Raw genomic sequence first — 72,089 nt, forward strand, 5'->3', positions numbered from 1 at the left:
GTTAATGTGCGCTAACTAAAGGAGATATGCTGTGCTTTCGTGAATGAGCGTCGTTGCAGGCGTGTAAAGGCCGCACGAAGGAAGGAGAAATGCCTGGTATAGCCTGAATTAATTCCAGTTTGATTTTGATGCCCTTCTTCCCCGGTTGAAGCAATTTAACGGCCCCGCTGTCGTCAGAATCTGTCAATCACCGCAGCGGATAATTAAAAGAAAACGAAAGTGTAAGGAAAAAATTTTCTAGTACAAAACCCTCTTTCTGATGAATTAGTTTGCTTTTGTTGGTGTAAAAAAGAACAGCTAGGACTATGTGTACAAACATCCGTTCATTTCTTTTTTGCTTCGTCCAGAGAAAGAACACGAAAGACTGTTTGGTTGCAGGAGGAGCCATTGTTTTCTTTGTTCGACTTTTGTGTCGTTTGTGTTTGTTCAACAAAGGTGCATTCCACGAAATCGAGAGCTCGGAACCTTGTTCTAGCGGCCGCTTCGAGGCTGCATCCCCCGCCCACAAAATGTAGCGTGGACTGAGGCGTGTGTCTCCTGATCCCGGATGGGGAGAGCAGAAATTCGTGTAGCCGAGCGTAGAGAAGCAAGTTAAAACATCAATCAAGGGACATTGGCGGAACTGAGCCGAGTAGTGCAGCTTTTTTTTCCTCGTGGAGGTCACGACATTTAATTTCCGGCTCTCATCGAGCGGCACAATACGTTGTGGGGGTGACTCCGAATCTCCGTTCCGGCCGCTTTCCACCTCAAATCTTGGCTAGGATAGGAAGACGGACGGGTCTTCGATACCACGAGCGGCCCCTCGAAAACGAAGCGTAAAGCGACTACGCCGAATGGTCGAAGAGCTGTTCGATTTATTTCGACTTGAGTGCCCCGCCCGGATAACTTCCCGACAGAGAAAAGGAAGATGATGTAGAAACGGCCGCGTGCAAGCCCCGAAAGTCGCGGAAGACTAAACTGCGAGTCGAACGGTTCTACGAGACAACGAGGTTAAAAAATAAAGAACGCGATAGCGTCTTCAGACAACAGGAGTCCAATAAGTCGTCTGCGTGAAAAACGGGCGCATCGCGCTCTGCTTGCCCTCACGGCGAAGCTCGGGAAAGAAAGGAGCCCGCCACAAGTTTCGGGAAGAAGCGAGTGAGGAAGGGGGGAAGCGCGGAGGGGAGAGGGGGCGCGGCGACCGTGGCGACGTCCGGTGTGCGAACTTGGCATCCGCGCGCCCGAGGCTGATATGAGCGCGCAGCGCGGTGTTGGTTCCGGTGAGTCGCTCGTGAGACGTACAGGCGGCAACACCGGGGCTGCTCTTGGAGCGCGTATCTCGTCTTGCCCGGCGAGTTTCGTGTTGCTGCTGCCGCCACCGGCGCTCGCCGAAGAAAGGGCCTCCGCTTTTCGCCACTTCTTATCTCGACATGGCTATCCTCCGTTCGTGCTGCTGTTGGCTGTCTGTGCGCAAAGGAAGCTTCGTGTGTGGAGTCTACACGCTGGTGAGTATGAGCTAGAAATGCCCCTCGCACGTGCATGACGCTTTTAAGTGAGATTGTTGTTGCGAGAAAGCTCGCTCTGCAGGGCTTGCGTGCTACGAATCGAGCTCGAAGCACACAAAAGAACGCATTTTTGCACGCAGTTTGACAGTGCATGGTTTTTGTGGCTATCACAGATTCAAGGTTTTGGGTGATTCAACGAAACTGTCGAAATCTTCAACCGGAATTCTCAAAGAAATTTTCATTTAAACGAAAAAGAGAAAATAGACTATATTACACGAAGTCGTGTATATACTGAAATGTGTTTCTTTACAATTTGCGGAAAATTTAATGCTTCCCTTCACTGGTTTTTAAAAACGAGAAAAAAGAACGAAATCTGTCACGAAATTTGGTGCCTTTGACTGGGGCGTTATTAAAATTTAGCCATGGGCTGGGATGATTCCGAATAAAGAAGAAATAATGTTAGAGTAGAGGTCGTTACAAGACTGAATATAATGCACGTTAAAATCTGTAACGGGAGAAATTTAATAGTAGGACAAGAAAAGTATTTTTACTCGGAGAAAAAATTCTGTGCCATGGATGCCAATAAGTAAATGCCGAAAATTAGCAAGAAAGTTAGACTTAAGACGAGGAAACAAAACTCAAAAAGTTCCTGTAGGGCGCTTGTTTGTCCAGTAAATATCACTGCTTGTGTGTTATACAAAAATTACGCGTGACACTACTTATGACCACTTACGTGCTTTGAAGGTGAAAGCGTTGTTTTTATTTTCTTTTAATTATTTATTTATTTAATTTTTTCACTTACGTTCTAATGGCACACCTACTCATTAGCATACAGTCGTAAGGCAACGCATATGTTTGGTTCATTTTTGTTCGCCGGGAAGCAACGCGATTTTGTGGCCTGTGGGTCACGGGCTTGCCTCGAAATCTGAAAGTTCCGGGTCCAATTCCCCGCACCTTTGGAAGAAATGTTTGCTGTTTTTTTTTTTGATACGACGGAGACGCCAGCACCGAGTTTCGTTGTTAATGAGTCATATAATGCATTCGCATTAACAGCAGGAAGGTGAGATGCGAAAATTGGTCCAACCTTTCAATGTGCCCTAAGAGAAATGCGTTTCTTATAGCTTTAAAGGCACGCTGATGCAATTCAGTTTTCGATATAATGAAGCATTACTGCATGTTCTGATCACTGCGGCTGAGATTAACATTTCTGAGCCGAAACAGCAAATATAGAAGGAGAGATAAAAGATAAGAGAATGAGTCTTTCAACAAATGTTAAAAGTGGAAAACTGAAAACCGGAAGCTCCAAAGAAACCTTAATATAACACGTCAACTTCGATGAAATTTTTTCGCGAACGTTTTGAATTCTTCCCCAAGTTCCTTCCCCGGCCTTGCCGCCAACACGCGCAACCCAGCTTGAGTTTCCGTTCTAGATTGACTGAGTTGTCTTATATGCGTCGATCAAACTTTGAGTGGCCCGGTGGGTGCAGCTGCAACGGGAGCGTGACGTTGTTTGTAAGCAAAACGGAGTTCGTCCTCGGGCCACTTCAGGATGAGCGCTCGTGCAGATCGCGGACGCAGCATAGAAGGCGCCGGAACATGAACACGCCGTTTCATATTCGCGGAAGGCGTCTCGAAGTCGCTCGGCCCAGCGCTTCGCATAATACAACACTCTCTGTCTGCGGCGCCTCCGTTGGAGTAGGACGGAATAATTACGTCGAGAGTTTGTGACTTGCAAGTATATACAATGAGAGCTGTGGCATTAGCATGACTTTGTCGTGTCAGTTATAAACTATGGCAAACATGAGTGATGCGGCAAAACTCTGCTGCGCTTCAAACGCTTCCGGCTCCCTCCACTTGCAGTTTTGTTTAAGTGAGGGTTGTCCGGGGCGCGGATGAAAGACGCGCATTGTGATCACAGTGTGGCCTTTTTTATCGCTGCTACGATACGACCCATTGTCAGTCTGTTAAAATGTGCTTCCTGTGTTAACTTAATGTTCCTAGCACCTTGTTCGTGCCAGGCGCATGCATGTGAGCATTCGTTATTGGACGGTTAGCAAGAATGTTTTTTTTTAAGAAGATGTTTCATGAGCTGAATCCACATAAATATTTGAACGAGTTGTGATGTAAATATTTGCACGACGTATACATTGTCCACTGATAAACAAATATTGCAAATTATGGACAAACCATAAAACCTGCTAGGACCGGCGTACGTCGCTAGGACGAATTTCAACAAGGAACCTCAGCACCGCCGTCTTAAATATGTACCTGAGTACTAATGGTGAGACATATGTGTCATGGTTTTCGTTGATTTACTGACATACCGTGTTCTAGCTACGCTGCACACGGTGTCCGTAATGCGCTTCAAAACAAGAAGCTGCATTTCGGTTACAATGTGAATACATCAATTTAGCGATATAAAGAAACAGGGATTCGGCTTTATTCCAGAATAAGTTATATTCACTTCGAATGCCATCAAGTTGAAAGTTGCCGAAGCGTCATCTAAATTTTCTAGAGCCAATAGTCGTTCTTGTTTGAGTGCTTTGATTCATAGTGTTTTGGAATTACGTGGAAAAAAAATTTAAACGTTTTTCCTTATTATTATTATTTTTTTCGTGACTTTATTTATCAGGAAAAACAAAAATGACTTTATCCCTTCCCTTACGGCGCGGTTCAGGCGTTCAACGATATATGAGACAGATACTGCGTCATTACATTTCCCCCCAAACCAATTATTATTATGGTTATTATTAATATTTTTCCTGAGTTTATTTTGCTACATTCTTAATTGCATGTCTCTTAACTTGTTTTTGTCCAACAAATTTGATGGGTCTTAAACCTTTTTTTTTACACAGTGATATTTGATATGTGTTCTAAAATATCATTCAATATCATATCAGACTACCTGATGCTATGCAGGAGAAAACACTTCTGTATAGTTCACAGCGTTGCACAAACATAGTAGGATAACACTAATAGTTCTAAATTAACCCAAGGGAATGGTATGGACTTACCAACGCGTGACACTAACAAGAAGCTTCAAAATTCTTGCTGAAGCAGGACTTCACAATCGTGTTCCTCTATAAGCTCGAAGCTCGCCAGAAACCTTGTAAGCACACCGTTTACGGTGCCAATGGCTGGGCTTATTTCGCATCTCGATGACACGGTGTAGGAGCAGGAACGTTTGGAGTTATCATTATTTTATTAAATAAAAACATTATGTTCGCCGGCTGTAGGCTATAAGCCACGCACGGCGCGCGTAAATTAAAGCCTGGTGTGAAGCCCAATTTGCTCTTTTGCCCTAGAGACAGACAGGCATAAGTTGTTGGCTACACTGACAGGAAAAGGGATATGCTGCTTGTTAATTTGAGAGCTTTCCCCCTTTATTCGTTTCAACTGCAAAAAAAAAAAATCTCTCCAGGTTATTCTACTTTTTGTTTTCCAAGTGTTCTGGGTAATACTAAAGCTAGCGCTAACAGTGGCTGAACCCTCCTGAAAACTTGAATCAGGGTACTTTTTTTCTTCAGAAATGATTTCAATCGCCTCGACCAGTAAAACACGTTGGCAGCGCGTTCTGTACCGAAACGAATTGAATGTGTCGTTTTGCTGCTTTTGCAGGGACTATCCGCTCGGATGCTTCGACTTTCAGAACCTGCCAAAATGAGTAGACGATTCCTAGCGCACATTATCAAATTTTTTCTCCTAGCCTGCGCCATTTTGTAACGGTACTATGTCAAGCTAGAGGCAAAAGCGCGAGTCAGCCATACGCTGAGGGGATTCTTGACGCTTGGTTGGCTACTCCCTAATCTGATAAACAAGGGCGGGTCGTAGTCTTTAATTAACTAATGTTAAGAAGCTGCCCAAACCTGTACCACCAAGGTATCGCAGGTGAAAGGCAGCGGTAAAAAAGAAATGACCATATTAGGACTTTCATTAAATGCCGTTGTCTTCGAGCACAGAAGTCGAGCCCGAGTATGGGCGTTAAAAAACTCAGTCTTGAAGAATCGCTGAATAATACAAGCAGTCTGCAAGATTCTTCACGAAGGCATTGTTCTCTCCTATTTAACAACGATATTCTTTGCGCGCTTTCTTCAGCATGATTTGTTGAAAATAGTGAGGAAGCGGCACTCTTTTTAACGAATCACTTCTTTTTCTTTGAAGGGAACAGCGTTAAAAAAACGCTGCAAGGAGAAAAGTGAAGAAGGGACTCTTGCGTTGAACGCCGATGCTCTGCGCGCTCTCCTAATGTACCGTATAAAAGCACACATTGCAGGCCGAGAAACATGACGATTCGATTCGGTGAAAAATGATGACTGTCCGATTACAGCGCAGCGAGATATTTTTCACTTACCGGCTGCTGAAACGAAAACAATTATGAGAAGTGAGGGAGATTCTTGCCAGATGGTAATGCCTTTTAGTAGTGGAATTTTTCTAGTAATATTGAAAAACAACGAACGCTTTTTGAATGTGTTCATTAAGAAAGGAAAATACTATAAATTGCCATTACGGAGCGTTTCAGAAGAAATTAAGGAATCGGTCCTATCCTTACCACGGAGTACTTTTAATAGCATAGCCGCGATGAATGAAGTAAAATTTCAGATTGCTGGCAAATATGCGATCGTATAGAACCATGAAGGAGGAATGTAAGATGAAAGTAGGAAGAAAACTTCCGACTGGCTGAACTAGGAATGCTCAAAGCGCGGACTGCAGCTATTGAATTCTCATTGATTTTCGTTATATAACGTTTGCTCATGCGCCTCCCGTTCATTTTTCAGTCCATTAAGCAAATGAAACGGGAGCAACCTGCAAGGCAACGGAATGCTTCTAAAAATTTATTTCTGGCGTTGGCCTTGAATCAGCCGAGACTGCACAAAAGCAACCGATTTGGCAATTTGCGGGTTGCGATATGATCTAAATCTCCTAGCCTCATTGCCAATTATGCGGCCGTGCTTGCGGTAAGAGGAAAAAAAAAGTACGCAGAAACGTGTCTTGAATAGAAACACAAAAAATATTAATTAAATCTGCCTTTTTTAAAAAATCAACGCTCCTTATCCATGGTAACCACGGCGGTCAAGGCCACTGGGCACATTTCAGCGCGTCTTGTCGGGATATTTTGAACATTTTGGAAGCAAGTTTTTTTGAAGTTGATACATTTTAGTCTGCACTTACATCAGAGTGACCTCTGTCTTGGTGACTGCAATGCAACAAGCCCAGCCTTTAGTCAAGTCGGAAAATCAGAAGCATGAAGCTAACAATGAGCATCTTATTAAGCGCGTATGGCAGGTTCTTTCAGATCATGAATGACAGTTTACCAATATCCCTCAAGTGAAAAGTGTACAACAGCTGTATCTTACCGGTGACCACCTACGGGGCAGAAATGGTGGAAGCTAACAAAACGGGTTCAGCTGAAGTTAAGGACAACGCAGCGAGTCACGGAAAGAAAAATGATAGGCGTAACGTTAAGGGACGGAAAGCGGGCAGAGTGGGTGAGGGACATCTTGATCGAAATCAAGAGGAAGAAATGGGCTTGGGCAGGGCATGCAATGCGAAGGCAAGGTAACCACTGGTCCTTAAGGGTAACGGAGTATATTCCAAGAGAAGGCAAGCGTAGCAGGGGGCGGCAGAAAGTTAGGTGGTCGGATTAGATTAGGAAGTTCGCAGGCATAGGGTGAATGCAGCTGGCAAAGGACAGGGTTAATTGGAGAGACATGGGAGAGGCCTTTGTGGTATGTGGCGTGCATGTTATGCGCGTTCAGGGCATGCGACAAAAAAGTGACGTTCATGTGATGAATGTTGTTTTAACGATTGTACCGTGCGCAGTGACACTCTAACACTTTCCGGCCTCCTGGAGGCGAGGAGGCGACATCAGTACTTCTACCACAGCAAAAATGCCCCACCCCCCTTCTCATTTGTCAGACCGCTCACTGAGAGCCTAGTGAAGGCCAGGCGTGGCAGGATCTCCTGATCACACAAGCCACATTCTCGATTGTGCCCCAGAGGGTAGAGCTCAGAAAAAAGGATGCGTTGAGCTCAGAGCATCTTCGGTCACGACGTCGCGGTACCATTGAAAACGCTGGCTCAAAAAGAGAGCCAAAACTAACAACTCCCTACTTCATCAAGCATTGAAATCTGTGTGACGATAATATAAACACATTTATAAGCTATTCAACCTAACGAGAAGCGTTTCAGGAATGTTGTCTGCAAGTTTCAATTTTAAGGTAGACGCGGCCATCATGGTAACGATTGAAATCACCTGCTCCGGAAAAATCTTCGCTTGAGTGATTAGTGCGCCTTGTATCCGGTACACAGAGTAGCGGCTGGATATCAAGACGCGTCACCACAATGGCCGCTGCCTTTCTTAGAGAGAATATGCAGAGGGCGTGCGTGGAACTGTAGACACCGTTCTTGCTCTAGAGTGAGGATGTTAGTTTCGTAGAGCACCCACTTCCGGTTCCACAGGGGCAACATACTCGTTGGTTAGCAGGGGCGAGCGAGAGTTTTTGGTATATACATGCGACGGTGACTGCGGCACCACTTAGCCCCGAGCAAGTCCCTTAGACAACTCTCGTTATAAAATACAGAACATGAAGCACCGATGAGTATCTTTCGAACAGCGCAAGGAAGCAGACTACAAAACACAAGGCTTTATATTTCCTGTCAAGTGTAAATACAAAAAACACACGGGCAATACCGACGACGCAAGAGCGCCAATTTCTAGCCACGTTGGTTATACAGGGCGTTTCACCTAAGACTTTACAAAATTGAAAAAAAAAAATAAGCCTTTTGAGTTTGAAGATTGCTTGTTTTTTGTTATACCATTGTCAGCGGTGTAGCACACCAGAATAGAGCTAAGACGTGATAACAGCAGGCTAGTGAACTAATATTGAATAGTTAACTTTTTAACTATTATGTTAGGCTCTTCATTATTGAGAGGCGTGTTGTTCCTTGTAAATAATATCCACATCAGTTTTTAGAATTTGGAAAAAAGCCCTTACCCTCGGTGCTGTGGCCCAACAAATTTTGGCTACTGCGGCGAGTTACGTGCACTGGAGAGGTTGCTTTGCCTACACACTCGTACGTGTGTAGCACTGCGTTCTGCGAGTTTGAGAGCGTACGCTGTGACGCGTAGGCTTATGTGCTCAATTAGAACGTTGGAAAGCGCCGAAGCTTGTGTGCTGTGGCCATGAACAGCAGCGGATAAACCAAGGAACGGGAAAAGAACGGAAGGTGCCGGCTACGTGAAGAGGAAGGTACTTCGCACTACGCATGCTTTCCACGTCGTCTACGTGAACGTGGGTCGAGCTCTGTTTGAGCAGCCGGTACGGTGCGTTCAGCTAGCTGGATGGAAAGAACGACACCTCGCTACCTGCTTTTGAAATGCTTGCGCCTTTCCGATCACGTGACGCGCGTGCGAAGACGACGACCAATTGCTCTGCGCGCTTCCTCTTACTCACGCTATTTTCGGCCCGGAACTGCTTTATGTTTTTGTGCTGTGCGATGTCAGTGCACGCTAAAGATCCCCAGGTGGCCGAAATTATTCCGGAGCCATCCACTACGACACCTCTTTCTTCCTTACTTCTTTCACTCCCTCTCTTATCCCTTCCCTTACGGCGCTGTTCAGGTGTCCACCGAAATACGAGACAGATACTGCGTCATTTCCTTTCTCCTAAAAACCAATTATTATTATTGTTAACCAGAGTATTGAGATGGCTGGCCGTTTGTAAACGAAGGAATGAGACTGGTTAGACGCTGAAAATACGAACATGCTTCAGGAATTCTGCGCAGATATATTAGAGACTAAAAAAAAGGACATGACATTGTTCATTAAAAAAACAGGCTCTTCTAGTTAGAAATGTTACTGATCCGGCTACTAATCCGGAGTCCCCGGTTCGAACCAGACCGCGGCGGCTGCTTTTTTATGGAGGCAAAACGCTAAGGCGTCCGTGTGCCGAGCGATATCAGTGCAGGTTAATGATTCTCAGGTGGTCGAAATTACTCCGGAGCCCTCCACAACAACATCTCTTTCTTTATTTCTTCTTTCACTCTCTCCTTTGTCCCTTCTCCCAAGGTGCGGTTCAGGTGTCCGCCGATATGTGAGACATACTGCGCCACTTCCTTTCCCCAAAACACAATTATTATTATTATTGCTTATTTGAGGAGAGGAAATGGCGTAGTATCTGTCTCACATATCGGTGGACACCTGAACCGCGCCATGAGGGAAGGGACAAAGGAATGAGTGAAATAGGAAAGGAAGAAAGGGTGCCGTAGTGGAGGGCTGCGGAATCATTTCGACCACCTGGGGATCTTTAACGCGCACTGACATCGCACAGCATACGGGCGCTTTAGCGTTTTTCCTCCACAAAGACGCAGCCTCCGCGGTTGGGATTTTCCGGTTCGAAGAGCGCATTTTCGGTATTTCACTGTGTCTTTCTTCTTTCACTCCCTCCTTTACCCTTCCCTTACGGCGTGGTTCAGGTGTCCAACGATATATGAGACAGATACTGCGCCATTTCCTTTCCCTCCAAAACCAATTATTATTATTATTATTATTATTTCACTGTCCGCAGTGTAATACATCAGAATACAGCTAAGATGTACTAACCAGCAGGCTGGTTAAATGATACTGAATACTTAACTTCATAACTTTTATTAGGCTGCACAATTATTGAGAGACGTGTAGCCCACCGTAAGTAATATCCTTATTAGTTTTTAGAATCTCGTAAACGCGGTTACCCTTGGCGCTGTGGCCCAACAAATTTTGATTATTTCTATTTGTTACGTACACTGGAGTGTTTGGTTTGCCTGCAAGCTTCTCGAAAGTGCATGTATTTTGGCTTGATGCAGGGAAAATGTGTTGGGCCACAGAGCTGGAGGTAACCGCGTTTTCGAAATTCTAAAAACTGATATGGATATTACGTACGTTGGGCTACACGCCTCTCAGGAATTAAGGAGCCTTACAGTAATTGGCAAAAAGCGAAGTATTCAATATTAGTTAACCAGCCTGATAGTGAGCACATCTTAGCTGTATTCTGATGTACTACACCACTGACAATGGTAAGCCGAAAACAGCGCTCTTCTAACTAAAAAAGCTTATTTTTAAAAATTGTGGAAAATTTTACGCGAAACGCCTTGTATATCGAGATGATGAAGGCATATATCTACAGCTGTACTTATAAGGCGAGAGAAAAAGTGAAGTTAGCTCAACCTCTGGGTTTATTTACTGAAGAAAGAAAGAACGTTAAAGTAGAAAATGTAAATTAACCAAACACCAGGAATGTTTTAAATATTTATCAGTAGCAACGTTTGATGACTTCTGAAGATAGCTGTGAAGCAAGTTAATCGTGAAAAACGTCACCCAAGACAGTCGTGAGCTAAATGAAGGAATATAATGAAAATATTTATTAACTATATTTTGTCGCGCACCAAGGAAGCTGTATAAGCCATTAGAAATAAATTTTTAGAGCAATAAAACAATATTTATTTAAGACTGAGCGACTCGCAATTTTTGATGGCAGATTGGTAGATGCTGTGTCGAGAAGCATTTTTGACACACACAAAAAAATAATACGCATCAATACTTCCGAGGTCAGTACCACGCATTCGCCTGGTGTGTATACAGGAAAGCCACATGGACTTAGTTTCCAGTTAATATTACTTATCGAGACGTTTCACACTAACTTACCACCCTTTCTCAACTTTAAGTGCTGAGAGCAAGACAACAGGACTACGGTATAGACTTAAAAATGGCTGCAGAAATGCACACGTTTGTGACAAACGTTGTGCGGAGGCGCGCACAGAAGTGGGTCGGAATAAACTATAATCGCCTTTACTCCTTTATTCAAGCCTTTCCCCCTCGATTTGCCGTAAGATGTGTCTCAAAGGCTTACTACACAGTTGAGCGCCGTTTGACGAGTCGAAGTGCCGACATGCGTTTGCACTCTGCGTGACAAGCTTAAGAACGTTTGCCAAAGAAAGGCACGCTGTCAAAAAAATCGCGACCCAGAAGAGGCAGCTTTTCGCCGAGTAGGGGCGGCAGAAACGGTCTGCCTTCAGGACGTCGAAAGCATGTTTGAGTAGAGAGATGAAGAGGAAAGTGTGGTCCCATACCCGATCGAGCTACTTTTCCGACGCACTGGCGTCGATCAGATAACGACAGCTTCTCTCCATTTCTTGTCGTGGCACAAAAGCCCTCTTCCGAGAGCTTTGGAAATATGTCCGGGCTGGCTTTGCTCGAGTCGTCCTCACGACCTTAATGGTCTCAGCGTCCCAGTTTGTCCGATAAGAAAATGGCTGAAGATAACTGAGTAAAGAAAGATGTTCAATGTGGTATACTGGGAGCCAATATTAAGAACTCAGGGAACTTTGATATATCGAAATGTCTTCTCGTCGCTTAGAAAAAAGGCAGTTTGCTTTCATAAAATGGCTGCGAAAATAATCGTAATGAAAATTTGCCTTTCTTCATTCAGGCTTTCCGAACGTCTAGACTTCACCGCAAAAAAAATGTTTACTGTTAATAATTGTTTGGTATACTGTTAATGTTTTAACCGTTTAGAGGTATAAAGACGTTATCCAGGGATGTTACGCCATGGAGAGTGATCCAGAAACTTCGTAGAAACACCGACACTTCAAAAGGTGTTTTGCATGGCACCCCAGACAAAAAAGTTGTAAGCATGACATCACCTTTTTGGTTGTTCAGGTAGCGAACACCCTTTGATATTAAGCACGTACAATGGTTTTGATACATTCTCGCTCTTCTTTGACCATAGGTAAGAAATTATCAAGCAAAAATATAATTATTTTATTGTTTTCTTTTATTAATTCGATAAAATATTATTTTTGAAATTCACTTGCGCATGAAATAATATTTGAAGTGTTTGCCTGTGGTCGAACTGTTGTAATTTCTCTAATTTTCTCGCGAAAACCGGGGTGTTACATTCCTGGCTTTGCGGAGGTATTTGCGGCGCCTTCGCTGGCTCCGGTCACACTTAGCTGTTTTCCTACGGCCATCTCGGGCCACGTGCTTTATTCTTACGTCACGCATTTTTTTCTTTGCTTTTGTAGAAAACTTCATTTTATAATAAACCTTCCTCTTTTTTAGTCCAGACAACTTCTATTTTTTATACGAGGCACCGTTTACGCAACGTCTCCCTGGACGACAATGAGTAGTCTCATTGTCAGGGGTAGACGTGGGCTCGGTATCACTTAATGTTAATTTATTCCAGCTGCCGCTTACAACATTCAATCTACGCCAGTTTTCAGACACGTTTCGTAACGGTGAGCATATACGCTAAACTCGCCACTGCCGAGGTCATGGCGTTCACTCTAGCAAGCGCACGTGGGCAAGTCCTGTAGCGATGTGAATTGATTCAATTAGCCTCGCGCGTGTGTTCGGCAACGTGACCGGTAAGTGTTTTTGCACAACGTGCTCAACTATATGTTGATTTTGAGAAATCTTTTCGGAACTGAAATTGGCTTATGCGGCTGATAGCTTACAGTCGGGAGCCGCACAATGCGGGCGAAATTTCGCTGCTATTTCAGTCCATTTCCTGCTTTCGAGAGCGCTTGGATTGTGCGCGTAATAAATCTTGCATTAGCGGTGTAACAATGGCAAACAAGAAATAAAAAAGAAACCTTTTGGCATAATGCACACCTATACTAACTAAATAGATCTTTGTTTATTATTGAGCTTCGCCCACTTACTACGACGACAATGGTTTGGCTGCGTGGTGATAGATCGTTCTGCAATAAGTTTTGCCAAGTTAAGTAAACTATCTGAGCCTGCAAAGTCTAAAGACAGAAATTGAGTGAACATTGATCAGTGTTAAATACGGGTTCGTTTGGAAGGGTTGGAAATATGTTAGTTCCTGAGGAAAAAAAATCAGAATCAAATTCCACAGTAAATAGAGGAGGGGAGGGCAACTGCGCTGTGACATATTCATTATTTTCCAGCGTAACAAAGGCACAACTGGATCTCGCCGGGCAATTGTGCATCCATCGATCGAATGTGGAGGCCGCTGTGAATGGGGCTCGCCACTTTGGGAACCACGAATCAGCCGCTTTCCTTCCCTGTAAGCGGTCCTTTATTGAGGAGTTGTAATAAATGGCACGAGCTCCTGGCATTGAGCTGAAGTACCAGCTAAAGGTCGCGCGCATTTGTTTATATTTTTTTATTGAGAAGTTGAGGCAATTTATGGATCTTCCAACATCGTGTTGCAAGCGAACCTTACGCACCATAAAAGGGCACGGCGACCTCGGCAACAGCGTAACAATGGAATTAAGAACGAATGCGTTTTCTGTAGAGGGTTTCGTGAAAGAAAAAAGAAAACGACAAAATGTTGAAAGGGCACATTGATTTCTAAGTTTTTTTGCGGCACCCTTTAATGCGTATAGTAGTTGAGGCATAGCTGTTTTTCGTTCAATGCTTTGTGGATTGGCACCAAGTGTAAAAAAAGATTTTGATGGGTTTGGTTCAGCGTAGTTGAAGGTACGGATCAGGTTTGGTAAAGTTCTAGGGCATGTCATGTAATGTATCCTGATTCAGGCGTTGCGTCCACAGAATGCCAGTGTAGTGAAACTTCGATCCCCATGAGAGAACAGTAGGTAGTCGAAATTGATACGGAGCGCTTGGCCTTGACGTGGCTGATTATCCATATTGTTCTGGCACACGGGAGTGCAGTTACTATTCAATAGGATAGGTTTTGTTGCGGTTGGAAGCACCGCAATAAGCAGCCTGCCGCTAGGAAAAGCAGTCGTCCATATAGGACAGAAATACAAAAAATATAGAACAAGAAACTGTGAACATGTGGTAATGGTGATTACTATTTGAAAAAAAAAAAAATGTCCTGGAAGGGAACTCTCCTAGCAGCACAAACGGCATTCAACTTCTCAAAGCACTTTTTGTTCGAATTGTCTGCAGCATCCGAGCATGGAGAACTGGCGGTCACGGAGCAGCTTCAAGTTTTACTGCTGGCTATTACCAGTTTCGGATGGTATTACTGATTTCTGGTGTTTCGCTTTTTTTTTATTCTCTCCATTTCTCGGTAGGCTAAACTATTCTCCTCTTTCATTTCTTTTCTCCCTTTTTCTGGTGGCACATAAAGGACGTGAAACGTATCAAGCGCACTTCTTTATTTTATGCGCTCTTCTCGCCGAAGCCTTTATTTAGGCTAGTCTCTCCCTCCAGTCACACTTGCACGTCCGCACTCTTGAACGGCCCGGCAGAAATCTCCAGCCTTAATAGCTTTTTCCTCGACTGGCTCCAAGCACCTGGAAAGGATGCTCCCGTGCAATAAGAGTGCTATTGCAAGAAAGCCAACTCTGGTAGAGTAAGGAGGAGGGCGTCAGAAATGTATGGGTGGTACCGGACCACCCACGAGAGATTCCAGGAACAAAGCATTAAGGTAGGTTAGAAGCGAAGAAAACAACAACAGCGGCTCAAAACACTCGGGTCTGACTACAGCATGAACGATGAGAGTACGCCCCCAGCCATTTTCGGTAACGCCGCGATAGCTGATATTTAGTACGAAGCTGCGGAAGTATAGTTCGCAGCTCCAGGAGCCGTGGTGAAAGCAAGAGGTGGGCGACGGTAAAGAGAAAACTTTGTTGGTCGACGGTTATTTTTTACATTGCTGAGGTGAAAAGCAGCAAAAGACAATGGGAACCAGCGTTTGTTCCATGACATCCACGTTGATTCAGAAGCAAATCCCGAATCAATAATCATTTTATTACTTGTCTAAAACGGCATGTCACACGTAGAAACGTCTACTGAAGAACGCTTAGCGAGTATCACGTTGACACCACACAATGTTTATTCGTGGCGGGCAGAGATAATCTTAGTATTTGTGATGCTATTAGCCGCGCGTTCTCAAGCACTTCTTTGCTTCTTTGAGCAGAGCCTTGGATCACCTGTAGGGAACGCTTCGTGGTATCTCGTAGTCAGAAGAGAGGGCTACAAAACAGTTTGGCGCATATTGCACTGGCTAGCTTAAATGATGCAAATAATCGGTCCTTCTGAAAATCGTAACTGCGTATAGAGTATGCACGCGTGCACCCTCTATTCCTTATAACGGTAACTGCAATTCCTCATAATGGGAGAGCAGTCGTTGTCACTTATTCATCCTTGGGGAAGGTGAATTTCCAGGAGTTATTTTGTGATAGGTACAACTGAGCAGAAACCGCTACCATACGGCTCTATGTTTAGCAGTTAATTCTGAACGAAAGCACGACATATCAGCCCGTGAGCGTAAGCACCAATGAAATCATAAAACTTCACTCACTCACTCACTCACTCACTCACTCACTCACTCACTCACTCACTCACTCACTCACTCACTCACTCACTCACTCACTCACTCACTCACTCACTCACTCACTCACTCACCCACCCACCCACTGACTCACTCACTCACTCGCCCACCCCCCCTCACCCACCAACCCACCTACCCACCCACCGACTCACTCACTCACTCACTCACTCACTCACTCACTCACTCACTCACTCACTCACTCACTCACTCACTCACCGATGAAATAAGTTTTATGATAAAATCAACACGAGAATTACTACACTGTTTGCTGGGGATGTGTAGCGTCCTTACAAATGTTAGAACATTAGAGGCATTCACTTAACTTCCCCAAACAGCGAGTTAGGCTATGTGGTTTCATTATTATAACGGGAGCAGGATTCGCCGCATTCATTCCCATTTATCACCATGGACACGTGCTTTGCAATTTCCTCGTCGTTACGAATATTAACGATTTAAGACAAAGATCAACCAAAACAACCGGGTGCTTCTCAGTTCGAATGTAGAACACAGTTACCCGTCGGCCGTCGTTCGGAGCCGGCACGTGTGTGTTGGCGAGCTCCGATAAAAGCGGCGTCGCTGAATGCGGGCTCCCAATATAAACGGACGGCCGCCCGCGTCTCGGTTATCGCGTATTCGGCCGACGGGAAGCGTCCGTCAGAGTGACGCTTTGAGATCGAAGGCAGTTCATAAAGCTCTATCAGTGCGGCGCTTGGTTGCCCAACGTTGCCGTGGGCAGACGTTAGATGGGCTTCGGCAACCGACGCGCGCGTCCCTAGAGCCTCTCGTCAGCATCGCGAGGTTGTTTGTGTGCCTTGTCCCCGAGGAACGGGAAAATAAGCGGCCGGTTTGACCGACAGGCCTCTGGCCCGGTCGTTCCCGTGGCAACCGTACAAGCCGCCCAAACAGATACGTATAAAAAATGCTCAAGGCGAAAAGCTGGGACGCGCCCTGGATTGCCATCCTGCCTGTGGGAGAGTGTGCCTCAGGAGAAAGGCCTTTTCGCGCCGCAAATACTAACGTGCAGCCCTAGCGACCGCGCGCCAACAAGCAGTAGCTGCACGTCGAACAAAAGGCATTATGGCACGGTCGACTCTGCGCGCGTTCTGAGAGGGTGTGCTTCCGGAATTTTGAAATAAAAGAGAAAGAAAAGGCAAAGGTCGGCATTCGTTGTTGTATGAACAGCTACGTGGAGCGTTAAGAGCAGGGATACCCGTGTCATGCCTTAGAGTAGATGCGCACAGGATATACGTATCGATGAAGAAAAAATATTTACAAAGAATAAAGGGAGGGCGGATATTTTGATAAGATTTTTTTTTTCTCAGCAGCTTTGCACCAATTTCTTCGCGCAATGATAGAAGCTAGTCTGAGAGAGCACATGCGTTCGTGACCAGTGAAGTTAAAATGTAAAAGAAAAAGACAACGAGATGTTAATTATTCATAACAGAGGCAAACAATCCATTTATTTTAGCTAGGAATATAGGGAACCGCATTGAAGTGCCACGTATTACCTTTTGCTTTGAAGTGGATAATAAGACAAGAGGCGCCGAGAGGTTACGTGCTTGAAAGTTTTCAAAATTTATTTACTGTCACACCGTAAGACCGCCTTCTGGCTGTCATTTCCTTTGCAGGCGCCCAGCGATATTGCGAGAATGCCGCTCATTAGCGGAGAAGGCGTTGCGAAACGCGTAAGAAGTCAAGGCGGCGTGCCGATGCCTTGCTCCTCTTCTCTTTGGTAGACAAGGCGAACACTCTGCTCGTGACATGTGGGAAGCGTCTAAGTCTATAGTTTCGGAAAACTTTCTGCGTCAATGACCTTTACAGAAGAGCGAGGCGCGCAGAAGAAAAAGAAGTTCGGAACGTCAACCTCGCGAAACCCAACACCGCAGGCGATGTTCGATACTTCTTCACCCAAAAGGCCAAGAGTGTCAGCTTCGTGCGATGGTAGCAGAGATCAAAAGCGCGCTTGAGGCTCGTCTCCAATTATGCGCCCTTCTTGCTTCGTTATCTAGAAACTCCTGTGGCTCGCTTTTGTTGCGACAAGTTCATCTTAGCTTGCTTGACCGGGTCGGTGTGGGCCACTGCTGTCCTTACTGCTATAGAATTTCTTTCCTTCTGTTTCCTTCTTTTTCTTTCTTTTTCTTCTTCGCTCTTCACGGGACAATTAACTTCTCTTCTGCGGCTGCGGTTAGGGACAGTGGCCGCTGTACAATTCGTCCTTCTTCTTGCTTTTAAGACTCATGGTAATGACTTTAACAGCAGTAACAACGACAGTAATTACATTAATCTTTTGCGTGCGGTGATATCGCGTTCCTGTGTCGGGACTATGACAAACTGAGAGAGCAGGGCGATGAGAAGAAGCCGGCAGAATTTCCAATTAGGCCTCCACGTGCGATCTTTGTCAAAAGAAGAGGCATTCGCGGGAGTGGTTGAAGCTGATGCCAGGCTGTGCCGTCGGCTTTCGGCTCTAAGCAGCCTGCGTTGAAAAAAAAAAAAAACTCCCGAGATTAAAGTGGGACTTTTTTTATGTTACTAGTCAGTGCTAAGACTGAAAGTTTCATCCAAGCGTCACAACACAGCCTGACGTCTTTTTCGGTAGTGTATGCAGTGGGCGTTTTTAGTTTTAACAAGAATTGCACGCGCCTGTCATAATTATGATTATAGTAGCTATTGTCGTTATTATGATTAGAGTAGGTATTTTGCTTGCGTTGAACACGCCCGCTGAGTCCTACTGTAACTTCGAAGGGGGGAAGCCATGCATATTACCCGGGTATTAAGTTAGTGTAGTTTTCAATTGCAAAGTACACTATTACCCAGCGAAACTTAATCCAAGTTATGAGCCAGGCGCATGAAATAGCATGCTCTTTCGCTTTCTAATTTCAATCGAGTGACCTTGTCATCACATTTTCTGCTATCTTTCTTCACCTAGTCTGGGCTGCCAAGACAGCGACTCCAGTGCACTGTCCTCTCTATTTTTTTTCGGGATATGTCTCTCCCTCCCTATTCAGCTCTTTTCCGTTTTAGTGTTAAGGTTGACAGCTTAATTGCGAATTAGAATGGAGCGGAAGACCTTCATGAACAAGGGTGACAGAAGCGGAAAAAGCCCAAGTACCTAAGTACCAAATCTTTCTCGCAAACGCCACAGCCTGCGGATTCAGGACCGGAAGCTGGAAGCGCCCTTAACCGAAGTGCTTTCACTTGAGAGAATCGATAAACACTGGCGGAAATGAGAAACGCAGACTCAGTCGCCTTTTCTCCTTTCTCAGCAAGAGCTTGGTCGCACCACCGCTGTTTGTATTTCCGGCGTAATCGTGCAAGCTCTTGCATTGATGAAGCTTGCTGAAGAAGAGCTTTTTCATGGCACCATCTTTCTTTTTATGGTTTTGCTGGCAACAGCATTCGTTGAGGACATGTAAGAAAGAGCAGCGACACTCTGTGCCGGTACACACTAGGAGGTGCTTGCAGAATTCGTTTACTGCGACCAGTGCACGATGCGGCGACCCGAACAAGATCCACTTAGGCTCTGTAGCGACTATGTGGAGCCACAAAACCGTATGGATGCTGCGAGCGAGAGTGAATTTCAACAGCATTCAGTGAAAAATGAATTTCAATTGAATTATTAAGCCTAACTGATTGACAAGTGCCAGAGTACTTTCCTGCAGAGACGGCAAAAAATTGTGGAGGGCACTTAAGACTGCTTACGTGCTTTGAATGCGAAGGCACTGTTTTGTAATTTTTACCTCATTTTGCATTTCCAAACGATGATTTATTTTGTTCTTTTTCTCTTCCTGTCGACACACCTATTCATTAGCATGCATCCGTAAGGCAACGCATGTAGTATTGATGCACCTTTTTCGCCAAGAAGTAACACGGTTTTGTGGCCTATTCGTAAGGGTGCTCGCGTCGTAATCTGAAAGATCTGGGTTCAATTTTGCGCACATTAAAAAAAATATTTCTTTGATACCACGATGACGTTATCCAGGATTTTTTGTGACCATTTTTGCGGTCAATAACTGGGTTTCTTTGCCGATAAGCCTGGCAATGCTTTCGCATTAAAAAGAAAAGACTGCAAGGTTATTGCTTTAGAATATCGTATAGTTTTCCCAAAACAGCAAGAATTTAGACTTTGAACCTTTAAAGGCAGAGTGGAGACAACTTAATATATTTATTGTGCACAGTAAAAATTGGTTCCCTCGTTCTTTCTCAGTATGTTAACGTTTATCTGGCAGCAAAAAAAAGAAAGAATGCCTGCCTAGAAAATTTAATTTCTGAATTCTTCCCGCCAGTCGATTTTATCTCTACACCAAGAATGACTGGTTGCCGCTGTTTTGAAGTGAATGACGATGTAGCATAGCCTCTGTGATCCGCGAAAATGCGATGCCGACACACGCAGTTTACTTGAGAAATCGGCCGATGATGGCGACACCTCTATTGCACTATACGGACTTTTCTACCATAAGGAAAGCTCTATTTTCAGTGAGAATGATCTACTTATTTTTCGTCAGAATTTCACACTATCTGTACAGACCAACTTCTTTTCGTTTTCAGTGCCCCTTTAACTGACCACGCATACTTAAACGTTCATTACTTTAAGTTCCGTGTCCCATTTGAAGTCAAGTTACGAAATTTACGCATGCACCCATGCATCCACACGCACACTATACGAACGCACGGAAAACCGCTCACCGCATAGCAATTGCCACAGATTTCTTGGTGACATTCGTTTTTCTTTTTTCAGATTTTCTACACGATGCTAGTAGTCACCGGAATTTTTCATGCAAACTCTGTGCTCCACACACCAGGTAAGTCATGCACTCTAAGATGTAACAAACCTATTCGCATGCCGATGGTGAAGATCGCGAACTTCTTACAACCATGCTATGAAGCGCCACGCGTTGACAACATGGTAACGGTTAAACACGTCTTAAGACTACCTGTCGAATACCTGTTTTAAAAGCGTGACAGAAACCTGTCCTAGAAAATATGCTCAACGGAAATCAATGTTTATACAACTAGCTTCCACAGCTTACCATTTTTGTCATAGATGGATTACATTCCTGACTTGGAAAGTTCCTGAAGCTTGATAAAGAAGTGTATTTACGGATGGCCAAAATATTTATGTAGTGCATGTAAAAACAGTCAAATCACATGAATTCATGCACTTACTTAAAGCTATTAAAAAGTTGCCTGAATCCTCTCGGCTGCCTCAAATATATTGAAAGCTTGTTAGTAGTAATTGGTTGTAGAAGTTTTGGAGGTTTGAAGACAGGCAGAAATGTTAATCACGCGAAGTGTAATCTTTGTGGCTTCATAACACGTGAGTGAAATAATGCGCGTGGTTATTTTTAAACAGGCTATTTCAGGTTTTAAATAGGTTTTTAAACAGGTTTTAAACAGGTTTTAAGCTGCTCTTAAACAGGTTTAAACAGATTTTAAACAGGTTATATTTAACAGGTTCTTTTTCTTTTACTTGCGTTTTTTTCAGTGGGGTTCACGTTGGTACTACTTCTACTGGTTTTTTCCGGACTGTGCGTCATTTTCTCGGTGGTCCTTCTTCTGGGACTCTTCTTGGTGAGTTGATCGACACGCGCTTGTGCCGTAAAGAACAGTGCTGTGAGATGCAATGGAAGAAAAAACATGGCAATAATTTCTTATATAAATGCACAAGTAGCCTTTTCTTTGTGATGTGTGAATGAAGGCATGAAAAGACAAATGAAATACATTGTTGAAATGCACAAAACTTGACTGTTGGTTGCGATGGCAAAAAAAAAAAACACTTTCGGGCGAGGTTATAACGAAAGGTACAGCACTACGTTCCAGCAAGACTGGCGCCAGTCCTGTCTTAGTATGTGTTTGCCTCTGTCTTTTAGTTCCAGTACCCTCTTGCGCGAATTATAACAGCTCTATGCTGTTGATTTATTTGCTGCACATCTCAAGCGTTCTTAGTGAGGACTATTACATCAGGGACTAGCATGAATGTTTGTAGGCTGACGCTACCTGGGACCACTAAATGCCCCTTAAGCACAGATGAAAGTGTATAATAACCCGGTATGAATTGGTGCTACGCGCTGACAAGACATGAACTTTATGCACATTCGATGGTATATCCTAAAGCAACTTACTATCGCTTGTTGTAAGGTGCACTAACTTTACTTATTCACGGTGCAGGACAACCGGCTGCTGCTCATTCCATGGCTGACCGTCGTGTCAATGACGACGCTGTTGGACGTTTGTCTCTCGTTGTACTTTGTCACCGATATGGTAAGCCACTCTGACGACCCGCTTATTAGAAATTTACTTCCGCGATAGATTGTTATTCTCTCAGGAGGCGAGCCGTGGTGGGCGATTGCATTGTTTCTGTGGTTTCACGATTGTGGGTGTTCCCAGAACTTATCGCTGGTCCAGAACTGATACTGCTAACAGAAGAGCTTACGACCCAGCCAGGATTGTGCAATTTATTTCTTTTCATTCATTTTATTGCGAGGAAGTTGTAGTTTTCCAGAACGATAACACACACACACACACACACACACACACACACACACACACACACACACACACACACACACACACACACACACACACACACACACACACACACACACACACACACACACACACACACACACACACACACACACACACACACACACACACACACACACACACACACACACACACACACACACACACACACACACACACACACACACACACACACACACACACACACACACACACACACACACACACACACACACACACACACACACACGCACACACACACACACACACACACACACACACACACACGCACGCACATGCACACGCACACGCACACACACACACACACACACACACACACACACACACACACACACACACACACACACACACACACACACACACACACACACACACACACACACACACACACACACACACACACACACACACACACACACACACACACACACACACACACACACACACACACACACACACACGCGCGCGCGCGCGTGCGTGCGCGCATACAGACAGACAGACACAGGCACCGTCATGGATGCCTGTAATAGGGTATCCGCTTCCCAAAGGGCTCAAACACTGGGTCAACATTTAAACTGTTGGGAGATGTGGCCCACATAGAAATGATTTCTTAAGTTAACCGAGAACCTGCGTGGACCAAAATAATCTGAGCGTGCTTTTCTGAAAACTTGGCTCTTACTAAAATGCCTGATTCCTTTAGTCGCTTTGCGGTTGTTTATTGTATTTCGCACGGCATCGAGACTTTGTAGAAAAGTGCACAATTTTAAACTTTTTTTATGTGAAAGAAAAGGGCTCGAAATCAATGAAAGAAAAAGGCTTGAAATCAATCGCTTTATTAGCCTTCATTTATTAGCCTTCATACATCTAGTGTTTCTTACTGCTAATCAGCCGAGCCAATAATTGTGTTTCGTCGAGCGTAAAACACCTCTGAGGTCGCATCATTTTCCCAATATCTTTCGCGTTCTTCACAGTCTTCAGGCTTTTAATACACCATGACTGTTTTTCTAAGGCCTAGAGTATTTTTTTTTGCATTTAGCGCTTACACTTCCGTTTAATATTCTCATGAGGGAGTGCTGATAAATGAAAAAAGTCAGCGCGGCATTTTTTTTCCATCAAATATAAGAGCGCCTTCCAGGAATTTTATTCGCATGTTCAGTTCTTAAGCAGAATAAACTATCAGGTCCTTCATAGCTTTGAACCTAGATGAACCAGTACGGGTGGGTGGCCTTGATAAAAAAGGAAGTGTTATACTCATTTCAGCATTTTATGGCTGAATACTTACTCCCGCCGTGTGTTATTTTTTATTTGCTTTTCAGAGGGTTAACCCGTTCGTCATTGCCATGTACATTGTTGACTACACACTGTGCTCCATCAACGTAAGCTTTCACATCTCTTCTTTCTTTCCTTACGTCAACATGTCGTCGCCAAAGGGATGTAATCGACACAATCTTAGTCTGATCTTTTCCGGCCGAACTTCTTCGTAAAGCTCTGATAAGCTCTGATCTAAAGTTCGATAAGTTCTGATCTCTATGAAGCCTCCTCGTCACTCCAAGCACAGCACACGAATACATAGGATACTTACAGCTTGTGCCACGTCACGGTCATAATGCCAGCGTCAGAAAAAAAGTATAAAAGGACGCAAGAAAGACAAAAATGAAATGCATATGTTACAGGTTTAGTTTGAGCCTAGGATACGCTGCTAATGCGCCATGTTTGGGATCCTGATCTTCCTCGTTTAAATGCTGACCTTCGTTTATCAGAAACTTTGTTTTGTTTACTGAGTTTTTAAAAGCGTAGCTCGGGGTGTTTTTTTTTTGTGTTTATTGAGATAAATTTCAGAAGTTAAGAAAACACACAGAATATAACTAGTTTGGAGGTTCATAATGTACAGCAATTCTCGTTACTGCTATCCTGGAAAGCATAATCTATTCACAAGAAGAGCCGTGTCATAGGTGAACACGTCTCACAATAGTTTTGGTGCATACGTCTTCATTTAGAACTAATTAATACACTTATGGGAACAAATTAGCGTTAAGGAAACGCGCCTTGTATTCATAAACGGTCCAGTTTAAGATGTCTGTGTGAAGAAAAAGTTGGCAGAAAAACAAAATTCTCAATAGGATTGGAGCATTCAAATAACGGTGAAGTATCAGAGTAAGTTACGTTAATAAGTTTTTTATATTTTGCAGAGGGTCGGGCCTTGTTTTATTTGCTTCAAAATTTTGCAGTTGTATATCGAACTTCCCAACACAACTATGCTTACTGTACAGCGGACACAATAAGAGACGCTAGGCAGTCCCATACGCAGCTCTGGGAATGTTGATTCGCTGTAATGGAAATGTGCTAATAGAGCTGTGTTTCATCAGTTCGTAAAAAAAACCAATCCAGCGTGCTGTTTACTGGTGCGGCAGGAACGCAGCAATAAAAGCCGGGCAACGAGCTCTTTCCAGTAAACATCCACATTACCGCCGCTGCGACCTTCGGTGGAATTAAGACTGCAGTACTTTCGTTCCGTTAAAGGTTCAGTTATCAGTGAGTGCTCGCGCTTGTCAGACTCCTTCTCCGTCCGGCTCTTCTTAGTTTTTGCTGTATAAAGATGGAATGATTGCAAAGCCTTGCTGAACAATCCTGCTGCTCGTTGGCAAGCAAAGCAGACTATTTTGTCGAGCTAATACCACAAAACTTTTCAAATTACCTAGAGGTAAAAGTGGCGCCTGCTATGCGAGCTTCGTAAGGAGCGGTTCATCCACTAAAGGCATGCCGGGAAGATGAGGTTTCGTATTTTGGCTTGGCTGGTGGTAGGCCGATAGCGTGGATTATACGGCGGAATAACGGGTGAGCGGCACTAAGGTCTAGTCGCTAGATCGAGCCACCGCAGCCATAATGCTCTCCACCCTGTGCAGATTATTCTTCTTGTAATACGTTTTTTGCTTACATAACAAATTTAGCATGTGTGGATGTTCAGTATCAGGAAGGGATATAAATTAGCAGAGTGTTCCTTTGAGGCCTGCCTCCGGAAAAGTTTTGTTACGACTGATTCCAATGAGCAATATGCTTTCTCACGTAGATTGGGAATTCTAGAACGTTAAAGTGCTTATTACGCTGCTTCAGGCTGGATGTCTATGTAGACAAGAATGCATTTTTTCTCGGCTACATAGCTTTCCAAACTTTCACTCTCGAGAGCACTTTGCTACTAGTGAGCCACCAGTGCGAGAACACGCTCTTGGGGTGCGAGTATTCCACGCATAACATTTCTGGAAATAGTAAGCATTTGTTATTGGTTGCTTTACCTCGTGCCTGTGTGGCAACTTTCTGACAAGCACTCTGTTCAAGGTTACAAGCAAGTGCTTTGTTTATTCGACACCACCCATCTCAAATATACATTTTATTTTATTTTGTGTAATTCTCGAGAGCATGGCTAAAATATTTTTGACTCACAATGGCTAGATGAATGGATGTTAGGAGCATCCTTTTTAAAACAGGGTAGCGGCTGGTGCCACAGTTCTCGGTATTTGTTTTTCTTTAGAGTTGTGTAACCAATATGTCGAACTTGACGGTATTTTCTGTGAATTCGTCATGTACTTTAAACTTGAATTCTATTGACTTCACGTTTGACCAATTTTTAATCCCGAACTAATACCCTTATGTGAAGGCCCTGCTTTTGAGACACTAAATTCCATTCGCTTTTGCAAACGTTTACCGCTATCTCGAGAACGTTTTGTATGTATGTATGAAAAAAACTAGAGTGACTTAAGCTCCGCGTTAAGAATATGAAGGGTTAGTGTTAAGAGGTTAACGCCAATACATGCTCTCTTGAGAATATCCCACGTTATATTCATAGGTCCCTGGGAGTCCTCTTACCACTCCTGGCGCAGTGGTGCAGCTGTTAAGCGATGCGCACTGCCCTGCGATGGCAGGTGCTGCCACCGGTGGCGCGTCTCAGATCAAGGTTGTTGTTTCCGAGCAACCGCTCGCGACTAGTCATTAATTTAACTGCCACTTGCCACGGTGGTCAGTTTTGGTCAAAATCTGGTGGGCAGGTCGTGATGACGCCACAAGGTCACGTGATCTAGATGCTCCCCACTCCCCTAGATCGCCGGAGTTGCCGTTTGCTCCGGCAGCGAGGCTTCAAACGGTTGTTGAAAAATTTGGGAGGGGGATGTGTGTTAGAAGCGCTCTTTCAGCCGCGCCACCTAGCGCAGCGTTCTTTCGCTGTCTTCCGGACGTTGGCTTCTCCACATAAAGAGTACAATTGAGAAGAAGCAAGCTTTACAGTCAAACCTGTATGTCGTTTTGTGGAGCTCTCGCACTTGTACAAGAGGACGTCGATGCCTGTCGTCAGAATTTACGACTAACTTGTTCGCGCTGTCTAATGAAAGACGTCGCTGAAAGGTACAGAGGCGGTGAACAGCAAGTATTTCGTTTCCCAGCGTCGCTTCTATTCATGTTTCCTCAGGCCTGTGTGGAGGTCCAAACAGGCAGTGCATTTTTGGCACCACCGCATTTCCTTTATTCACCATTATATTTTACGATCTTTTGTGCTTTTCTCATCGTATTTATAAGGCGCCAAACGTTTGCTGTGAGTAAATCAAAAAGCCATTACAATAAATTTTATGCATGCTATTTTGCTGGCGTGGTCAATAAGAATGGTCTCTGCGCTGAATTTTCTGGTTTTGTTCTGTAACCGCATTGGTTGGGACTCACAAGCTTTACACTCTGATTCTGCTGCTGCTGATGCTACAAAAAAAAAGAACTACTGGGCAAAAAAGCACTTTCCTGGTAGTTTTATTTTTTTTACTTTCTACAACGCAGTTTGTGACAAGAGAAAAAAAGTACACTCAGAGACAGAGTGCGGATTGAGATATCTGACTCGTTTCACGTCAGAGATTAATAAAACTGCCCTGTCTCGATTGTAGTTTGGAGGGCAATAAAATGACTGACCTCTTGGAACGGCGTTCTAGAGTTACATTCGCCAGGTTTAAAATTGTAAACTTTGAAGCGGTTTCTGGCATTTGGGCGCGCATTGTGCTTTCAGGATTTTATCTGCCAAACAAGGATGAGCCTAAAATTACAAGAGGAAAACAGCTTTGAGACACCACTACAGACGTAGTGGTAGCGGCAGGAAATTGCAAAGAAAGTTATCAAAGGGCTATGAAATTGCAGCGTTTTAAGTGGATTTCTGATGGTGACATTGAATCGGATAGCCAGGACGGGTTTCCAATTCAAGGTTAGGTTGTGCTAACGGCCGCACTAACGCACATGTGGTATGTGACATCTGCTGTCTGAGGCTTGTTGACAAATACCCTAACGTATACCGAGACAAAGCACCTAGCAATGACACCCGACCGAACTCTCAAAGGTTTTCATCAGCTTGCTGAAAACAGATGATGGTTTAACTCAAGAGGCAGTTATGCTTCTCTTCAATTTAATCTTTTTTTTTGCGCACACGCTATGCAGAGGTCTGTTTTTTTTTGTAGCGGGCACTTTGGCACTTATTGTTTGAACGAAACCTCATCTCGTAGCCACAACTATCTTTCGAGCAAGACTTGCTGGCTCCAATTTTAGGTTACACGCACAAAAAAAAAATACTATCTCAGCCCTGGCAAGTGTGCTGACACGACCTCCGCGGTTTCAGTACTCTAAATGTAGCGACGTAGAACGAGGTGTTGAAACGGGATACTGCGTGAGGTCGTTTGCATAAAACACTCTCCTTCGCGTTTGTTAAAAGTGCGATTACTCAATTTTGTTCGTTTTATTTCTCCTCCGTCACAGATATACGCCATACTCTGCGTTCTTTCTCAGTACCAGGAATACGCTGTTGGCAGGCGGGCCATGGGTCAAAAGAACCGCGCTGCGGTAAGTGGGCAAGTGCGAAGTTTCGTAACGAGAATTTATGCTTCCGCACCCTGCTGAGGAGAGCTGTAGGGTTGCACGCAATTTAAGATAAATTTAAGACGTGGTCAAATATCGTCTACTTACGACTGTCCGACCTGAGCAGCCGCCGTGCCTCACGCGATGCGTGCTGGGCACGTAATTTTTTTTTTAGGTTGTGTACGCGGTACTAAATGTCCCGTTTGAACTTTAGGAGGAGCGCAGTGATGCTCTTGCAGCTCCCCATGGTGATCGCTTCACAGAAAAACAGCAGTAAAATGATGCCTCAATATTAATGAAGCAATCATTTGATGTTTTCATTCAAATGATTTATACTTAAATCCTGGCATGTTGCCCCTCTTGTGTGCCTAGATGGTTTTTGCTGTATTTACTGGAAAGTACCAAACTAAAGCAAATAAGTACTCAGTTTGTTCGAAATGTTCTTAAAAACAAGGGGCAGGGGCTGGAGGGGCTGGTGTTGAACGAAGAAGAGGGGTAGGTGCTTTTAATCAAAGCGTGATTAGATTTAAGTCCTTCATTTTTCGTAGAATAAGGGCAAATATGCTGTTAAAAGCACCAGTACTCGTAAAGGTAGAGGTACGTCATCTTGCGATTGCGGAATTCTCGTTAATGCGCTGAGCGCACTTCCCCTTTTCCATGAGCTCGTTGTAGGCATGAAAGCGTTATACCGGGACGGACGCACTGTTGTCTCTGCAGCTCCCTGTACTCTCGGGCTACAGCAGCCGCGGCGAGCGCTCCAAGCTGAGCAGCGTGGCCACGTGGCCGAGCCGCATGCAGTCGCAGTCCAAGCAGTCTGGCCAGTCTGCGAACTACGCGGCTCCCCCACCAGCAGCAGCTCCTGGAGGTGAGTTGAAACAGGGAAGAAAAACACGCGGGAGCATTAAAAAAGATCCCAGTTTTTTGTTCTGAGTTGTATCCGACTCTAGTTACATATAAGGTAACTGTCAACAACTGAGCTGATTACTCAGCATCTTTGTTTGCAGTCCTTAAAGCTTATTAGGAAGAATTTGCTTATACTATCGCTTGTGTTGGGTGCAGTGAGACCTTAGGTGTAGATGTGCCGCTGATACATGTCAACAACATTGAATTCCATCAAAATAAATTGGATCAGTCAAGCACTATTTTCAAAGGTCATACTTTCGATAATGGGGCGACTGTGTATGTGTTCGCAGACAAGGTTGTCGGCATGACAAGCAGGCTGTCTCCGCAAGTGATTCCGGTCATTCCGGAAGTGACGAGCGCCTTCGCCTGTGGCCCCGAGGAGCTCTCGAGCGGCATGCACATCTCGACGGCCGAAACGTCCCTGCAGCCGTCTGGGGATGAGACCGATATGCAAGGAAGCTCCTGCATTCTGGTAAAATAACCAGTGCCATGTTGTGATGATTAGCGAGGAATCTGTGATGGCTCAGGGTATACTCGAAATTACAGAGCGTATCCTTACCGGAAAATAATAAATAGTCCCTTTCAGAATACGCAAGAGAAAATAAAGAAGCGCAAGAGAAAATAAACAAAGAATCAACGAGGAAGCATAATAAAGCGGAGCTTCTTCTTTTCTTGATTAGAAACGATCCATAAAAGTAGCTTCGTGTTCATTTGCACTGAAGTATCTACTATTGTAGGTTTTATCGAAGCAGCTTAATTTCATGCAAATCGGTTTCTGGGGACAAGAGAGTGCAACGCTGTTACAAAATAGGCAGAAACGCCTCCTCTAAATAGGCGTTCACGTGAACGCGACTAGTGGATTGATAGATGGATGGATGATAGGAGTGCCCTCTTTGAAACGAGGTGGTGGCAGTTGCCACCGTGCTCGGCTTTCTTTGCGTGATGCCGTGGGCGACATTTACATGCAGCAAGAAACATGCTTAAGACTTGAGAGGGATAAACATATTTGCCTTTTGCGACCCTCGCTTTAATTAAACGCTTGGCATATGTGCGACGTATAATGCAATAAATGCAGGCAAACTATCTGAACACGGTACATGGGCTTGTTGGACGGCATTCCTCGTGACCGTACGAAACCGCCAAAAGACAAACACTCTGCTGTGTTCTGTCGTTTGAGTTGGCCTATTGGGGCCCATTGTTCTGTTTTTCTCTCAGTCATGCTCACTGTCTGAATAAATCTCAACCCTGATGTCTTGTGTTCGCAAGGATTCAAGCAAGGCAGAGGAGGACCCAGTGGAGAACAACCGGCTGTTCCTCTCGGACTCAAGAGGTGCGCGCGGTGCCAAGTTGAGCCAGAAGCCGAGCCACGGCAGCGCCACCCTCGTCAGCCCCGTTCCCGAGACGCGCCCACTCCTGGAAGTGGCCAGCTCGGCCAACACCGAAGTCAGTGACGACAGCCAAGACAAGTGAGCATCGATGGACCCTGTTTATGTTCCCTCCCGCCACAATTTCCTCGAGATGCAACGACTGTTTTTCGCGCTGTGTTGTTTGCTTCTCACTTCTCGTGGGAAGCCAATGCCATGTGATGGAAAGGACGAGCGTTAAGCGCTGGAGCCGTAGTAGTGACAAGAGCATATGAGCAGAAAAAAAGAAAAAGAGAAAAAAATAGAAACACAAATAAAACGGCATAGGTTTTCAGAGATGACATTTGGAAGGGTACTATACACCAGAGGATTGAGCAAGCGAAGAGAAAAAAGTGATAGAGGGGAAAAAAAAGAAAACGAAGTGGACTTACGCGACTGAGAAAACGTAGCTGGATGGTAGAGCGCTGGAGAGGCAGGAAAGCTTGAGGTATCGGAGGAAACCTTTAGGAAGAGCAGCGACGTCTGCTTCTGCAGGGATACAATCGAAGTGCTGTTTCAGCCATGTTTCGGCTTCAGTTTGCAAATGCATCCGCTACGCGTAGACATGGAGGACAACATGAACGGGCTTAGAATGACGTCCTCACTCGCCTTACGAGAGAAGGGAATAAATACGATGCTCTGGTACCTCGTGTTCTCGGGGCTTTTCATGTGATAGTAACAGTGTGGCGATTTTTTGTGAACGCGTGCAGTTCCACTGCCATTTTTTTCCGTTGTCACTCTTTACCATTGTTTTCTTATTCTTCGCCGACCTGGCTTCTGCTTGTTGATGCAAGCTGACTGACGCGCAGTGTCGTCAACTTACCTATGTTTACAACCTTTCAAAAACCCACGAAACGCTTTTGTTGGCCCCGTTTCTGCGTCTCTTTCAATGACTTTTATCCTCGGTAGATTTTTTTTGCGCCAAGATAGTTTTCATCTTCGAAATAACGTTTGACGCTGAAATTCCGCCGGATTTCTTGTACTTAAGGAGGGGGGCGCGGCACAGTTATAAATCTACTCCGCACAGTGTTTGAGGTCTTAAAATACAGCCATTCATTCATTCATTCATTCATTCATTCATTCATTCATTCATTCATTCATTCATTCATTCATTCAATCAATCAATCAATCAATCAATCAATCAATCAATCAATCAATCAATCAATAAATAAATAAATAAATAAATAAATAAATCAATCAATAAATCAATAAATCAAAATGTTATTTCGTGGTGCTAACCTTGATGGTGTGTCAACCTTTTTTTGTGTGTGTGCAGTCAGCTTCAAGTGTAGAGGAAGGGTATTCTCCACCATCGGGGCCAAGCAGAAGCTGCGAAGGGCTCAGCCCAGCGTTTCCTGTCTTGGATATACTGCCGTTCGTACCTCGTAGGAATTTCATATCGTCCCAGATGTTGGTTTTCATGACATCATACCTTGAGCAGAGACACCGCATCTAACTGGCCGCGACTGAAATCGTGCTACGCCACAAAGATCACCTCGCACCCAGAAGAACCTGCCTGGACATTACCATGGTATGCGAAACTTTTTTAGTTTGTTTTATTTTGCATTAAACAGAATACAGGAGATTCTGACAGAACCGTGGATTACGATTTCAAGGCTTCAGGTAAAATTATAGGAAAAGTGGCCTTAAAAGTAACTCTTCAGTACCACAGTTCTGTGCTAATGTTTCCTAGGGAGTTGCATCGAAATATATAAGTACTAAGACATGACTACTTTTCATTGCATCTGGTGTCGCTGCTTGAACAGCATCCTGAAAACTGAGGCCTACTCACTGCGCCCCATTATTTTGATGTCGCGAATGCTAGACACACAAATACTGATACCTTGTAGCAAGCATCTAAATGCTACAGTAAATGGCAAATGCGCTGTGGGCCTGAGTGAAGGGTCCTCAGGGTTCGCAATCAGCATTCAGATGTATTTTGTGAATTTTTACCTCGCTTTTTTAAATACCAGCTGTGTAAATGAGGAATGCAATTGTTGTATTCGCTGTTTAGGTAGCGCATTCACACAGTTGCCTTGGCAGCAAAATTTTCAGCTCGCGATGGCACACATGGCATCCTTAACAAGAAACGAATAGTACCACGTGGGCAGCCTGAACTTATTCCGAGTAGGCAGTTTTATGTGTGATTGCATGAAAGTGCATAATAATTATTTCCAATCGCCGTCTTTGCCACGGTCGATTGCTTGCACGTTTTTTTTTACTTCATCAAAAAATGTCTCAGGCTCTCCTATCAGGCGAGTAGACAGGTAACGTAACAAGGCACGAACTCTTTCAGATTGCAAGCAACAATATTTGGGCTCTAACAATATAGCTACGTAATAATGTGGCCCGTGCCTTTCAATACTGTCTCACTTGGTATCGCCGCGCTCTTTGGCTGACGACATCATGAACCGGTTCTTTTACCTTTATATTCCCTCATCCCTTTCCTCCATTGCAGGGTAGCAAACTGGTTTATTCTTTTGGTTAACACCCCTGTCTTTCCTCCTCCTCCTCGTCCTCTACTTTCCGCTACCTATTTTTGAGTACCAAGCAGAAAGGAAAAAAATCGAAGTAAGCAAGAGAAGGATTGAGGTTGAGGTTGTACTTCAACAATGTGACAGGTTTCGACAAACAGGAATGCATATTTGAGTAGACAGCTGAGTTACCGGACACACGGGGAGGTTTAAAGTTGTATAGAGTGGTGTGGATAACTGGTGAGAGGGAATTATTACATAAAGGGTTTCCGAACATAACAATCAATCTGTTCTAGCTTGCTTCAGCTCCTATCGAAGCACTTTGCTTTTGTTTTCTTCAGCGTGCCCAGCAACCAAAGCTTCTTGTTGAATAACCTTCTCCATGTTATCTTTTTTCTTCCTTCTTTCATTGTTTTCTGTTCCAGCCATATATTTTTACCCCTGGAGGATTGATCACAACTCTGGATAGCGCACTGACTCTCGTCTCAAGGACTGGAAGAGCGTGAAAAAATATATCTTTTGTTTCGTTTCTTTTCCTGAATATCTGTGTTTGGCTCTCAAAACTCTGCGACTTCGAATGAAGAAGAGCCAGGAAGAAAAAAGAAAAAGAGCCAAATTCGTCGTTTCTTCTCTGTGGTGTGGCTTTCTGCGGCACTCATCTTTGATCGAGGCCATCATATGTGGAGCAATAAAGCAGTTCTACAACGATAGTTATACGGGTATTGTTCTGCGAGATCGCGTCCTTGTCGGTACTGTCGTACATGGGCGCCACACCTTTACATCCCCCACATCCTTACACCCCTATAACATACAACCTGCGCAGCCTTTAACTAAATCGCAAGACCAACCTTGGTCGCAACACTCCCTCATGGGTCATAACACATCGACAACCAACCCTACCCTACACCCCTAATTCCACACCGGTTGATTGCACCCGGAGAGTACGCCATAACTCTTACCGGTGCACCATACCTGCCGTACATGTACGTTTCATGAATAGATTGTGACCGTGCTTGGCAGATGGTCGAAAGCGTGACGTACAGATGACACATGCCTACTCTACGCTCTAACCCCGAATGAGCTCCCCTTGGAGCCTGCAGTTACCCGAACACTTAGCAAAAAGAATTTTTCAGCAGACTACCCGCGGAGCTAAGGAGAGTTAGAAGGATAAAAGCAACAGACATCCTTCGCGAGGTCCCCAGCCGGAGTTAGCAATGTGGTGAAATTTTTACAAACAAACCAAAGCGAAGACGCACCACAAAGTGCGCGAGATAGTTGTTGCTACCACCATGATCAGCCAACCCAGTTCTCGCATGTTTAAGAGTCACTAAACATGGAGACTGGCATCAGCACTCCCCCCCCTGCCCCCAAATTGTCGCTAAAATTCGCATAGTCACAAGAAGGAAACGACCAGTGAAATTTTTCGTTGTCTACAGATTGAAGCAAATTTTATGGGAATCTCAATTTCCAACTAATTACGCATTTCGAACGCAAGACAATGGAATGCTGTGCGGTCTTAAATGAAGCAGTTTTTAATACCACATAGTTTTCCCCTTTGTGCGTTTGAAGTTCGCAACGCACAACCGTGTAGTTTGCGAAATGTAAACATTTATTCGTTTCCTCATTAGAGACTTCTTTCCCGTCTAAAGCCGCTGATTCTGCACCTGACGGATGCTGCTGTTCTGGCGTCCACCACGGCACGCGGTTGTGCGCTCAAATTACGCTGATGAGATTGGCGACCTGGAAAACACGATGCGAAACCTGTAAGTGCTGCGGGTTTTCTGGAAAAAAAAATAGGCACCCGTAGATGAGCGCCGATGTTTGCAACGTTTACTCGCCCATATAAGCCTCTGACCGTGTTTTCTGGCGAACGCCAAGTGAACTTTTTATACACGTATACTCATACCCAGCAATTCTGGACAAAAACATTTTTCGACGAGGCAGATTTTATGAATGCAATTTTATCATATATTGTAAGATTTCACTATAACAATCAATATATTCGCAGAACTTCTTTCGGCAGGATTAATTTTTTTGTTATTAAAGTTCTTGCTATCGTCAAAAACGTTTCCCATAGTTTTTTTTTATGGTAGTCTTTCTGCTCGATGCGAGCGATAAAAAAACTAAAAACAAATTGCTACGCATCGAAAGAATGGACTATTACTTTCAATATTCACATAACAGTACCTCACAATATTCAAATATTCAAAATTTTTGTCCAAGAATGCTGGACATGTCACGATAAAAAGAACAAAACAAGCCGTCTTATAAAAAGAAGAGGACGTTATAAGCTTGAAACTTATGTACTTTACATCCTCACACGAAGCTTTCGAAATGTGCACAATATTTTTCAAGAAGTGGCCAGTATTTTTAATCTCCTTACGCCTTGTGTCTTTTTCTTTTACTCAAAGGTGCTAAGAAAAATTGAAGTCTGCAGCGCATTAGGAAAAAAAATGGCGCTCAAGAGAAATACAGAAAGAAAGGTCTGTCTGATTGTGCCATTAGCGTGGGCTGCGATTTGTCGGGGTGTCTAGCTTTGGAATCAATACTCGCTTCGCTAAGACCCCAGCACGCGTTATAATTGATATTCTCCCATGGTAAGGAAAGTGGTAGACAGGGAGCGGTGAAGGAGAGTAGGAGGCGTGGGTAGACGGGAGAGGTTCCGAGATAAACGGGTCCTCCTGCGGCCTCTCTCTGCAACGCGCCTATGCCAGTCAACGCTTCTTCTCCGTTGCATTGTTTGAAGTGCATTTCCTCGAGCCTCGGGGGGCAGAGCATTTTGTACGAGCCTCGAGAGGGCGTGAGAGAAAAAAAAATCAAACGAAACGGAGGCACTCAGCGATCCGAGCGTTTCTATTTCCCCAGCCGACGAAATCGATTTGCAGGCCTCCCATGGTAGAATGCAATCCCAACGCCCTTGGCTTGCACTTTCCTTGGGGAAGCAACAAAATAGCGTTTTGTTCAGCACTTACGGATATTTCTTTTCGTGATGTTGTGTACGTGGGTGTGTTTGCTGCTGGTTTTGTTTTTATCACTTACTTAAACCAGAATAAGAACCCAAAAGACGGGTCGCAAAAAGAAAGAATTCAGAAACTAAGCAAACCACAGTGGTACGTAAACTTGGTTTCCCCGAGTCGGCGACGTTACTCGGGCATCTCTCGCCGGTTGCGAAAAGATTTCAGTCGCCTGAAAAAAAGCTTTTAAAGAACCCTTTAAATTCACTTTAGTTTCTGAATATAGGTCATTTTTTTATGTAACAACAATGTAATGCTAAAATTCAACCAAATGCATGCACAACCGCTAGTGTGAACGCGATAAGGAACAAGTGTAGTGGTCGTCTGTGTTGTTTACCCAGTATTTACTTCTCACTGGGAAAGTATTCCTTAAGAAAACATTGTTGCCACCGAGGATATTTAAGTCAAGCGGAAACTCTTCTTCATGCACGGCGTGTGCTATGCAAGGCTGTACGCTGTTGGGATTCAGGTAGCGTGACTGGGCCGGAGAAGAGATGAGGACGATTGGAGGAAGAAAACTTGGAAAACTTTATACAAGGACTATTTACATAATGTACTAGTAAGGGCAACTGAGACTGCCTCTCAGTAAAGGGAGCTTCTTAGCAGTCGGCAGTCTCTCCCAGCAAACGGTATCTCTCAAGAAGCGGGCTCTCTCTGGTACCAAACCAGCAGCTCGTTAAATACTCTTCGTATTCCCCAGATCCCTAGCTGGGGAATACAGTTCGAAGAATGATGTCCAATCAAACGATGGCACTGATGGTACCTCCCACGGCAGGGCGGTCCTGATGTTCTCTCGCAGCTCGGTTGAGGAAAAGGGAACAGGACCCGGTCACGTTGTCGTCCACACGGCCTCCAGGTGGGCGCGCACGTGTGTCCGGACCGCGCCCATGTGGACCCGGATGGCGCCTGCGTCACACAGGAATGCAGGCTGTCTCCCAGCAGGGGTTGAAAGGTCTTGTACTGATGACCGGAACGCGGAACCTCTGTCGAAGGCGCGGCACTCGGGCCATTGTTCAATCCCAGCGTGACGGAAGAGGGCAACACTGATCTTGTACTTCGTCGTCTGATGACCGGAACGAACACGTGGAGACGCTATTATCGTCACTGCACCCGATGTTCCTGCAGCCACGTTTCTTCCAGAGGGCTCATTCACCTTCGCGGTGGTTTTCAGGGAATCCTCTCCCATGTCCAAATTCGCCGAACTCAACAGCAGGAAGGGAGCGCGAGCACAACAACGCATTGTGTGTTTGCCAAGGAGCAATAAATTAAACCGCAAAAATTATTACGAGATATCGCAGTGCAGTGATCTGTATGCAGAGGGGCATCTTTGAATTTCGTTAGGCCTTTCCTGCGTTGCCTGTTATTTTTTTTATTGCAATCGAGTAAGACGAAACTTAATGTTCATTCGTTAAAGGTGGAAAGGGCGTTTTATGTGCAGAATATGGCTGCAAAACTACGCGCATTGGAGCGTGAAACATTCAAGGACTTCTCCAATTTAGGTCAACCGTTATGTCGTGTGTCGTAGCCTCTAAGGATATGCGCCGAGTGGACCGGATTGAAACTGTATCTCAAACGTAAGTTGTTCATTGCAGAATTTGCGGACTTGCGCACATCTTTAATCTGCGGACATACACTCTACTTTCGTTTGCTTCGCTTACCATCTTTCATTCTGCAGGCTGTTATTGCAGTAGCGTGGAACGGAGACGCATTAAAAAATATTGTTTAAAACCATTCCTTAAAGTACTTTCTGTAAGCACTGATAAAACATTGCCGATGTGAAGTTCTTGTCATATTACGAAACCCCGAGAAGCTACCACGCAAAGATGCGTCGATAACCAATGCGTTCAGAGTTCCACATTAATAGAGAGGACCTAATCAAAAGTGACGGGAAGAGTACGATGGCACAATATGAGATTAAGTACGAACGTGGTGCCACGAAATGTCGTACTCACAGGAAAAAGAGAAAGACGCAGAATGTGAAAAAAGCAGACGAAGGGGCCTTCCATCGCCACTGCAGCTGGGTGCTCCATTAGCAGAAGTCGTCGGTGCAGTCGCGTATTTAAGATGTCTATTAGGCTGCTGTCCTCAATTGAATTCTTCTCGTTGGCGTCTGTATAGTCAGGAAGACTCATTGTTCTCTCTAAAGTGGCCTTTGGTTTAACCGCAAAGGTCTCTGCTTAGAGTTCACTATAGCTCGAACCGTCCTAGATAGATCTGAGTGTATTTCGCCAAAACTAGGAAGAACCTTAGTGTCTTGCTGTTTAGGAAGCATTCATTTGTGGCCTCGCGTGTGTCGTTGGACAATTATGGGAGCGCCTGACTGCAGAAGTAGACACTCTACGCATTTGAGCAAGACGACCCTGCACAATTTCCAGAGGAGACACATAAGCTCGGCCTTATAGGTACGACGCGATAGCGTTAATGGGTGAATGCCCTTATATGTGGAACTAGCCATTCTCTACTTTACGCTCATAGATCGCTCGGAGTCCTCACACCATTCCTGGCGCAGGGGTGAAGAGGTTAAGTGATGTGCCACTGAACTGCGATGGCTGCCACTGGTAAGGCGTGTGAAACCGAGCAACCTTCGCGTGCAACCTCTCGCGACCAACCATTAAATTGACTGCCACCTCCCACGGTAAGCAGTATGCTCACAATCCGGTGGGCATATTGTGATGACGTCAAAGGTCGCGTGAAATGTGTTGCAGGTGAGCCGCCTGCTTTTTCGCACACAACGCCGCCGACGAGGTCACTGGGTCTTGTGCAGAAAGGGAGCCTTAGCGCTCTCCTTTCAAAAGACCGTAGCAGAACTTGCAGTAAGGAATCAAAAAGAAAACATTGGGACAATTTCTTTCCTCCGGAGCGTCGTGATATGCAGCATCCTCGTCTGCGGCGCCATGTAATCGCTGCTGCGGCTATCAGCAGCGGCAGCAGGAATGATGAGAGCCAACCACATGGGATGGCTGAAGTTAAAATGTGTTATTGAGCGAGTGTTTGGTTAAGCAACGCAATCGGCTGTTAGGTGAATTCATCAGCAACTGACCCGCAACACCTCGACTATCAGTGCATGCTTTTATTTAAGGCACCTGAAGTGTCATTTTCGAAGCTTCACTGGATTATCTTGACCACCGACTTGGAAGCCTTGCAATATGCAATAATTGCCATAAATGGCGCTGAGCTATGACGGAAAAACTGCTTATTTCGGGCTTACTGTGCCCTGAGACAGAAACGTAGGTGCATACAGCTGCAACTCTTTTATGTACAAAATATGCGAAGAGAAAGCATGTACAGAACTAATGAATAAATTCTCCATGTGAAAAAAACAAGCACCCGCTAAGGTTATTGAAAAAAAGTAAAACTTAAAAAAAATTTGATTTTTCGGCGCCTCCTTGTTTGAAATGAGGCGAAAACAGATTAGCAGCTGCTTATATACAAAAAAAGGTGGCGTAAAGAGTGTATATATATCTTTCGGGTAAATTTCCAGCATCCTGTTTACTGCTTCGCTTGTCGTTTGCATGTGAAGTGACTCCTTGAACAGGCATGTAGACGAAGTTTTTTTTCTCTTTTGAAGTATTCGCGCGGAATTCCGGTCAATCAAGTGGCCTCTGTTTTGATGGGGTTCTGCCAGAGCGTCAGAAGTTACCTTTCTGTTCTTGAAGTCTGGCTGATGGCTTTTAAAACTCGTTCTAGAATCCCTTGTCTCGCCTGTATAGGGTACGCTCCATTCTTTACAAAGAATTTCGTAGACGACACCAGGACTGCTTGCCTTCCCTAGTGGGTCATTTACTCATATTAAGTGGTTTCTGAGATTTCTGGAAAGGACGTGGGCCGGGTTGTCGTAGTCAGCTAATATCCTCGGTAAGATTTAGCTCACACCACAGGCAGAAGGAATGGCTGCGCGGTCAAAACTATATGAAAATTTTCACGACCAATAGAAGCTTCCCCGCTACCCGGTTCCTATGAAGGGAATGGGTAAAACTGGTGAAGGAACTCTCCTTAGACTCTTAGCAAACACCCTGCTGTACCCGGCGGTTCTCAAGCACTTCGACTCTTCTTTTGACGGCCGCTGGTCATTCTGTGGGGATGTGGCCGACACCTTTCACATGGTTTGGGCATGCAGGCAAAGTTTTTATTTCGCCCCATCACAACTTCCCCTACCCGAGAGGACTGGGAGGAAGCTCTGCTCGGCTGCCAGGAACTGTCGGCCCAACAGGCCCTAGTTCGGAGGACCTGCGCAGCGGTCAGGACCAACGGGGTCCCGGAATGAGGGACTCCGCCTTGTATTGTAAGGGTTGAGACCCACTAGGGGCCTCTCCCCGAGCACCTCTCTGTATATATAAATAAATAAATGCTTTTCACCACCACTCGCCGTCTTGAATGTCTCCGGAATTTCATACAAAAGTTTTCGGGCCGACTGGTGTAAGACTATGACACACTGTTGGGCGAGTTGGTTCGATGTCATTAGGAACAGGAGGTAGGTATAGTTTGCCACCGCACTGCAAAATCTGTCCTTGTGAGCCAGTGCTTAGTCACATTAAGATTCTGGGCAGGAGTCGCGATGTGGTCAAACTTGAAGAAATTGAGGCGTTTCGGATTGCAAACAAAAGCGGCTTGGCTGTTAGTTATTGTTCTATAGCTCACCGTAGGAAGGAAATTTCTTTGCTTGAAACCTTCTTGTGACGCGGTTTTCGTGTCAGAATGCTTTTGTTGGCAAGTTGCTGAGTTGGTGGTGTCCCTAAAAATACGGTTCATATTGTTGATCAATGATTTTTTTTTGTGCTGTCGTCTGTTTACTTGTTTTTTGCTAATTTATGCTTTCGCACTGCTTTTACTTCGAATCTATGACACTGACTTTACTATTATGCTTTTCTAATTTTTTTCATCAGTTATAGCAAAGGTCAGCTTCCTTGTGAGGGCCGTCGTGGTGGCTCAGAGGTTATAGTGCTCTTCTGCCGATCCGAAAGACCCGGGTTCGATCCCGGTCGACCGCCCGCATTGCGATGGAGGAAAACTGCTAGAGGCCCGTGTTCTGTGTGATGTCAGTGCAAGTTAAAGAACCCTAGGGGGTCGAAACTGTCCGGAAACCTTCACTACGGCGTACCCTCACAGCCTGAGCCCTTTGAGACGTAAAACCCCTCGAAACCAAACCTGAAGTTTTCATGCTGAGGGCTAAAAAGAGTTAAAAAAAACACCAGTGCGTCTTCTTCCTTGTGCTGTCATCTGAGGAATCTTTCAATCGAGAAGGAAACCGCTATGTATTTGCGGGTCAAATAAAACCCTGCGTGGCTGCGCAGACTATGTATGGAGATAACCAAAAAATTGCGCCGAAACAATAACACATATATATTTCTGTTTGTACACAGGATGTTTCACCCAAGGTTGCTAGCAATAGCTAAAAAAAGCCTTCTTGAGTAATAAGAGCGTTGTATTTGGGACATATCGCTTTCAGCGTTGGTGTGCATCAGATTACAGCTAATACGCGTTAACTAGCAGGCTGGCTAATAATATTTATTAGTTAACTTTTAACTTCTATTCTTAAAGTCCTCGTTGAATGAGAGGATTGCAGCCTACCGCCAGTAATATGCATATAGTTTCTTTTGCTCTTTAGCAGCGCCCGGGTGAGAGGGTTGAGCCGGCAGAGCCCACGTGACAAGAGCGCCCCTATGTGACGCAAACCCGTAAATGCTCTCTCCGGCCGCGCGTTTTGGATTTCGCCCATGCGCAGCCCCGAAATTCATTGAGTTGCAGCGGTGACGAGAATTCCACCTTCCAAGATCTAAAAACTGATATAAATATTACATATGGTGGGCTACAATCCTCCAAGTCCACCTTTCTCGGGTACAAATTTTCAAAGATAGAAAATTGTAAGACACTGTTATGGAAACAGGGAAGGTAATGGTTCATTAATCTGATATATGGCAAAATACTTTATTTTAAAGTGTTTCCAGCGATCGCATTGAACAGTTAAGACTTCCGTAGAAAATCAATGGAGAACGCTTTTGACAATAGCAATAACGTGAATAGAAAAAAAAATACAGGACTGCCTTCGGGTGATCTGCGGATATATTGATTGTCATAATGAAATCTTACGTTATTTGAGAAAAAAAAATGTGTTCATAAACGGTTTCCCGCTCAAAAATGCTTTTGTCCAGAATTGCTGGGTGTGAGTAAATGAGCAGCTTAACAGGATATTTAAAAGTTTAACTATTCGACTTCAGCAGCCTGCTAGTTAACACGTCTTAGCTGTACTCAGATGCGAATCACAGCTGGTAGTGCTATGACGAAGAGAGCGCTGTTCTAACTCAAAATGCATAATTTAATATATTACTGGCAGTCTTAGGTGAAACGCCTTGTGTATGCATGCTATACGAATGCTGCTTCTCACTATCACGCGACAGCTTAGGTCGTCTCAAGCCGTCTTCTGAAGCTTTGCGACCTTGCTTAAGAGCGCCATACCCATGTGCGAGCTTTAAGCCGTCCCAATACCGACATCAAGAGAGAAGCCTGATCGATTAGTCGCGGGCCCGCCACCTATTGCGCTAAGCCGCGGAGCGAACACTACAAAGAGACGGCAGCTATTTCGTTAAGTGCTCCTTCCCACACGGCTCATAAACGAAACGACCGATTCATCCAGGCGCCAGACTGTCCCCGAAGAAGCTTAAGGGCAGGCTATAAATTTCGTGCACGTATTCCAAGGACGTGCAATCATCGCGGTTTCCGACCGAGATTCAGCACAGAAAGGTCGGTGACGTAATTCGTGACGCAACAATCTGAAGAAAGCAAAATAGCCGCATCATAGAGGAATGGTGACGAAGAGCTTGTTATTTAATTGTATTTTACTGAGAAAAACGCCCCTCAAGAACATTTTCAGAGGTAAAAGATTGAGATGCCGTCCAAGGGATACAGACTGCTCTTCGTTAAATTTTTTCGTGGCTGCTTTATTCGACTTTAGCATTGCGATTTAATCTGCTTATTCAGGGTCGTATAACAGCCAAATTACACGTTGTGTTGCTTTCAAGCATTGTAATTAATCCTTGCCCGGTCAAGGAACCGCCGAATGCAATTTTTGACATCCTGGGTTTATATTTGGACAAAAGTACCTAAGCAAAGGTTTTCACAAAACAGAATTGTTTAAGAAGAAAAATAACATGCAAGACCCTATGCCTAGGTTGAAAACATGCTTCTTGTTTCTCTAGTACCAAGTACCACTCTGACCAGTCGTGATACGCTGACACTGACCACGCATGGGCATGTTCTACACTTCGATACCACTATTCACAGTATATTCGTAACGTAAAGTGTAATTACCAAAAGGGCATCTTGTATTTGGATTAGATGCTGAGAATCCACTTCTCCATTGGTAGGCGTATAGACCAGATGCCGCGAATGAGGATTGGCGGCTTGCCTAACTGCCGCTCGGCGTCATCGAAGAAAAAATAAAGCGCTGGGGGTGATGGAATTCGCGTTTTTAATCACGGCGTCGGTTTTTAATCACGACGTCTCGCTTTTTTCATACACTGAGGCCTTTCACACACTGACTAAGTGAAAACAAAATATAACTTTTCAGGAAACCTTATACAGGAGGTTTACGCTGGGAGAAACTAACAGGGACGGTTTTGCGAGGAAACAAACCGAAGCAGAGGGATAAAATGATCTTGAACTACAAATCCGGCAGCTGGAAAATTAAAGATATTCTTGATACTTGTCCGCATAAGTTCGCGGAAGCCTTAACTGGCACTTCTGTGCCAGCGTACGTGTTTTTTTTTTCAGTCAGCTAACTAAGTCTAGTGCGCCGAAAGCTAGTCGTCCATCTATTAACCATGCCATTCTCCAAAACTGCAGGGCTCATCGTTAAGCTAGCAGCCAGTGGCATTTCTTGGAGCCCCTGGAACGATGAATACAGTAGAAGTTACTGTAGCAACAGCAATATTTAGTGCCTGCTGTGCACTGAATATTCCAGCAGGCTTGCAAGCACTCCATTGAGAGTAAATAGTAACGTCCTAGTAGGGCTACGGAAATGACAGTCGCCCGCTTATGCTGTCGCAACGTTTTGTTTACCAAACTCTGGCACAGTATATGCTGCGAAAGCGTTGGCAGAAATTTATACGTTACGAGATGTTGGTTTGGTTTGTGGTTTATGGGGGTTTGACGTCCCAAAGCGACTCAGGCTATGAGAGACGCCGTAGTGAAGGGGCCCGGGAATTTCGACCACCTGGGGTTCTTTAACGTGCACTGACATCGCACAGTACACGGGCCTCTAGAACTTCGCCTCCATCGGAATTCAACCGCCACAGCCGGGACCGAACCCCCGTATTTCGGGCCAGCAGCCGAGAGCCATAACCACTCAGCCACCGCGGCGGCTGTTACGAGATGTGTCGGCTACCGAAACTGCTCTGATATTCAAAGCCTTTCAAGTGAAGTACTTCTCAGCAGGCCATTTCACCGACAGCTGTCTGAACGAGGCTGAAGAGCAGAATGCATGCAGCTAACCTCCGACAGACAGTACGTCAAAAGCCTCCGGTTTGTGACAACTAAAAAAAACAACAACAACAACAAACAGCTGCTGTTTTTTGTTGCAAACAGCAACAACAAAGTCTGCAAAGGCTTCCTGCGCAAGAGCAGCAGCTAAACTGCATTTTGCGCGCAATAGGCATACCCGACAATTCTGAACGAAAGTATTTTTGGACGGGAAAGAGTTTATGATCGCAATTTTTTTCATATATTGTAAAATTTCACTATAAAATCAATATATCCGCAGATCTCCCGTCGGCAAGCTTGAATTTTTTTGCTAGTAACCTTTTTGCTATCATCAAAAGCGTTCCACCCTCTCCCCCCATTGGTTCCCCCACACGCGCCGACGAATTTCTCATCAAAGGGTGAGGGTTTGGTCAAGTTTCTCATGGCACAAACAATGGGCGCGAACCTGCAATAGCAGACGAAACCAATCAAACGTTTCTATTTCTTGCAGTGCCAAGACTGAGAATTCTGACGTTTTTATTTGAAGCGGTAACAGTCTTTTAGAGAATAATTAGCTTAAAAAGTGTGCCTGTTAAAAGCAAAAAAATTATTTCGATGTTTAGCTACATTTGGCGACATGAAGAGAAAGCCCTCTCGCACCCTGCACATATTCGTTGCTGGTATACATCTATCTGCCTTTCTACTCATTCACTACAATGTACAGTTAGGAATTTTTGTTATAGGACATTTCGATCGTAAAACAACGTTTTCTTGCACAACTTTTTTTTGCGAAAATTTTATAGTTGTGCAGTGGTAGTTATGTAGGGCTAACACTAGCTGAGCCAAGAAACTTCTTTTTCCCGGAATTCCCAGGGTGGATTCAGAATATTCAGAAACTCTGTGAACTGGACACGTCGTACACGCTATGCCATCGCAACTGCCACATGGGTGCTTGCAAGTGACGTTACGAAAATAATGCATAAAACTTCCTGTGATGAGAAGCTTGCTTCTGTTGTTGCTTGTGTGGGGATGAGACCGAAACATTCAACAGCATGCACGCATTCCTGCAGTGGTCTAATCCAGGCGTAGCACAGACTAAAACGCTGAGGATTAGAACACAGCTAGGACAAGAAGCACAAAAGGAATACGGGAAGCTTTAGGTATACTTAACCTACAGCCAAGGCACTGTCGGCAGCACAACCTGGAGCAGGTCAGTTGACTTTTCGCTTTAGAACGTGGCTGCCGCGGCCGGGTTTGACATAACGTTACGTGCTGGTATAGAAAGCGCCGTGCACCACGAGATACTCACGCTTAACTCGTAGCGTTGTTCTGCATCATAGACTGCGTTTTTTCATACGTTCTTCCTGGCACAATCCAGGGACATCGACTCCGTCTTTGCACCCTCTTTGTTTGGCTTTTTGAGCAAGCTATTACAACCCTCGCTGTAAGAGAAAAAAAACCACGAATTAATCGAATGAGTGGAGAAATAATTACGTTAGATATAAGAAAATGATTGCTGAGAGAGCCCAATCTCGTGCGGAAAATTTTTCTCGGCTGAAGGTGGTTTTATGCTGAAAATAACGCGAGAACTAAGATGCCGAATTAAGGCTTGAAACTTAGTTTGATAGATTTTTAGCTATTATAACATTAAAATTGGCCATGAGCAGATGCGGCAGTGAGTCAGACGAAGTAGCGAGATGATCTGCGCATGCATTGCACGGGTGCGGTAGAGAGCAGGACGCGTGTGAGTAGCATGGGACAATTAGAGGTGACAGGACGTCGTCTTGCCTTCGGCTTAATTGCATGGACGACGGTGGGAATGGTGATGACATTTTTGCGCGAATTGGAACTTGTTTACGAATTAAAGATATAAAAGCGTTTGTGATTCCTAGATTCGTATGAAGAGCAGTAATTGAAGGTTTCAGGTACCAAACTGACCTAAGGTAATAAGAGGCAGCGGCTGCAGTGACCAGTGCTTGCCGGTACTAATTACCCAGTATGGAAATGTTCTTCAATTAGCGCGTCTGGCGCCATAGATGAAAAGCTGGCTATAAAAGGAGTCTTTCCTCGTGTAGCAAACTGAGCTAAGTTGATGGTTACGATGATAATTATATAAGAACTCTGAACAATTCGAGATCTGTGATGGAAGCCCTAATGCATGAAAAGTCCGATGACGCTCGAGTTTCCTATCACGATTACCTCTCGTGCTCCTGAGGTAGTTTTAGAATACAGTAACTGTGGTTGTAGATTGACACCGTGGTATACCAGATGACCTTCTGGATGGGCACAATGGCTTAGTAATTATCCTGACGTTTTTGATGGGCGATATCTGGTGTTTCCTGCTCAAAGGTACTCTTAATTTGCTCTAGCTAACTTGGTGAAAGTGAAAATGTGCGCAGCGTGTTTAGATTGGGGAGCTAAGTTACACAACATAAGAACAGAAAGTTGGGCTAGTTGGTGTGGATTCACACTTGGCAGCGCAAAAAAACGAGGACAAAAGGGAACGAGAAGACACAACACAAGCGCAGACTATCAACTCATAGTCATAGTTGATAGCCTGCGCTTGTGCTGTGCCTTCTCGTTCGCTTTTGTCCTCGTTTTTTTGCGCTGCCAAGTATGATTACACAACATGTTCTGTCGCCGAGACAGAAGGTAACGAAACACTGCGGAAATACACGATGGTGGAGACAGCAAACGGCACGCGTTCTGCTCCTTCGCAGGGGCAGCGAAGTATCACCGAAAGCCGAAGGCAAGGGTGACATGTATACCGACATGCCACGTGTGTTCTGAGGATCCAGTCTGACGAGTGAAACACACAGTTTACTTCTTTTTAGCAGGAGTGCGGCCAGAAAGTTATGTCTGCTGCGAATATATATAAAGGAGATCGAACGATTCTTCCCGGTAGAGCAATCGCAAAGCGGTTGCAACCACTAAGGACGGCCCATCGGAGTTCATCATATTGACGGAGCTCATCATATGCCCTCCGGCCTCTTCAGTGTTTTCCTGGAGACATCTAGCCACACAATGAAGGCCTGAGGGAGCGAATCAATCAATCAATCAATCAACCAATCAATCAATCAATCAATTAATCAATCAATCAATCAATCAATCAATCAATCAATCAATCAATCAATCAATCAATCAATCAATCAATCAATCAATCAATCAATCAATCAATTTCTCTTTCGATGAAGAATCACTGAAACGCCCCCAAGGACCAGCCAAGGACAGCCTTCCGAAAGTTTGCACACGATCGATATCCACCCTACTCGCAACCCAACCTGACGTCTCGGGTACGATTACTGGTGGGGCGTAATTAAACTTCGTGCAAAAGTAAAGTGTTGCGCGTCCACTCGGAATCGGTCGCCATGGTGGCTAAGTGGTTATGGTGCTTGGCTGCTGACCCGAAAAACGTGGGTTCGATCCCGGGCGCGGTGGTCTCATTTTGATGGAGGCGAAATTCCAGAGGCCCACATTCTGTGCGATCTACATGCACTTTAAAGAACCTCAGGTTTTGGACAGTATCCGGAGCCGTCCACTACGGCGTCTCTTATAGCCGGTATCGTTTTGGAACGTTAAACCCCCATAAAACCGTAACACAACCTCTCGGAGTCAGGCCGCGAGAAGTTTCTTCTCGCCAAAATTAAACTTCGCGGGCCGCTTTAGCCTGTTCTTTCTCCTGCAGGAAAGAGCACGCGCAAATTTCTGCCCTGTAGTATAGATCTGGTCTCTCCTTTGCAGTTTCTGCAGAATCTTTAACCCCTTTGGGGTAAGCCTTGAAGCCCGTTCCTTTCAGTAGGCAGTCGGTGTACTTACGTAGTACCCCTCATAATAATAGAGAACAGCCGGGGGTTTAAGTGATTTGGAAAGGTCCCTGAGGAACGAAAGCTTCGGGGCAAGAATTTTGACAATTTCAAGGCGTAGTGTACCACACACGAATGTGTGAATCGAGTTCTTTGAAATAATTACGTCGGACCTAGCAGCCCTTATGGTGCCAAAGTAAATACAGTAAATATTATGCCTTGTAGCCTTGTTAAAAGGCGCAGCAGTTTATTGCGTTTCTCTATTATAGAGACGAAGTGCCAAGAAACGTCATAGAAAAGAGGCAATATTGCAGGAAAAGAGCTGACGATGTTCAGCAAATACCCCGTCCTTGCGTTATTAGAGCAGCTTTACTTGCAAGTGGCCGGACTTACGGGGGAGGTAGACTCTGTGCGAGCGACGAGGTGAAGTGTGCGATCGATACCGCGCGGCAGCTTGAGCCGAATAACTCAGCTTTTCCTCTGGCTGCCTTCATTATCCAAACAAAGAGCCTCGCAGGAAAGGGGCGGGAAAATGCCCAGCGCTGAGAACGAGGGTTTCGAGGCACACGCTCACGGACTTCCTGCTTGTTAAGGAGGCTCAGGCGCGGCGAGTGCACTGGCAAGCCTGGGGTGGCGTTCGTGGAAGACAATGGAAGTCGGGATTGTGGGCCCCTGGCGACTATGGGTTCTTATCGCCGTCGGCCTACTTGCGAATCAAGTCGGTCTCTTCCCCCTGGCCTACGGTTCATAAAAGTGAGGCCATATAGCGAAACCGAACCTGTGCAGTCATGGGAGGTTCCAGCACCGCTTATACGCTAGCCGCGCTTAACCATGGCCTGCAAAAACAGGCCTTATAGGAGCCGTCAGATGTGTCACTGGATGAAGCTGAGTCACGTAACGCTTGTTGATGCGTTTGTAGCTGCTGGCACGAACGTTGAAAAGTACCTTTAGGACACAGAGCGAAGCGAAAAATGAAGACGGTATCTACATAAAGTTTGTCTAATGTGTTGCTAAGCGGGAAAATAACCGCTAGTAGTACAGGGTTATAGCCTCGTTAGCAGCCAGAAACAGTCTCAACCTCACGTGAAAGCAGAACTTTCTTACGGGCTGGTTGGTTCATTTCAATAAAAAATACAACTGCGCGAAAAGCACATGACAGGAGATAACGAAACGAAAATTACACTATGCTAGTTGTGTGTTTTCGTTTCTCTGTCTCATCCCTTTCTCTAGCTGTTCTACGGTAATAACTTTTACTGCTCACGTGACACTCGCTTCGCGGGCCAGAACATGAGGTTTTCTCTTACTTAATCTCTCACTCTTTCGATATGTGGGTATACCACACCGAGAGCGTATAGCGTCACGCATTCACCATTAGCGCTACTGGGAAGAGTGCGCGTCTGAGCTTAAGGCATCCATCCGATTCCAGTCCTGCCGTCGTAAAAACGAAATGGTGTCTTTCGATGCCACTCAAAATAAAAATGAAAACTGCAACGGCATAAGGGCCGCCTTCTCCCGAGCACTAAACGATATTGTAGTCGTTGCCATGCAACGGTCTTAGCCATTTGTGAAGCATAAAACCCAGTCTTGGCGCTTTAAAAGAAATAACTTTGTGGCGCTAAAATTGTTTCTACGTATTTCTAAAGACAACAGCTTGCCGGAAACTGTTATTTATGCGCAATAAAATGCTTTTCGCTGCGAGGAGCATATTTTGTTTATGTATCCTATTGTTTATGAATCAGTAGTGCCTGGCTCCGTCAAGCTCTTCAGCGCCTCTACGCTCAAGACATTCAAGTTAATTCTTGTTCATTTCTGATACTGATATAAGGTGACTTGATTTTACTTTTGTGCTAGGCTTCTACATTTCTTTTCTTTTCTGACCACGTGCGCGGACTTTTGGCTGCTTATGGCTGCTAAGTGGCTGCTAAGTAGCTGCTTATCTAAATGCCTTGTCGCTATCGGATTTCGGATGAATTGTTGCAGTATATGCTTTAGCACCGGTACAAAGCCGCCGTGTGGTCGGAGTTGAAGGTGCGCACTAAAACTAGACAAGTTTAGCTACATAAGTGCACTTGCTTGCCGTATTCTAAGTGTTCCGATTGTTCTTTATATTGTTTTATTGACAGCGACAGGAATTTTATGACGGATCTATTATAAATGTTGAAATAGGTTATGCGTGCGCTTAAAGAGGTTAAAAAACGCAAGAACTTGCATTGCAAGTTGAAAATTAAGCTGAAGGATGCCGCGTTATTGGCAAAATCATAGCAATACACTTGCCACTCGATGTAGTGCTGACAAGTGTTAGCGCTGGTCTCTTTCACGTTTATAATGCGCTCCGTAGTCTTTTGCGCAGTTATGCTAAAGATTCCATTCAGCTGGCATATTTTTCTACCAACCAGCGGACGAATTGAAGCTGCATGACAAAAGCGAACCCATAATGAGGAAAAAAGATAGTTTTTCTTCGCGCCCAGCATACTAACCGGACACTGCATTCTCGAAGCCAGTTAAGAATTGAGCGAGTATACATGACTGGCCAACGCTTTGGCTATCGTACTGGACTTTGGCTATCACAAGTGCCGGAGGCATGGCCTCCGAGCCAGTCACATCAGTGCCAGTGCCTTGAAAATTCGGTTTCTGATTTGTCAGTCTACTTAAGTGCTTGCGAAATTCAGTGATAATGATGAGTTTCTGTGGCAGAAGGGCAGGTTTAGCCGAAGGGCGCCATGGCGGAAGGTTTTTATCGTCGACTCAAGCTGGGGTCGAAGACCGATTTCCCAAGCATTTCACCTCCGGTAAGCCGAGCTCTAGGCCAGAGAAAAGCTTGTACTCATTGTGTCACTGGTTGGTACCCGGCGCTACTGGAGATCGAACCCCAAACCTCTTGCAAGCGTGCGAAATTTCAGGTCGAGTGTACTTTGTTCCTTAATGATAGAGCTAGAAAAAAATAAATATTGGTTTGAGTGATAAATATTTCAGCCTTAGAAAATACGTTGAAATCAAAGCTTTCCTTTTTAGCACGAAAGACGAGTCGTAATAATAATAATAATAATTGGTTTTGGGGGAAAGGAAATGGCGCAGTATCTGTCTCATATATCGTTGGACACCTGAACCGCGCCGTAAGGGAAGGGTAAAGGAGGGAGTGAAAGAAGAAAGGAAGAAAGGTGCCGTAGTGGAGGGCTGCGGAATAATTTCGACCACCTGGGGATCTTTAACGTGCACTGACGTCGCACAGCACACGGGCGCCTTAGCGTTTTTCCTCCATAAAAACGCAGCCGCCGCGGTCGGGTTGTTAAAATTTCTTTTCAGCAGTCAGCCATCAAAGCATTTCAATATCATTCGGAACAAATTAGGTGAGCGGGGCAGACCAGGCCGTCTTTCTGCCAGTCCGCCTTGTCAGCACGGAAGAGATTTTCCAGTTAAAGCAGTCTAGAGCCCTGAAGTCAAAGGAAAGAGAGAAAGAGAAAAAAAGAGAGCCATATGCCTGACATCTGCAAGAGACAAGTTGACATTGACAAATCTAGGCTCAATTTTTCAACTTCGCGCGGCGAGCGCACTAAAAAACGATCGAGAGATAGCCAGCGGGCAAGAAGAAAATAGAAACCGGTTTCTAATGTCAAAATTTAGTCCATGAAAGCAAGTGCTTCTGACAGCCGCTTTCTTTCGGACGTCTTTAGAACGACTTTGTTGACACTGAAGACGACAGATCCGTGAGATCAAAGTAATCCATTTTCTACCGCTCTCTCTAGGAATGTGACCCTGAAATACGGACACATAAAAATTGTTTTATTTTATGCCATTTTTGGATACGTTATCAAAAGGAAGAAGGCATTGAGACACACTCTGGCCAACATACGTGGGTAGTGGTGTTTTTGTGAAAATTTTCCAGACTTTGAGACGCTAAGCCGGCGCAATAAAATCCAGAGGATTTAAAAAGGCTGGGGGACTAAAAGAAAAAAGACGACAGAAATGATAACGCCAGGAAAACGTGGTGCAACCTGGTATGGTATAAAAGGAAACAAATTGCGTTCAAAAGCTCATGCTGTTCTTAGTTTTGTGTACGAAATTTAAATGAGCAGCGAGATACCTTTTTTTTTTGCTTGCCAAGTACGTAAAAAGCCTGATAAAGCAGACTTTGATTTGCGTCTGCACAGTAAACTTGGTTAAGTGCTAACTGCTCGTGCTTTTTACACTAGAAAATAGCGTTTTTTAACTGTGTTGAACAATCAGACACAAATTGAACAAGTGAATTGCAGCGCGATTTATTTGAAGCGCGTTGTGGGGTCTTACGGCGTTTGCTAATAAACAACCGATATTTCAGTGGCCACAAAATAGTGCTTGTTTTTAGCTTACATCGCATGCCTTTGTCTCGAGTAGAGCCCGCAATTGTTCGCGCGTAATAATGTGCGCTTAACGCTGGGGATTTCCTGTGTAGTATCACCGACTGCGCTTAAGTGCGCATCTTTAGAAAGAGGCCAGCTTGGCTACGAGCATGAGTGACGTAACTTGCGGAGTCAGTGACCGGCGCAAATAATGAAATTAATTGCCTAAAGTTTAATGAAAAGAAACCTGGTTTCAGGAGGTTTGGTTTCCGCGTACACCAACTTGATGGTTTGTTGTTTTGCATGCTCGTTTACGAGTAATTATTGATACATGTAATAATTCAAATCTGGCGCCAGTGTTGTTGTTTGCAACGCAACAAAGAGTTGCAGAAGAAATCACAGATGTAGAACCTTTGTAAGCTTTGTGTAGATGATGCTTGACTTCACTCCAACTTGGATACTCTTCAAGTTGTCTTTGTACGCGGTTTGAGCGCAGTGTTCGAAAAATGAAAGCAGTATCAACCTCAGCGGCGTGTGTGTCCGGTTCCAAGGCTTTTCAGAAACGTACATGAGTTCATGTAAAAGAAGCTTATATGCATGTTCTTCAGAATTGCTGGAACCATTCAGAAAGTTGCTTTTCCCGCGAACCTGTTGGCGGTCATATCGCTGTGCGCTGCAGAGGGTGGCTGTGTTGGACGGTTGTTCGCAGTCCCCCTGACTTCGTGAGTGAGCTTCTGGACAACATTACCGTGCCATACTCACTTTAGCCTAGAAGAGAAATTGCAGAGGTCAGCGCCAACACGGTCCGTAATCCAAAGTTAATAGAAAATGCGCGGTTAGGTGCGAGTCGTGAACTTTTCCATTACGAACAGTTACTGGTCACTACTGCTACACTGCTGAATCATCAGTTTGCATTGTATGAGGGACTCTCTACTTCAGTATATTTGCTGAGACTTGCTGTTGAGCATGTGTTTGGTTCGCATAAGTGAACCGCTGAGGCCGTAGAGCTTTGTGAAGCTTCGCAGGGCTCGTGGTAATCCAATTATACGCCCTACTTGTTCTCAGATCAGGCGAGCTGCCAGGGAAGCAAAACAGAAGAGAGAAATGATTGTATGTTGCACCAAAGGCGGCAGCACTGTGCAGGAGAAAATGCAAGAGTGCATGGGAGCCTGACAAAATTTACATCTAACCGGCATAATCACACCTTTACCGACCTGTGTTGTTGATGGAGGTATTCCTGCAGCATAGATTCTCGCGCACTAGATGTTCCAAACAGAGCAACTTTTGAAATCGTTAATTACATTTAAAATAGATTTTTATGCTCTCTCATAAGCTGAACCCTTTTATACGCCATGCTATGACCATCATAAAGTATTGGTCATATGTTTAGGGGAATCTCCCAACATGGAGTAGGCTTGTAATAATGGAGTAATTACTCATTGTCATCCGCCCAAGTTCAGCCTCACAGCTACAGATGAAAGCTAAATTCGTCCTGGTTCGGGGTACGAGCCCCGAACTAGGAATAATTTTTCTTTAACTGCGAAGTTTCTGATAAAGCTGTTTAGCTTTCGTCTGTAGCAGTGTGGCTGCACTTGGGTGGACGCCAATGAGTAATTACTCCCTTATTACCATCATAAAGTAAAGAACAAAAGTGTAGTAATACTGATGAAATATGAAAGAAGTTGCGTGGCTTAAATTATTATTGTTACGATTAACGTAGATTGTACCATGAAGTGCTACCAATATGCTCAAGGTGCCGGAGCATATGGACCCATGCGAGCCACGATGAAAAGGGTGCTTAGAAGTTGAACGCCGAAACCTTGCATTGCAACCTTTGCTTTTGTCCCGTATGGTTCATGGCCAACGAGAAGCCAGCATAGCTTCCGTAGGCTGCACAGCTGCCTCATTCCGATGCCTGAGAATGTAAGTACGTAAAGAAACAGATTAATTAAGTAGAAGATTAAATCAGTTGAGAAGCGAAAACTGGAATAAAGGATTAAAAAAAACATGCAAGAGACAGGACACAGGAAAGAAGTAGACAGGACGAGTTCGGATTTGTAAGTGTTTGTATAAGCGAAGCCGCCTTCCATCATCAGCAATGCACATACACGCGCCAAGCACTCACAGCTTTATGAAACCAAGAAAGCTTAGATCTTTATGGTACAAGTAATCCTAAGCCTTGCTGAAACACTTTCCAGGCCACATCTTTTTATCTGCAAGGCTTCTAGAAATTCACTTGCCTTTTTTGTCTTTCGCAACACCGAATATATTAATATCCTTGAAAAGCGGTGTGCATTTTTTTTTGCACAGCAGGATTGACAATGTTTTGGCAAATTCTGCCCGCAGTGTGAACCCAAAGTGTTGCTGTGCCCTTGTTGACGCTTATTAATGCAGCGTCCCGTTGGTTACACATAAACCGAACCACAACTCAGCGTGCTCTCGTATATCACTTCCATTCTGCACGGCACAAATTTGATTCAGTGGTTGATGCCGCAGCCTGCTTTCTTTCGTGTATCTTTGTTAGTGGGCACAGATGGGACAGCTTGCAAGGCACTAAAAACAAACAAACATTCACATCGAATTTTCTTCTCACCATCTTCAGGCCATGCGGGATCTTATGGACATATGGCAAAACTGGTTCTGCGCTATGTCCATAACATGTCCATAATATGTCCATAACATATGTCCATAACATAGAGCAGAACTGGCACTGCCCTATGTTAGTTTTGTTCAGTGTTAGGTCTGCCCTATAACTCGTATGGCGTAAAGAAGGTGGGAAGAAAATTCGATGTGCATGTTTTCTTTTCAGCGCCTCGCAAGCTGTCTCATCTGTGCCCAATAACCAACAAATATGCACGAAGAAAAGCAGGCTGTGGCATCAGCCACATAGCCAAAATTGTGGCCTGCAGAATGCAAGTGATATTCGAGAGCCCGCTTAGTTGTGGTTCGGTTTATGTGTAACCAACGGGACGCTGCATTAATAAGCGTCAACAAGAACAGAGCAACACTTTGGGTTTGCACTGCAGGCAGCATTTTCCAAAACACTGTCAATTCTGCGGTGCAAAAAAAAATGCATACCGCTTTTCAAGAATATTAATATAATCGTAGTTGCGAAAGACAAAAAGGCAAGTGAAATTTTAGAGGCATTTCAGATAGAAGGTGATGACACTAAAAGCTGTGTCAGCACTTGTACCACAAGAAACTCGAGTTTCTTAGTTTGATATTTCGAACCCGACCGCGGCGGATGCGTTTTTATGGAGGAAAAACGCTAAGCTCGTGTGCTGTGCGATGTCAGTGCACGTTAAAGATCCCCAGGTGGTCGAAATTATTCCGGAGCCCTCCACTACGGCACCTCCTTCTTCCTTCCTTCTTTGACTCCCTCTCTTGTCCCTTCTCTTATGGCGCGGTTCAGGTGTCCAACGATATATGAGACAGATACTGCGCCATTTCCTTTCCCCAAAAACCAATTATTATTATTAGTTTGATAAGTCCGTGAGTGCTAGCGCTGATACGCATTGCAGTTGATCAAGGAAGGAGGCGTTGCGTCAATGAGCAGCCGCAATTCTGCGCTCGCCCTGTCTACTTCTTTCCTGTGTCCTGTCCAGTGCGTGGTTTTTGTTTCCGAAATTCATGTATAATCAACTAACCACCCATTGCACACTTCGGGAATGGAGGACAATGGGAGAATATTGAATTACTGGACACAAACATTGAGGTGAAGGAAGCAGCCTGTACATGTGACCTTGGCACGTGATAGCGCGTTTTACATAACACCGAACTGACAGAAAGTGGCGTGTATAGTGAAATAATAGTGCCGAATAGACCGTAGTAACTCTCGCGAAATGTTAAAGAATTTGCCAGCCTGGTGGAATGAAAACAGGAAACTACTCTACATGAGATTCTATCACGAAGGTTACCTTCCTATTTCTGAGTGCGCTCCCTTTTATGTGTTCCTTCCCCCCTCCCTCCCCCCCATTCCTGCATGGTTAAAAAAGCGCATCGGGTTCCACTAAAGGACCGCTGAAGGAAAAAAAAAAGTATTGGTTTGAATACCCCCGCTGCACACTCATCCCGAGGCTGCGTTGGCCCGCATTTCAATCACACTTGCCGGATCTCTTTCTTATTCTTCTATTGTGTGCGTCTGTGCGATTCACGTCGAGTTCTCAGAGCGGCATAACAAGACTCCCAGTAGTGTGCACCTTCTGAAATACACTACTGATATAAAATGATTGCGAGTCGCACTCAGCTCAACGCGGTGTAATAAATGTGCAGTGCACGTAAGGCCTAAATGGCGAACACCTTCAGCCGAGGGCGACCAGAAACAGCACTGCCGTAACGTACAAAAGCAAGTTAGGAGGCAGTGCAGGAACAGATGAGAAGAAAGAGGTGTAAGGTACATAACAAGTGAAGAAGAAAATTCGCTTCTCTTGATAGTAGCTTTTCCAGCGTGCACACATATGCTTATCTGCACTGGTCGCCTTGCCTGTCGTTCGAAGGAAACTGCAAGACGTGTAGAACGTCTCTAAAAACTTTCAACCCGGAAACCAAGTAGAGAGACAGCAACAGCCAATCAAAAACTAAACACACATTAGAATGGACCTCGTATGCTGGCTAATGGCCACGCTAGAACGTCTGGCAACAAGGCTGAATCTTTTTTTTTTGTGTCTTTTTCCAACTTCAGTTTTTCGTGGGCTTGGTTGAGTGCTTTTTAATATGCAGCAGCTTTAGCAGCGTTTTTTCTGCGCTTACAGCGTCATTAACGCCTACAAAGGCGTCAGTCACCTCCGAGGCCAACGCGGGAAAATAAATAAACGCCTAGAAATCTGCGAAGAGAAGCTTCACCTACCTGACAAAATGCCCGACGTTCTCATTGTTTTTACATAGTGCGCTGTGCACTTGCTCGCAGTAGTACAGCAATCCCACAGAGATGATGTGCCGTACTGAGGTTGAATAAGTATTATCAGTGTCAAGAAGACAAATGAAACATGAAATCCACATGTGTTATCTACACATGTAGATTCCTACATTACTACATGTGCAGGAATACACATGAGTCGACATTTTAGCATGTGCAGCGTCAATCTAAATGTGATGTCTACCTCTGTTACATCAATACTGATTCTGATAACGTTCGTAAACTGCACGTGGGTTGTGAGAGACGCCGTAGTGGAAGGTTTCGAATTAATAAGACAACGTGGGGTTCTTTACAGTCCGTTAACATCTCGCAACACACAAACGTTCTCATTTTTAACCACACTAAAATACGGATGTCGCGGTGAGGTTTTCATCACACGAGCACTATGTCTCAGAAACTCGCCACTGAGGCTGGTACGCCTGGTCTATAAATTTTGCAGTAACACGTGAGCTCGCCTCTGAAAATTTGGCGCAGGAGATTCGTGTACTGAAGCAACAGGATTTACAGGAGAATTAATGTTAAAAGAAATTGGAGGGGACACTTAAGCTCCGCCTTACGGGTATGACGCGATAGCGTAATGGGTTAATTCCCATATACGCAGACCATTCTCTACTTTAAATGCACAGATCTCAGGTAGTCCTCATACAACCCCCGGCGCAGTCGTGCAATGGCAGGTGCTCCCAGCGGTGGGCCTTGTATAGATCAAGTTGCTCTTCCTGAGCGGCCAATCATTTATTTAATTGTCACCTGCCACGGTGCGCAGTTTACTCATTATAGAGAGGGCAGGTTGTGATGACGCCGCAATTTTCTGGTGAATTCGGAAGTTTGCCCACCACCAAAAATTTCCAAGGACCCACCAGTACCTTGGGAGTAGGTCCACTCTAGAACATGGATTAAGGTGAATTAGATTTTCTGATTAGTATAACCTCATATGATAATCCAACGGAAAGTATTGAAACATTGTAGAAGGTGATGATTCATGCATACAATATGAGGACAATGAACCCAGTTCCACGCGGAGTTTTGGAGGCAAAATTGCACGATGAACATTAGACACTGATTGTAAACACAATTGCAGGCCATCTAAACGCAATCGCATTTTCTTCTTTACGAACGTGGCTAAGAATGCCCACAAATTGTTTTTCCTAAGAGCAGCCGCACCTGCTTGATAAGGGATCTGTGGGAGACCAACCGGTTAGATTTTTCCCCACAGCAAGCGAAGATTTTTTGTGAAGACATTGCCAGTTTTAGAAACCGCGAGCAGCGAACTAGACCGGCGGTTAGTTTCAAAACTATCGCACCCTCAACTTCACCTACACTCATTTCGCGACGCCAAAACTTCCCATACAATCTCTGGAGACGTTACTCTAGCGTAGTGTTCTCTTGTTTACTTTCCGGAACAAGAAGAAAAAAAAAGAGAGCCCTTGAACTGAGACTGAGTTTCCGAATGTTTCCAGCTCAGGCCATAGAGAAACGAGAAATATGCCCTTGCAATCCCACGATCCATGGCTGGAAGAGCAAGTGAAGCAAAAGGCACACATTCCGCTTCGACGGCTCAAGTTTCCGTGCCGCCTGCCGACTTTCTGTCCTTGGAAAAGAGACGACAAGGACCGAATCCACGTGGCGTACACTCTGGACGTCACATCAACCTTTTGGCCTTGTCCTATCATCTTTCTGTCCGAAAAAAAGAAAAAGAATAGAAAGAAAGTATCAGGCCATTGCAATTGAAGGGGAAAGTAAATTAAAATAAAAGTGCAACCTAGAGGTTTGGGCTATGATACAAATTGAAAAGGTCCTCCGGAAATAACGAACTCGTGTCCACCACTCGCCTCAAGTTTATCTTGTTGCTGTTTTTCTCCTTTTTTTCGTGCGATGGACTCAAGGACGATATTATGAACGAAGGGCGACTTGAAGAGGCGGGAGAATTAATAACACGAAATACAATTTCCGCGCTGTCTTTGCATTCATTCTGAACGTGCAGTTTCTAGATCTTTTAAACGATGACGGTGGGCCGACTTTGGCCTCTGTATCGGTCGCTTCTCTCGCGTTACGAAAAATCAATTCAGCGACATTTAACGTCTGACGTTTGCTGTATTACAGGTGAAACGTAGGTTGAACGCATGATATAAAACTGTGACATTGCGCTCATTCCACTGTGAAGAATAAAGCTGCATCAGGAAATTCCTTGGGATTGTAAAAATTCGTAGTGTGTGTAAAAAATGCTGTTGATTAAGTCTTGTTTGCAAGACATGCTAAATGTCGCTAATGGAGAGAAAGGGCAGAGAAGAAGGAATTCTCTGCACGCTGTGTGTTTATTTTTACATTTTAATCTGAACATGCTATCTTCGTCCTTACGAGACCATTCCTACTCCTTTCTTTCTTCTGTTTTTTTCTCAATGAAAAACACTTTTTCTAACCAATTTTGTGCTCCCTTTATACTTTTATTCTCCTTTCTCCACTTGCCCGTATTCAGATCGGTTCCTGGTCTGTTTCCTTTTGTTTTGCATTAATTTCAGGGTGACCCGACGTTTCCCTTATTCATGATAGTAGCCGTAGCCTCCTTACCTGAACAATAGCAGGTTCAAGTACCAATTCTTCACTTAACCATCCTCCCCTGCCAATGATGACAGCACTTGTACACCCTAAGGCAAGTCATCATCATGATCAGCATTATCATCAGTCTGACTACGTCAACTGCGGGACGAAGCCCCCTCCCCCCTCCCCATACCAATCTAATCAACCCTGTACTGTGCCAGCTGCGGGCGTCTTATCCCCGGAAACGTTTTTATGTCATCCGCTCACCTAACTTTCTGCCGCCCACTAATACGTTTGCCTCATCTTGGAAGCAAGTCCGTTACCCTTAACGACCATTGACAAGTCCTGCTGCCTAAATAGTCGGCTAGCGCTCTAAGAATTCTCTCGTGCTCGCCAAGCCCTGTTCATTTCAAGCTCTCTAATGCCACTAATTCAAGATTTGGAAATACGTGGCTGTAGTCAAGGATTCGGAAATATTAGGAAGGCTTTCTCTGAGTTGGCAAAACTGTAAAAAAGCAAGCAGCTGATCAAGCAAAGAACCAAACAGCATAATCAGTCGAAAGGCTTTTTTTTAATGTTTTAACTACACTTTAAAGGTCGCTAAGAGTTGTAGTCATTCAGCACACAGAGACTAACTATCTGCATGAAACTGCCCAAGCTAGCTGGGATATCCTTACGTGTAGAATAACTTTTTTTACCGTCTGCAGAGCTAGAAACTTAGTATCCATCTCCAAACGTAAAACAAGATGTCAAAGTAAATTCTCAGAAAATAATTTAAGCAAGATATAGTTAACATGCTATCTTGTTTAGAAGTTAGAAAGAACCATGGGCAACCATTGAGGTTTTATTGACGCTTTGTAAACAGGACACTATTTAGGAATCTAACTGTACCAGCTGTTCGGGGGCGCGACATCGCTACAGACATGGGCTCAACCTCCTTTTTTGTACCGGTCCTTGCCTGCCTTTCTGCCACGATCCCGTTCCTGGACGGCACCGTTCCATTTGACGACCCAACGCATACCGAAGTGGCATTAGTCACATTTCTGGATTATTCACCGTTCTGCCTGCTTCTTCCACGGATATGCACCGCTTGCCACTGAACGTCACCGGTACAGATTACCTCGTCTGGCTACCCGGCCCCAACAGTGACGCAAGGGACAGAGTGCACTTATTTAACCGCCACTTCTTCGAGCGTCAGTGTGGGCGCGACATCGCTTCCGACATGGGCTCAACCTCCTTTTTTTGTACAGGTTGGTTATCTTCAATTCGCTGAGGCATATAGCATTTCTAGTTCGTTTCTTATTGCGGTGTCGTGTCCCAACGCTGTGTTTCAGTGTAGACTATCTATTAAGCAGCGTTTATGTAATTTCACTGGCTTTTCTTGCAAATGTGCTGCCCAGTTGTTACGGTTGCTTCGCGGCAATATTGAGCGAAACCCCGGTTCGGAAGCAAGGCTCTAACGCATCCCAATGTCGACGGGTTTTACGAAATTGTGACGCGGTTAGAAAACGTTGAGTTACAATTCCTACGCGAAGTAAAGGCTGCGCAAGAACAGCAGAGTGTGGTGACGGCTTCACTGAAATAGCTGGCGGGCAGAGTTGCTGTGCTGGAACACTAATTGAGTCATAATGACGCTAATCACCTTTTCGAATCTAGTGCAGTTCATTATCTCACCCGCGAGGTCGCTCAGGCGAGGTCGTCATTAGATGATGCCGCTAATCAATTACGCAAGAATAATCTAGTACTTTCTGGATTACCTGATTCGCTGAATGAAAGCCGGGTTGAATCTAAGGAAAAAGCACGGTCTTTTTTCGAGTAAAGCCTTGGTGCGCTTGTTTGCTTCAACAGCATTGAGTGCGCACGTCGATTGGGACACTACAACCGTGATAAGAACCGTCCAATTGTGGTTAAATTTTCTACCTACAACGATAGGGAGCGAGTATTTTCATGCGCCCCAAGGTTAAAGAAAACCTTTTTTGCTATTCTTGAGGACTTCACTTTTACAGTGAGACATGCGCGCTAGAAGCTTTTGAAGTATGCCCGTGCCTTGGAAAAGCCTTTTAAGCTACGGTGTGACAAACTGATAGTAGATGAGAAATGTTTCTTTTATGACCAGAAACACAACCAAGTTATCGAGACTAATAAAAGATGGCTAGAAACAAGATAAGGGACTAGCCGGAGCCTTTCTACTAGGGGCCGGCTTGACTGTTCTGCATCTGTACTGCAGCCCTTGACTGTTCTTGTTGTAAACTGCCGAATAATTAAAAATAAAGTAGATGACTTTGCAGCTCTAGTCTCTGCCGTTAGGCCACATATTGTCATTGGCACCGAATCTTGGCTTCATGATTCTATTCTGGACACTGAAATTTTTCCAAATGGTTTCGAAATATATCGTCGTGACAGGAATACCCATGGAGGGGGTGTGTTCCTGCTTGTCAATGCTTGCCTGCGATCTGCTGCTTTGTCCTTGCCTCTGGAGTGCGGCGAATCAATTTGGTGCAATGTGCAGTTAGATAATGGTCGTCACTTAGCTGTTGGCTCGTTCTACCGTTCTCCTGCATGTACTAATCCTGACGTTTTTAAATACCTATCAAATTTGTTATCTTCACTCAACCAAGATTTTGTTTTAGGTGGTGATTTTAATACGCCCACTATCCAGTGGGACAATGATAAATGCAATATGACATACTCGAGTGCCTTATCAGTAGGCTTTTCTGAGTTTATTTTAGCTAATGACCTGTACCAGTTTGTTGCAGAACCAACAAGACAAGGAAGTAACGGTGCTTCTATTCTCGACTTAAATTTTACTAACAGACCGTCCATCATTAGTGACGTTATAGTTGTTCCGGGAATAAGTGGCCATGACTGCGTTGTTGCACGGCTTATGCCTGTTAGCTCTCGATCAGCACATGCGGGAACCAGAAGGGTTTATTTCTATGAAAAGGGTGATTATACTTCCATTTGCGCTCAGCCTAACTATTTGTTACCTGAATTCACTGTGGCCAGTGAAAATTTAGATTGTAATGGGCTGTGGTTAATTTTTAAACATATACTTGAAAAATTAATCACTCAGTACATCCCTAGTAAAGATATGTCTTGCCAAAGGCGAGCTGATAAGCCATGCGTGACTCGCGAGACTCGTTTGCTTATCAAAAAAAGACACCGTCTCATATGCAGGTACAAACGAAGCAATGATCGCTCTGTCTCTGACTTCTTAAAGCACCTTGGCAATGAAATACATATTATGAATAAGGTAGCCAGGCGTGACCTTTTTTATGCTTTGGGAGATAAGCTGCAAACTAATTCCAAGGAAATTTGGAAGTTTTTAAAATAGAATTGAAGAGAGCCAGTAGGAATCCCAAACTTAGTAGATTGTAACGGTGTACTGGTGGATGATGATTATAAGAAGGCCTGTTCATTTAACAGTTATTTCCAGTCTGTTTTCACTCCGCCTTATTCTAGCAATCTCCCTCCAGTGTCTGAGGCACTAAGCAGTGATACTACTAACCTGGTTATTACGCACAGTGGTGTAACAAAATTACTTGAAGACATTAAGGCTGGTTCTGCAGGTGGGCCCGACGGTCTTCCTTCGTATGTCCTGCGGGCCTGCTCTGATGTGATTGCTCACTATTTACTGATTTTGTTCAACAAATCGCTTAAAGCCAGCTGTCTTCCTGACGAGTGGAAAATGGCTAATGTAGTTCCTATTCACAAATGTGGCTCAATGAATAGTGTCGCTAACCACAGGCCTATCTCCCTTACTTGTATTTGTTGCAAATTAATGGAGCACATCACTTACAGTTCCGTGATGAAACACCTTGAAAGCAATAAGTTGCTCACCGACTCCCAACATGGTTTCAGGTCTGACCGCTCGTGCATATCCCAATTAGCCGAATTTAGTCATGACGTTTTCTCTGCTTTCGACAGCCGCGAGCAGGTAGACTGTGTATTTTTAGAATTTAAGAAGGCCTTAGACACAGTTTCTCATGTCCTGCTACTCCATGAGCTATCGTTTCTTGGCATACAAAGCAAATTGTTTCAATGGAATAAAGATTACCTGCAAGGGCGCACGTAATGCGTCTTAGTAAATGCCTAAATGGGTGCTTATCAAACACTGCAGCGGCCATTTCTGGTGGCCCTCAGGGATCTGTGTTGGGGCCTTTACTGTTCTTAATATATGTCAATGAGATAGCGGAAAGTGTGACTTGCCAGGTGAGGCTATACGCGACGACTGTGTTTTGCTTCGTTCTATTAAAGCACCATGTGATTCAGATAATCTTCAGCAAAACTTGGACCGCATTCAAATCTGGTGCGATAAATGGAAGATGTGTTTGACTACTGCAAAACGTTACTGTATTTCTTTTATGCGCAGGCGAACTCCAATTTTGTCTGTCTACCTTTTAAACAAAGGACCTTTAACTAAAATAACCGATTATAAATATCTTGATGTTTACAGTTCTGCTGACCTGACTTGGGAAAAACAAATCGAATATATATCGCCAAAGGAATCAAGAATGTTGAGCTTCTTAAAGAGGAATTTCTGAGATGATCCTCACATGGTTAAGAAAATTTTGTATTTCACAAACATCAGACCTATTATAGAGTACGCCTGAGCAGTTTGGGATCCTCAAATCGGGACCCGTTGTGCTATGCTTGAGCGTGTACAGAGTTGTGCAGCGCGATTTGTCACAAACAAATATTATTTTAACGTCCGTAGTAGCTGCATCAAGCAGGGGTTGAACTGGGACTCTCTGGAAAAGCGCCGTTTGCGAATTAAGTTAGAACTTCTCTACCGGATTTAGTACAATAAAACTGCCATTAACTCTAAAACTTATCTGTTCCCACCACATTTTGTACCAAAAAGATGCGACCACGAATAGAAGATACGGGAAATGACGTGCCGTACTGATGCCTACAAACGCTCTTTTTTTTCACATGCCATCAATGAATGAAACAAGCTGCCTCACTCTGTGATCGAATGCCAGTGCGAGGCAAAGTTTCGTGCAATGTTGTCGGACCTCTGATGTGCTTTATGTACTTGGATACTCTTTCCCGCTCTTCATATTTCGCTTTCTCCATTTCCTTACTTTGACTGATGTGATTTCACATTGACGTTCCTTTTCATTTTACATAACTTCTTTCGTACCAGAGGTTGAGCCCATGTCGCATGCTGTGAGATGTATCTTTGAAAATTGTGTTTGTATTTCCCCTGCAATTATGCCTTCACGGCGTTGCAGAAAATGTGAATAAATAAATAAAATAAATAAATAAATAAATAAATAAATAAATAAATAAATAAATAAATAAATAAATAAATAAATAAATAAATAAATAAATAATCGATATTTGCTTTACCAAAATAGCTTCCAGCTCTGCTGTACGAGGAGCAAATGTGACGTTTCGCCTGAACTCGGTTCGGTTGAAAAGGTCACGTGCCCTACAGGTTAGACAGCGAGCCAGACAGCCATTCGTTTCGAAGAAGGTAATTAATAAGAAGGGGAAGTGCTTTTTTGATAATTCGAGGTTACTCAAAAATTCTAATCTATGAAGCCTCTAGGTAGAGCATGAAAAATAGTTTTGGGCTAGCATTTAAAATGGTGACGTAATCACCGATTAAAACCGCAACGATGTTCAAGCTTCTCCTCACTGCAATGGAGTAGTGCGTGGTGACGTCGTTGGTGCCTAACTTTAAGATGTCCGCTGCCTTCGTCTACATATACTGGCCTGCGTCTTCCGATGCCACCAAACAACGCTTCGTGAGCTTCACCTTCGATGAAAGTCGTTTTATTCTCTGATACAAGTGCTTCTTCGCTGGAAACTTAGCGCCGCCGTACGTGACGTCATCATTGCGGCCACTGCCTGTCGTTGTGCACTGCAGAGAAGCCTTAACGTCGGCGCCACTTCAGTCGGCGATTACGTCACCATTTAAAATGCTAGCGCAAAAATATGTCGCATGCTTCACCTGCAAGTTTCACACATTTGGCTCGTATAAAGTCATCGAATTCTAAAATCTCTTCGGATGTCCTTTAAGCACTGCACCCCCGTTTCACCGGAAACTTCGGATTTGGGGAGAAATGGTGGACCGTTCATAAATATTTATTTTCGTTTTTTGTTATCGTTAGATTTCGTTAGATTTTCGTTGGATTTTCGTTATTGGAGCTGTGCTAAAAATTGAGTCCCATGAATGTGAGTTGCAGAAAGAGGTCCAGAGTGTAATATTCCATTCCTTACACAATCAGGCGGTATGCAAATAATTCTCTAAGCCTTCAGCATAATCAATGCTTTAGGGAATGTCGTGTTTTTACGGTTTTACTTAGTAGCGTTCTCCTAACGTAAGTATGTTTCTCAAGTTGTTTGGTTCGAGGTAATGACCATTATCTTTATCAGTGGTTATACATGTTGCATATGCAGGAAACTGAAGTAATATTTTGGTCTAGACTAACTGGTTAATAATTGTAAAGGATTCTGAATACCGCGATGAACGGTACTGAAACAAAGAAGGCACGTGAACACGAAAACCAGTTCCGTCTTTTTCACGGTCACATTTCGTTCCCGGTCTCCGCAACTCCGTTTTCAGAATTCTTTACGCTGACCTTCTCTGAGTAGCTTCTGCGCCATTCCCATGAATTATATCCATAAATACGCGAACGTACAAAGAAGTCACAGACCGAGGATTATTAATTAACCGTTTTTCATCGAAGAACTCAATGATCTTTGGATGTTGCGGCACGCTTGCAAAGGCTCTCATACGCGTCAGCCTCGAATTTCAGCGGCGGAAACATTAAGGCGTCATTAAAAAGCGAATAATAAGGCTAAAAAAATGGGGGGGGGGGGTAGATATGGGAAAATGGAGCCAATAAACACGTACGTTTTCTGTTTCAGTAATGATGCGGCCGTTGGCTCAAGAAAATTTGAAGGCTGGAACCAGCCACTATAGAAATCAATGCCCCTACTTTTACAACAATCGAGCTTCCGGTGCCCATCCCCAAAATTTGAAAGCGCTCCTTTTTTCGCTGAATCTAATCATTAGAGACAGAAATTTAATGAATACGCAGATTAGCAGCCTATATACAACAGATATAGATCAAAAGATGTATTTTTTTTTGTCCGGAGATAATTACCGCGTTTCAAGATCGTACTAAAATTCTCCACACGTATTTAGTCTTCATTATTCTGGCAACGTTGCCTTTTGGGAGGATATTAAGACCAGTGAAAAACGAGGGTCTAACACAACGGGTTCTTCATTTGACTTTATTGCTTGCCCGATTAAATAGTCTCGCTTCCTTGTAACGTATTTTTTTTTGCAACATGTGCGGTCTTTATGAAATCACGCGGCGTGACAGGTGCTCGCATAGTGTTGCTAGCTTGCGAAGCATGTAGTGTATTTCGTGCTCTTCGCCATTCAATGCGGGCTGAACTGCAACTTACCTTTTGTCCTTGTTGCACCCCTCGCAAGAACGTATGGAGGCTGCAGGCACTTTGGTGCCTTGTGGCACCACAGACCGGAACACATCTGGTTTGAACTCATCCGGATTGCTGTGCGCGGCCTCCCTGTGACGACATTCCGGGGCTCAACAATGGTCACCTCACGCGGTGTATATTTGGCAAACACGAAGAAACCAGCAACTGATTCCTTGATATTCATACCCAGCAAGCCTGGACAAAAACATTTTTCAATAGAAAAGAGTTTGTGAACGCATTTTTTTTTCATTTATTGTAAGATTTCACTATAACACTGAATATTTCCGGAGATCTCCCGTCTGCAGGACTGCAATTTTTTGCTATTAGCGTTTTTGAATGTATTCAAAAACGTTCCCCTTTGGTTGTGTATGGCAGCTTTAACTGCCCGATGGGAGTGATGAAAAAACATTAAAGGAAAGATTTTGCTCCTCGTCGGAGGAATTGGTCATTACATTCAATATTTTTATAGCAGTACCTTGAAATATTCTAGTATTAAAAATTTTTGTCCATGAACGTTGGACACGTGTCACGTTCTCTAACTACTACTCTTCGCATTCGTCGTCTCCTCTTCGCCAATGATTTAACTCTAAGCAATTTGTTAACAGTACGGGCCGCAGTGTTACGTGCCGTCGCTCGCCACCACGAACGCCCACAGTTGCATTTACCCGTCGTGGTGGCTCAGTGGTTAGGGCGCTCGGCTAGTGATCCGGAGTTCCCGGGTTCGAACCCGACCGCGGCGGCTGCGTTTTTGTGGAGGAAAAACGCTAAGGCGCCTGTGTACTGTGCGATGTCAGTGCACGTTAAAGATCCCCAGGTGGTCTAAATTATTCCGGAGCCCTCCACTACAGCACCCCTCTCCTCCTTTCTTCTTTCACTCCCTCCTTTATCCCTTCCTTTACGGTGCGGTTCAGGTGTCTAACGATATATGAGACATATACTGCGCCATTTCCTTTCCCCCAAAACCAATTATTATTATTATTATTATTATTATTATTATTATTATTATTATTATTATTATTATTATTATTATTATTATTATTATTATTATTATTATTATTATTATTATTATTATTATTATTATTATTATTATTATTATTTAACGAAGAAATTAACTCAATTTGCACATTGTCGCTCTCGGTGTACAAATTCAGCATGCTGCATTCTTCCAGGTCCTGAACAAGCATATGTAACCATAGTCAAAAATAACAGCGCGAATAACGAGGACGAAGGGTAGAAAACACAGGACGAGCGCTTGTTTTTCTCGCTGTTATTTTTGAATATGTATCACTAACTCGCTCGCCTAGCTATCGTGTGGAGCATATGTAAGCTGGTATACCGTATTTATTCCCATTATCAACGCACTCGCGTAGTGAACCCCCACCTGTAAAAAGTACGCTATTTCTGAATATTTTACTCCGCGTAATCTACGCACCCCGAAAGTTTTTAGAGATTTTCGTTCTGAAAAAATGTGCGTTGATTATGCGAGTGAATGTGGTAAATCAGAAGTTGTGGCCCATCGGTCCAATTCGACTATGACTGCGTGAAGATGTAGCCACGAGTGCAGTGCTAGTTTTGCGTCCTATGTAGAAAGTAGTGTTTTATTTTGCTCTTCCAGTCTCGCACTCTTCCGGCGCAGCTGCACTGATCCAGCTTAAACATTTTCGAATGGCCATGTCGCCGCGATGCCACTTAGGAAGCATTCGCGTTGAGTTGATTTGTAGCGAAAGCTACACTGGCCACGAACTTGCAGTTTCGCTGTGCTTGCATTCCCACCGTGGTGGCACCGCACCACGTCACTAACCACGCGACTGGTCACGTGACCAACCGCGTGACGAACCACGTGACAACAACTAGCCAGATAATCAGACTAACCTGGACTTGCAATCAAGATTAACCAAGGCTAATCAAGCTATGCCTTAGCTTTCACTACGTATACCCTGGCATGGCCGAGCTAAGCCACTGCCAATTTTTCAGTTGAGCGAAACCCGCCAAGTATTTACTGATTCCACTCGACGTTGTACCAGCTATTGAAGTTCAAAGAACACCACATGGGTAAAAAACGCCACAGCGTAGGAAGGACTTGGAACGAATGAAAAAACTGCCCTACAAATGAGTCTTTCGTAAGGGTCCAGCACACGTATTCAGAACGGTTAGTCCCCGAATTGATAAAGTTTCCTGGTATGTGCTTTGCGGAAGGCTGATTGAAGGTCAAAGGAACAAAGACGGACCTGTCTTGATATGCAGCCTCGGAACTCTTAATGAGCGTTGTTAATGAACGGAAGTTAATGAGCGTTGTAGAATAGGACGAGTCGCCAAAGCAAATAGGTTCCTGTGAAGGGGCCCTACTTTTGTTTTGCAATTGGTGTGGCGAGCTGTCTTGGATTTTATGACGTTGAGTCATTTTGGCGCGAAACACGTTTCGATACGTTGTATCGTTTGTTGCCAGCATGGGCAAGAAACAGCGCGGAAAAAAATAGGAAAAAAAAAGGTTAAAATAACTCAAACACGAAAAGAACGACACGCGCACGTTTCACGGAGCCCGTCACTTATAAAAGCCGTCTATGTATAACAGATTACTTCGGCACACAAAGCCACGGACGTCTGCGCAGGACAAGTTCCGCACGTCTCTTGAATAATATCGCGAAACAATTGCCCTTTCCTTGTATCGAGAATGACTGCCGCTTCCTACAACAAAGGAGCATGACCACATGGATGGGAGTGAGCCGACAAATGGAAATAGGCTGAGCTCGCTTTGTTCCTTTCGTATTTCACTTTGTTTTTGTTAATTATACATTTTAATGGTGCTCTAATAAAAATTCAGGTCAGTGTCATCGCCCGTGTTGTCATTTTCCCTCCTTCGATCGTCCCGTTCTTCAGTGCTTGGTTTTTTCGACGCGGGTATAACTACTCGCCCACATTGTCACCATTGCGTTTGTTGCGAGTTCAGTTTACCTCCGTCCTTTTTGGTTGGTTTAATCTAAAGATTAATGTCTTTGAGACGCTGGGTCAACTAATTCAGTGTTGCCTGCAGGTCATGAGACCGACTGAGTGGGCTGTAAAAGCTGCTTTGCGAATAGCCTCGTCGATAATTTTTTTTGGGAAAAAGGGCGGCGACACGGCCTCAATCAATACATTCGTGTATTTCGGCACACATGCAATCAGCACCACTTTGTCGACCCTAAGGCTTAACTTAGAGCTTAGGGACAACATCCTGCGTTTTCCAATAAAGCACTTTGATTAACGCGCGCTTCGTCGCTTGTTTCAACAGGCCGGCTTCATGGAGAGAGCAATGCCGTTTGCTCAGTCAACACTTAATAGGGTTCTCTGTGCGAAAGTCAATTAGAAGTGGGAACTTTCGAAATCGGTAGGGCTTCAAGGAATTCGTTTTCATTCCTTACTTCTTGTCTCTAGTGTTAAAATACTAATTTGCAATAACATTCGTTTTTTTTTTCAGTTTAGAGTTTATTGATATGTAAGAACAAGTACACAGTGTCTATGGTATTTGAAATTATAATGGATTCTAAAAGCAAATTCTGAAGAGATCGCACACCTCGCCTAGTAATGCCTTGTGTATCTCTTGCAATACGGACGGTAAAAATGCAAATAATTTTCGTTTACCCCCTCACAAAGTTTGTCGACATATTTATTCAAGCAATATGTTATATCGTTAACTACAAAAGGTGAAAGAGGCCTGTTGAGCCATCACTCGCTGCAAGTATGTGGGCCTTCGCCCACATAGTTCTGCACGTCATCCGGGGTCGCCAAGCAGCTCTTCATGGACTTCACCTTTGATGGCGTCAGATTTCTTCCTTGAACAAACCGTTTCCTCTCTGGAAACGTAGCGCCGTCTCACATGACGTCATCATTGCGGCCTCTGCCAGTCGCTGTGAGCTGCAGAGCAGCCTGAAAGCCAATGCGGCTGTGTTCGCACGATTAAGTCACTTTTCCAAATCCTAGCGCAAAAAGCCATCGCATGCGTTACCTGCAAGTTTCAGACATTCGAGCCCTTTAAACTCGCAGAATTCTAAGACCGCTTCAGTTGTCCTTTACGGAACCGACTACAGCTCAATCAGAGTTAGGGACTTCAATCGAGTTCAGGACCTGTACACGGGTTAGATGTGTTTTTTTTCTCTCAACTTCATTACAATAGAGAACGTGTTGTCGCTAGTTTCGCCCAGAGGATAACATTCTAAGCACGGCCTATACTGCACTCGGTAGGCCGGAAAAGCCGAAAGTGAAGGCGAAAAACCTTCATGCATAAAGGGAAGCAATCGCTTGCAAAAAAGGTAATACGGTATGCGTCTTTGGTAGGCGTAAATTTGAGCTCGAGAAAAGCCGCATTCATCTCGCATGTTCTGTGGATGCATTCTGACGCTTCGTATTCATCGAGAGGTTCCTTGAATAAATTATGCAGATCGTACAACTTCCTCCAGTAAAGCGCAAATTTCCTTGCAACAGAAAGCATTTGCCACTTGCCTGGAGACGACTGGCACGTGCGTCAGGTTTCAGTGTTGATCGAGTAAACATGACCTATTCATATTTTTCACGGCATATTGTCACTGAGTTCTTTTATGCAATAATGGAATCCCCGGACACTTGCAAGGGGA

At 44.4% G+C, this 72,089-nt stretch overlaps 1 protein-coding gene across 1 annotated transcript; it reads left to right on the top strand.

Moving 5' to 3' along the window:
- The first annotated feature begins 1,289 nt into the window (after window positions 1–1,289).
- Window positions 1,290–33,666, top strand: LOC144127492 (uncharacterized). Its single transcript, XM_077660484.1, has 11 exons — window positions 1,290–1,484; window positions 20,526–20,589; window positions 21,273–21,358; window positions 21,956–22,048; window positions 23,650–23,709; window positions 28,106–28,189; window positions 28,922–29,069; window positions 29,398–29,579; window positions 30,374–30,573; window positions 31,787–32,041; window positions 33,410–33,666. The coding sequence occupies exons 1-10, from the start codon at window positions 1,410–1,412 to the stop codon at window positions 31,800–31,802; spliced, it is 1,008 nt and encodes a 335-aa protein (XP_077516610.1). The 5' UTR covers window positions 1,290–1,409; the 3' UTR covers window positions 31,803–32,041; window positions 33,410–33,666.
- The last annotated feature ends 38,423 nt before the right edge of the window (window positions 33,667–72,089 follow it).

Source organism: Amblyomma americanum, chromosome 4 (assembly GCF_052857255.1).
Source record: "Amblyomma americanum isolate KBUSLIRL-KWMA chromosome 4, ASM5285725v1, whole genome shotgun sequence".
Classification (NCBI taxonomy): Eukaryota; Metazoa; Arthropoda; class Arachnida; order Ixodida; family Ixodidae; genus Amblyomma; species Amblyomma americanum.

Bases quoted from the DNA above. Each gene is read 5' to 3' on its own strand.
- LOC144127492 (XM_077660484.1), top strand. From the start codon at position 1,410: ATGGCTATCCTCCGTTCGTGCTGCTGTTGGCTGTCTGTGCGCAAAGGA. The intron at 21,359-21,955 runs GTGAGTTGATCG...TTCACGGTGCAG, and splicing joins TTCTTCTGGGACTCTTCTTG to GACAACCGGCTGCTGCTCAT. The intron at 22,049-23,649 runs GTAAGCCACTCT...TTTGCTTTTCAG, and splicing joins TGTACTTTGTCACCGATATG to AGGGTTAACCCGTTCGTCAT.